Below are 71,387 nucleotides of genomic sequence, written 5' to 3'. Positions count from 1 at the left end.
GCTAAGCTCGTCCTTCTCTCTGGAAGGATTGATGGAGCCCTTCTCCTTGTCTTCAGCATATTTCAGTATCCTTGATACCGCCTCTTGGGTCTCCGGCTTATCAAACTTAAGCTTACTGCCGGATGTTTCTGTACTCCTCACATATATCCAGTTCCTTAAGCGTACCTTCAGATTTGTAACATCAATATTCCCAGCAGCTGCGGCCTCTTCGTCCATCTTCCTAAACTGCTCTTCCTTGACATAGTAGCCACCGGGGCCTAGATGATGGTGGTGTTTGTTCCTCTTCGCCAGCTCGGTGTTACGGGCACTGAGCTCCAATGCCTCCGGTGAAGTCTTCTGAGCCATAAGCTCCTCCTATTGACTAGGAGTTATTTTGCCGAACTCTTTGAAGGGAGTTAACCCCTTTTGGATATACTTTGTGTTGAGGTCCGACCTCCAACGTCGGAATACCTCTCCCATCATCCTAAAAGCATTTTTTTACCAGTTCATGCTTACCCTCTAGAAATCTAAAATTGACCCTCAAGTGCCTATCCCATAGTTCATTCTTTTTGTTCTTTGGTACCTCTTTATAGTTAGGGATTGCTGGGTTCAATTTATCTCTTACTAGAGCCCCGATCGCATTACAGAATCATCCTCTTAATTCCTTTGGCTCAAGGACCTCCCCTGCTGGCCCAACCTCCATTATCACATAGCATGTCTTATCTGGATATAGATTTCCTTTTCTATCCCCTCGTTTCCTCTTAGGCTTGGTAGTCATGGTTGTGTCTTCAGGTTGTGGAGCAGAGGCATTGTGATCCATCTCTGTGGCTATTGCCTCTGCTCTCCTTTCCTCTACTCCGTCTTGTCCAACGAGATGTTGCGGATGTCGCGTCATCTTTTCTGAGTTTTAGGAGGGACCTATATATACGATAGGTCAAAGTGTTAGCAGAGGTAACACAACCAAAGCTTTAGCAAAATTTACAAGCTAAGGCTTTTTCCCTACCTCCTCGTTCGGGTCAAAGTCCTTGTCCAAATCTTCCTCCGTTGGCCTCCTTCTGGCTTCACGTGGGAAAGGATCCTCGGGACTTACATATCCCTCTTCTGAGTCATCATCAGCATCATCCTCTTCTTCTTTGCCTTCAGTAGCCTCTCCTTCGGGGCCTTCCTCCTTATCACACTGCTCCTAAGTAAGCATCACTTCTAGATCATTTTGTACCTCCTTATTGAACTGTTCCTGAGTAAGCTGGTCCTCTAGTGCTTGCTCCTCAAGGGTTGGTTGCTCATCATGCTCGGGGCATCGGGCTGCACTGTCTGGTGTCCGCGACATTATTTCGTGCTTTGTTCTAATAGATGCAAAAAAGTGTGCTTTAGGTACGCGAGAAGGTATAAGAAATCAAAAAGGTCTATAAACCAAAGTAGTCCTATAAAACAACAATATATAAAAAACGAGAAGTAGCAGTGGTAGAGGCCTCAGAAACATATCAAACATCATCTGATCTTGAACTTGGAGCATCAAGGCATCATAATAGAGAAGAGAGGAGAAGGTAATATAGGGACGGCTGCTAATGATGTCAAGTTCCTCACAAGTTCTTGATCATCAGCTCATATTCCATATAATGTATGGACTTGGATAATTTCATCATCGGCAAAACAAAGGAGAGGAGAGGAGAGGGGAGATTTGGCAAAAAAGCAACAGCTGCTTAACAAACATAGAGAGGAAAAGGTGTAAAAAAAGCAGCTGCTGCTTCCCAAACATAGAGGATAGAAAAGGTGACAAAAATAGAGGAGAGGGGAGATTTGACAAAAAAACAGGTGCTGCTTCCCAAAAAAAGCAATAGCTGTCATACTGACTTTGCTCAATCACACATGAACATCATATGCTTAATATCTTCCGAACCTGATAGACAGATCAGACAATCAGAAGTAGTAGACAGTAGTAGTAGGGAAGTAGTATAAGTAGTTGACAGAAGTACAAGTAGTTGATAGAAGACAGAAGTAGAAGTAGTAAACAGTAGTAGTAAGGAAGTAGTAGAAGTAGTAGAAGTAGCAAAAAAGCAACAACTGCTTAGGAGAGGAGAGGAGTAGAGTGGAGTAGAGGAGAGTAGTAGAAGAAGAGGAGTGGTAGAGTAGTAGGAGAAGAGCAGGAGGACAGTATAGTAGTAGAGTAGCAGCCAACAGCAAGCGAAACAAATATTTAAAACTTATTTTATTCACTTCTCAAATATTTAAAACTGAAAGGCAGGAGGACAGTATAGTAGTATAGTAGTAGTAGTAGAGTAGTAGAGTAGTACAGTATAGTAGTAGAAGAGCAGGAGGACAGTATAGTAGTAGAGCAGGAGGACAGTATAGTAGTAGAGTAGCCAACCAACAGCCAGCCAACAGTAGTAGTAGAAACTTATTTTATTCACTTCTCAAATATTTAAAACTGAAAGGCTCAATTACTAACCACTCAAACATTGATATGAAACTAACCTACAGCTAACCATCCACCAATGGGCCAAGCATCCATGCAGTTCAAGCTAAAAAGAGACTAATATAAGAAACAAACAGCTACAAAAAACACACAACAGCTAAGCATGGAACAAATTATAAAGGTAGATTGTTGTATCATGAAAATGACATTGCATAGGAAATGAAAACCACACTAAACTCAGCTAGCTACTACAAATTTTCTGAAACTCAATGAACCACTGTAATCTGAGTTGCAAATAAATAAACCAAATGTAAACTCAATGAACTACAGCTAGTTGTACTCAATGAATTGTGTTAGCAATGCTCCAGCAACGATATATACTAGATTCACCCTAAGTATATATTTTAGTGGTCATATTGAGTATAGTGTCAGTTTCTATTTACCTCGGGGACAGGATATCTATTCATAATAAGACAATGCAGACAGCCATGCTGGGTCGATCCCAAAAAGAAGCGCATCCAAATCAGCAAAAAAAAAGAGCATAAAAACAGGCTAAACTGTCACCCTCAACAGTAGGACTTGAGAGAATAGAATAGCAGCACATTAATTACAATAGTAGGACAGGCTATCTATTTCATCTAATGTCTAAGAAAGAGTGAGGAAATGAACCTAAAAGAGCAATCAAACTGAGAGTGTATTGGCCAATAATGCAGCATATGATCCATGATCAATACAGATGAATCATAGAAGAATCGTTTTACAGATGTCATAATGTAATATATAAGATCGATTGCTCGGTAATGAAATTGAAACTGTAAGTGTCATGAGAAAGGTACGTGTGCCGGCGGTGAGGTCGGTCAGTCGGACGAATAGCATCATTCATGGTCGTAAAGTTATGTTTCTCAAAGATGGCTATATATATCACACCACATAGCTTTCATCTACATATATCAAGCGAACGATATCCACTTGCCGACATCTATATCTATAGGCCAACAACATATATACCGGCTAGTTGGTTGGCTATGTAGCAGACACACAAAAATAAGACGACACATCAAGCAGTAGTGTTTCACATGTACTTGAAGTTTTTTCTATAAACTGCTAGCTGTGAACATGTCCGTGGGGTTACAACATGACATACAATTTAATAAAAGTGTCATGGTTTGATCTCCGACCCTAAGTGCTAGGCAAACATTCAGACAGGAACTCAAGTACAAATAATACTGATGACTGATGAAGTGTCTCGGACATGTGAGACAAAACTCAGTTCTGTGATAACTTGAGCTTTGCTGATGAATACAAAATCCAGATAAACAAACACCATACTCTAGCTGTAATCAATATTAGAACTAAAGCCAAGTCAAAACTAATTTTCTGTTATTCTTTGACAATGTCAGTTATGTTCTCCCGATGAGCTTAACCTGTGGACAACCTGTATGGTGACATTGTGGCAATGGTCTTGTCCCTATTGACTATTGTGTTCTGATTTCAAGGTTTACAAATATATAAGCTATCTTGACTTTGGATGTTTACCAGGCTGGCCACAAAAGTAGGTCTCAGAACAGTAAATTAAAAACTAGTATCTTCTTATCCAACCAGTTAGAATCTACAAGATATTGAACCATAATAAATTTATGCAAGAATAACATTGACCGTAGTATAAGATTGCAGTGCTTAGGTTTCATAAGAATCAGTTTTTTGGAGCAGACACTTTTCAAAGGAAGGAATGATATGCAGAGTTGAGGTTTCCATTGCAAGCAGCAATACTTGAGCACAAATAGTCAAATGCAAGCCTTTCGTGTTGTAGTACCTGTTATGTGACTCACTTTTGCATCAAGGGAACAATAGGTAGGGTAGAAAAGGGAAGAAACGAACCTTGGCAAACCGGATCCGGCCGCTAGGACTGTGAACCACCGAAGAGGATGCGGAGCTGCTCGGATCTGGGGCGTTTTGGGCGGCCGTGAAGGTGCCGCGGCTTCTCCGAGTTCAGCGAAGGCCGGATCTGTAGGGGGGCGCCGGGAGAGGGTTGAACGGCGGCGAGGGGCGACGGACGGTCGGCGACGTGGGGAACGTGGGCGCGGTTGCGCCGTGAGGGAACGACTGTGGCGAGGGGCAACCCGGCGCACGGCGGAGGATGGTGAGGGAGCGGGTGCAGGGAGGGGGCGTGCGGGGCAGGCGTTGGGATAGGTCCGGGAGGGGCGGCCGTGAAGGTGCTGCGGCTTCTCCGAGTTCAGCGAAGGCCGGATCTATAGGGGGGCCGCCGGGAGAGGGCCGGACGGTCGGCGACATGGGGAACGTGGGTGCGGTTGCACCACGAGGGAATGACTGCAGCGAGGGGCGACCCGACGCATGGCGGAGGACAGTGAGGGAGCAAGTGCGGGGAGGGGGCGCGCAGGGCAGGCGTCGGGACAGGTCCGGGAGGCAACCTGACGGCGTCGGAGAAGAAGAGAGCGCCCAACAGGCAACTCCCATGTGCGGCCTTGTATATATAGTTGGGATGATTTGTAGGGGCGGTTTCAGATACAGCTGCCCCTACAAATACATTTCTAGGGGCGGTTCCTGATCCAGCCGCCCCTACAAATGCATTTATAAGGGCGGTTCCTGATCCTACCGCCCCTACAAATAGTTTCTATTTTTTAAATTATAAATTCTATATTTTTATATCATAAAAACACAAAGTAATATAAAACAATTTGTGTATATGCACAAATATAATATTTTGTATTAATCTATATATGAAGAAATATATATATAAACAATTGTAGTCAAAACAATATAGAAAACAAAAAAACAAAAATTAAAAATTTGAATTTTAAAACTTCGACTACAATTTTATGACATTAAATTAAATAAAATAAAAATGTTGTAAACATAAAAGTTGTATAACTCATCAACATGTACAACTTTTATTTTGATCATCTTGTCATGTGACTTTGTTTGAACGATTCAAATTTTAAAATTCAAATAATTTGAACTTGAAATAATATTTTGAAAGAGTAAATGATTTCAGATGAAAAACTTATGAATACCAAAGTTGTAGAACTCATCAATATGTACAACTTTTATTTTGATCATATTTTTATTTGACCAAATTTGAACAGTTGAAATTTTGAATTTTACTAAATAGCAACTTCAAACAAGATTTTGAAACCTTAAATGATTTCAACAATAAAAGTCGTAAACATAAAAGTTGTTGAACTCCTCACTATCTACAACTTTTATTTTGGTCACTTCTTCATGTGACAAAGTATTAGTAAACATTATTCATAAATTCACATATGACTCATAGTTTCATGAACTATATGAGAAACATGTTGATTTTTGAACAATGTTTACTATCACTTTGTTAGATGAAGAAATGATCAAAATAAAAGTTGTAGATCTTGATGAGTTATACAACTTTGGTATTCGTCACTTTTTCAGCTGAAATCATTTAGTGGTTGAAAATCTTGTTCGAACTTGTCATTTTTTTAAATTTAAAAATTTGAAGTGCTCAAACTTTGTCAAATGAAAACAATGACCAAATCAACACACTAACTTGATAGGGCAAGATTTTAGAAAATTTTAGGAAAAAAATCATCACATTTGGAGTTAGTATGAGGGAAAAAAACTAGTTACAAATTTTATCCAGAGATTAAAAAGAAAAATCACAGCGGTTCATGATGATCAATGATGAACAAGTATGATTTCTTTTTTTAATTTATGGCTGAAAGTTGTAACTAGTTTTTCTCCTTCATACTAACTCCAAATGTGATGGTTTTTTTTCTAAAATTTTCTAAAATCATGCTCTATCATTTTAATCTAGTCATCTATCTTTGTCACTAATTTTGAACAATTCAAATTTTAAATTTCAGAAAATGACAGCTTCAAACCTGATTTTCAAACACTAAATGATTTCAGTTGTAAAGGTGATGAATATAAGAGTTGTATAACTCATCAAGATCTCCTACTTTTATTTTGGTTATTTCTTCATTTCATAAAGTGATTTCATAAAGTTTTAGTAGTAATAGAGTGGATGTTCAAATAGAGTCATCTAGATGTTGCAAAGGGTAGTCTCACACATATGCATAAATGTAGTCTCACACACATACAAAAATATGTAGTCTCACACATGTACATAAATATATAGTCTCACACGCATGCATAAATAAAGTCTTATAAACACACACTTACACAAACACTCCACGTTCAACAACTAGCTAGCCTAGTGTAATGATTTTCCCCTTGACACCTATTCGTTCCCATGGCAATATGTTTTTGGGGAGGTTCTTTTCCACAACACTGATCTTCTTAGGAAAGACTATGAATAGCGACATCTCATCGTAGTTATTGTAAGCTTCAACATCGTCCACGCCATCAACTCCAATAATATGATGTTTCCCGGAGGCAACCACGTGCTTTGTCTTCTTCTTTAGGGGGAGGTTACTTTGTGGGTCAGACATATAGAAAACTTGTGCGACACGTAAAGCGAGCATCCAAGGGTCATCTTGGTAGCCTAGATTCTCGAGGTCCAGAACTCTCAATCCGATCTCATTCAGTTGGTGTTGTTTGATCCAGCGGCATCAAAACAGGGCCACTGTTATATCCCTTCCATAGTCAAGTTCCCATATATCTTCAATAATGCCAAAGTATTAGATCTTTCGGCCTAATCCATCGAGAGCCTCTATTCGAACGCCACTGTTTTGGTTCACATATTTACTATCCTTTGTGTGGGTATAGTACATATACCTATTGATGTCATAAGCATTCCAAGATGTCACTTGTCTCGATGGTCCCTCCGCCAACCTACTGATGGTAATAGAGTCTATGGTTTCTCCAGGCGGTATGTTTTGGTCCTTCAACCATGTAGTTAGTCGTTGCTTGTATTGTTTCATGACCCAATCATCCAAACGACTATTTCTCTCTGCCATAATGATAGCCAAGTGTTCATCAATATACGGTTGCATCAGTTGTGTACTCTGCAAGACACTGTAATACGCCCGACTCACCTCTTTGTAATCATGGTCGATGAACACTTTTCTACCACTGGTGCCCTTCCTAGCCAGCCTACCCTTGTGATAAGAATCAGGTTTACCAATCTATTTCTATACTTGTAAGTACTCTTGACAGCACTCGACGACTTCTTCAGTACTGTAACCCTCTATCATGGAGCCCTCTAGGTATGCTCGATTATGCATGTATCGACTTAGAACCGACATGAACCGCTCATAGGACCACATTTCATGCAAGTAGGCAAGGGCCAAGCGCCTGTATTTGATGAACCATGTGAATCATGAGATGTGGCATTATATCAAAAAAAGTAGGAGGTAAACACATCTCCAGTTGGTTTTGTGTCTCCACCACAAATTCATGTAGGTCACTCAGCTCTTGCTTGCCAATCGTCTTCTGTGAGATCTTTGAAAAGAAGTAGCACATGCGGGTGATGGCCATTTTCAAGAACTCTGGCTTTATAGCCCTGATTGCAATAGGTAGAAATATTGTCAGCATCACATGGCAATCGTGAGCCTTGCAGTGTGTTATTGATAAGTCCTTCATCGACACTAGCTTCTTCACATTTGCTAAAAACCCAGTCGGGACTTTGATCCCTCTCAGGAAAGTGCATATAGCTCTCTTCTCGTCTGGTGTTAGGTTGAAGCACGTCGCGGGCAGAGTGTATTTTCCATTAGCCTCAGGTACCGGGTGAAGCTGTGGCATCACGTTTAGCTGCACCATGTCTTTCCGTGCTTTTAGACCATCCTTTGACTTACCTATGTCCATCAAGGTAGCAATGAGACTCTCAAAGACATTCTTCTGCACGTGCATAGCATCAATGGCATGGGGGACCTCTAAGTCTGGCCAATAAGGCAGATACTAAAAAAAGATCAATTGTTTCTTGAAAGGTATGCCTTCGACAGGAGGTGTGCTTCTATCTCTATTCGTCCCATTAGGATTCTTCTTTCCATAGACGACGCGTATGTTTTTCACCATTCTGTACACGTGTTCTCCATTATGACGTCTCTCTGGAGGGGGTTCAATCTCCGGGGCGTTGTCATAAAATCTAAAGAATAATTTGCTACGGTACTTGTGACTTATCTTTAAGAAGCATCGGTTCCTTAGGTAAACTATCTTCTTAGATGCATCCAGGTACACCCATGTAGTATCATCCAAGCAAACCAAGCATTCTGTCTTCCCTTTGATCTGTCCAGACAAAGTAAACAGCGCGGGGTAATCATTGGTAATAACAAATATTATTGCTCTACATATGAAGTCCTCCTTTTAGAATGCATTGTACATCTGCTCCCCATGCCTCCATAGCCGCTCCATTTCTTGCATCAAGGGCTCGAGAAACACGTCTATATCAATGCCTGGTTGTTTAGGGCCAGAAATAAGAATAGTGAGGAGAAGGTACTCTCTTTTGACACAGCCATGTTGGGATGTTGTACATGGTCAAGATCACTGGCCATGTGCTGTGGTCGCTCATCCTCTCATTGAAGGGATTCATTCCATCGGTGCTCAAGCCAAACCGTACATTCCTTGGGTCATCGCTGAATTCTTTGTGCTTTTCATCAAACCTTTGCCACTGACTACAATCAGCCGGGTGTGCAATCTTATCATCATCCACCTTGCGCTCATCATCCCACCATGTCATGAGTGAGGCTTCTTTAGGGTTTATGAAGATATGTCTCAAGCGGTCAGTCACTGACAGGTACCACATTACCAGGGCAGAAATTCTTCTCTGCTTTGCATCATTGCCTAATGGAGTGTCCTCTAGGGGCTGAGATTCTTGTACCACCTTTTTGGTACCCTTCTTATTCCTCTTTTCCCTCGTGAAGGCTTTGTCCCCATCATAAAGGTCATTGTTCTTGTACTGGCTGGCCCCACACCAGGGACATTTATCCAGTGACTTGAACATTTCACCACAAAAAAGTATACAGTGGTTGGGGCATGTATGGATTTTTTCAACCTCCACTGTCAATGGACTTATGACCTTCTTCGCTTGGTATGTGTTGGTGGGAACTGAGTTTGGTTGTGGCAGCACCCATGACAGGAGATGCAATAGATCATTAAAACTACAGTCTGACCAGCCATACTTAGCCTTCAGGATGAGCAGCTCAAACACAAAACATAGCAATGTCCAATGTATCGGACAACCCTTTTCAACACCATACACAGTCTCCTTCGATGCTTTTGTCATCCTTTCCAAATTTTCTAGACCTTTTGGGCTATTTAGTAAAATCTCTGGTCCAAGGGCTCGAATCATGTCCTTCAAATCATCTTCATCCCCGACACGTCCTCCACCATCATTATTGGCACCACCTTCGTCGTTACCATCTCAACCACCAGCATTACCATCTTGTTCATTGCCAAACTCGAAATCCATTCGTGCATCAAGCTCTGCTGAATATTGGGACAGGGATTCTATGGTTTCGTCATCGTATTCCTCCTCATCCTCGTCGTTAACAATAACTGTTTTACCATAATGAATCCACATTGTGTAGTCCTCAACAAATTCTCGCATAATCAAATGTGATCTGATGATAGTCATATCTGTCCATGCCATACGGTTCTTGCAATCTTTACATGGGCAAATAATTGTATCCTTATTCTTTTTCAATGTCGTTGCATGCTTCTTTGCGGCTTCAATAAATTTATCCACCTCTTCACGAAAACCTACCTTGAACCTTAACGAACCATACATCCAAGAGTTCATGTACTCCATCTTTTACAACAACAACAAAACAAACATTAAAGGAGTACTTATTCAGATATATATAAAAATAAAATAAATTAATAATTACTTGAGAATAATTATATATACTTTAGATATATATGAATATAAATCTAATATAATTACATTAAGCATACAAACACACCATGGTAAAAGAAAATTAATTAACGGCCCATTTATCCATAAATAATTAAAATACATATTTATTGATTACAATAAATAATTTCAAAAATAATAATTAGCAAGAATTATACTTTACCCAATATCTTTCATACAAACCCTAGTCCAATTTCATCAAACATAAATTTATAAAAATAAAATTAATAAAAAACAAACCCTAGATCTAGATCCACATGCACATGAAATATCCATAAAACTAACTAATTGTTCAATAAAATCAAGAAACATGGACCAAATAAGGGTATGATCTTGTTCCCCTCCCTAATTTACCCTAGTATATTCAAAAGTTGGGTCTAATTTGCTTCATAAATAGCTCAAGCACCATAGAAGAGAGAGAAAAATAAAACTCTAATTACTCACTAACCAACCATTAAAACTTTAAAAAAAAGTATGAAATAATATTTTTTACCTTCTAAAATCTCTCCACCAAAGGATTTGAGACCAAAACATTTCCCCCTTAGTAGAGCATTTTTTAGGAGGTGCCCAAGGCCTCCCCACCTTTTTTTCACGGGTTGGAGTAAGTGACCCGAGGAGAAAGAAGGTGCTGCATCTGTTCTATATTGGGGGCATTTGTAGGGGCGGCTGGTGATTGAGCCGCCCCTATAAATCGGTGCTATAAATACGGGGGCCATTTGTAGGGGCGGCTCAATCACCAGCCGCCCCTACAAATATCATTTTCAGAGGCGGCTGGTGATTGAGCCGTCCCTACAACTCAGACCCTATTTGTAGGGGCGGCTCATAACACCAGCTGCCCCTGCTGTTCCATTTGTAGGGGCGGCTGGTGTCTGGCCAACCGAGCACGCCACTATAGGGGCGGCTCCATCACCAGCCGCGCCTACAAAAAAATCGAACCATTGCTAAAAAATCGTTTTTTACGTAGTGGGCGGAGGAGGAAGAGCATACTAGAGATAATCCTAAGGTCAGCTCCAGTGTCACGTCGAACCATGCTCCTTGAACAAAAGTAGACAGCCTGTTCGGTTGGCTGGTTCGTGAAGAAATACTATTGGCTAGTTTGTGTGAGAGAAAAATACTATTCCAACTAAAAATTTATGATCATTTACGATAAGCCACCGCCAAACAAACAAGCTGAGAGTTCGTTTTGCCTCCTGTGTACGCATCGACTTACGGGACCGAATGGAATTATTAAAAAAATCACTTTTATCAGTGATGCTGGCGAGAGTAGGGGAGTGGTGGGAGGCGACGTGTCCGGAAAGAATATCCCTGGGTGCGACTCATCTACAAACTGCAATTTTCTTCCCTAGTTCTTCGCTTGTGGCCAACACTGGAGCTGCTCTAAGTGGGTTAGGGTTGAGGCTGCTGTATTTCATTGAACGATGAAAAAGGGCACTACGTATGGAAATAAAGGTTAGAGAAATAGTACTACTTTTGTGGCGAAGTAACGTGGGTTGCTAGATATTTTTCCCTGCAAATTAAAGCAATAGAGCGAAATGGGTGGCCATTTTTTCGGAAGGGTAGGTGGAAAAGCTAGGTAGCAAAACCTGCCCAGACCCAGCCCACTCTGAACACGTACCCAAGACGGTGATGATGGTTCAAAGGAAGAGGATTGCAATGTGCGCGCTACAGAGATACTGAAAACGAGTGAACCGGCCGGCCAGTGCATGCTCTTTTTGTGAGGAGAGCATCCTATAGCTAAAAGGACATGTAGATCAGTGGTCGATTGGGCAATCGATCGCAGGAGACAAAAGGTAATCAGTGCTATCCCTGTACGCCGAACAATCGCTGCAGTTATGTGTGCCCCGCCTTATGAAAAGCCTTTCGTTTGCTGCGGTTGAAGCGCCACTGAAGACGCAATTAGCTTGGAAGAAAGCTGATCGAGGTAGTAGAGAAGCATATGCATGCAACGACTGATGATCATCAGCATTCAACAGTTAGTTTCCCCGTGCTTTTAACAGAAACGAAACGTGATGATCGAATTGTACTGTATATATAGTTAGTTTCCCTTTATTAATTACATCAACGCCCGCATCTATGATGATAGATGATCGAGATAGAAATTTTTAAAAAAAAGGCAGATCTCTGACAGCATATGAAAGCTGCTGATGAATTAGCACGCACTAGCTGGGGCCTGCAGGGACAGGCCAACAGCTAGTACTGAAGCAAGTACTGTACACACAGCACAATTTGAGCTAGAGGCCCTTTAAAGGGCTTGCCTAGGCTAGCTGCTTGCTCCGGTACCCATAGTACTCGATCCTCAATGCAAGCGGCCATATAGCCCACACCACCACTAACCCCAAAGCATCATCGTCATCGTCAACCTTATCGTGCACAGTTATTGACACCAAAAGGAGAGAGATCCATTCCGATCCATCCTGCGAATTTTCTGCCCCGCCCAATCAAACCAAGAACCACACTTTGATCATCAATCGATCGCTAGCGCATATGCAGGCATATATGGAGGGAGGCCAGTTGAGTGCTTGCCTTCCTAGCTTCCTTGTGCCGGATCACTACGCCGCCTTCCCTCTTCCTCTCCCGCTACAACTTCCTAGCCAACCAAACAACAAGCTTTTCCAGATGCCGTTTGTAGTTGGCCAGGAAGAGACCGAGAACCATGGCGGGATGCTCTCCTCCGACCATTGTGGTGGACTATACCCGCTGCCGGCACTGCCCTTCTTCAGCAGCTCCGGCGCCGTCGCCGCAACAGCATGCGGTGGGAAGCCTACGGCCGGTTTCATGCCCAGTACTATTGGCGCTGAGGAGGTGAGGTGATCTAGCTTAGCTTGAAGGTTTTCTGTCGGCGTCCTTTCTTGCTTGTTCCTTATGAGAGGTTTCGTTCTTCTGCAGGTCTGCACCTCGGTGACTACTAAACTAGGTTGCAACGAGAGTAATAGCACATGGTATGCTCTCTTGTAATGTTTCTTGAATAAACCTTTGTCTTTAGTTAATTAGGGTTTGATGGTGTACCTGTGCAAAGCTAAGTGGCGTGTGGTTGTGCAGGTGGAAGGGCTCAGCAGCTACGATAGCAGAGAGAGGGAAGATGAAGGTAAGGAGGAAGATGAGGGAACCGAGGTTTTGCTTCCAGACCAGAAGCGACGTGGATGTACTGGATGATGGCTACAAGTGGAGGAAGTACGGGCAGAAGGTTGTCAAGAACAGCCTCCACCCAAGGTATCTGCAATCCACATCATATTCCATGGATTAATTTGTGTAGAGGTTGTTATCCATGACTAGCTCTACTAATTGTACACACTCCATGCATGCGGCTTGCCATGCTTTCTTTTGTTGGTTATGAATATGTGCAAGCAGCTAGCAGATTAACAAGTAAACCTTAGATGATTAATTTTATGTGCTAATGATCTACTGCTAATAAGCAGTACCTTGCCTCTTGAAAGATGCCTGATAGATATGGTATCTATAGAAGCGGGTCAATGTAGCTAGTGTGGTGATCGATTAAAAATAGACCCGGTAAACCTTATTTAATTTGAGACACAGTAGTATGTTAGCCAATCTGTAATGCAATTGCTTTCAGTTCATGTGGGAAGTTTGTATATATGTTTTCTTCGCTCCAAATGCATATGCTAGAATTCGAGTTACATTTCATCTCTATTTTTGCAGAATCATACTACTATATATAGGATCAATAATGATCTCCTTTAACACAGTTACAAACACATTTATGCTAAGAACAACTGGTAGTTTATGCCGAGGCTAATGCCAAATTGGGACATCGTTCTAAAGTCTGTTCTCTAGTAGTGCCCTAGAATTAATTTAAGTGATATTAGACTTCTTAGTTGATCATATAGCGGATTGTATAATTAATGAGAGTGAAATTATTGCACGGTACCATACATTGAAGAAGAAAACCAAAGAGTGGGAAAGGAAAAAGATGTGGCAGTGCATATTAATGCCTGATCGAGTTAGTTATGAACCTTATATATAGGTGGGATAGACACTTAGATAGTGGATCAGAAGTTCAGTCTTTCAGATCATAGTGTCCCATACGTGGTCTACCGTAGGCTACAGCAAACAGGCCGAATGAAGTGTGTGCACATGCACATGCACATGCACACACAGACAGGTGTGTATCAGAACTGGCCCACAGTCTCTAAGATCCTAGCTTGTGTTTCTTCAAAGATCAGATGCACCCACACAAATAGCTAGCTAGACAGAGCTAACCTAGCTAAGAGATCTATATATGCACCACGATGATAATCCTTTAATTTGGTCTAATTTCCTACAAATGCACATGGTCTGAATACAATCTTGATTATCCCGCCAAAAGAAATGCTAACAAAGAACACTTCCATACGCAGAATTAATTAAGTTGATTTTTACTTTATGAACTACCTCTGGTCACTTGACTGTTTATAGTTTTCAAGTATTCAGTTTGCAAGCGTAAAAATCATGTATAACTTCATCTTTTATAAATTACTTTGATTATCCATACATTTTTTTAGATTATATATAACTGCTTCCTTTTGTTTGAAATTACAAGACATCATATAATTTGTTCAAATATATAGATAAAGTAGTGGTCAAAGTTTCACCTCAAAGGGTGACATCAACTATTTTTTTTACTTGAGTTAGTATTACTTAAACCATACCGTATCAAAAGGTACCTAAGCACGCTTCTCTTGTGCAAAGAGACATCTAAGAGCCTGTTTAGATCTTCTAAAACTAAATGTTAGCCGCAGCTAAAAATTAGCATGCTAACTATATATATATTAACAAGAAGTGCAGATATGTAACCTCAGCTAATAGGTGCATACATCCCTAGCAATGCACTATTAGCTCTCTTGTTAATAATGGTTATCCCTATAGCTAAGGGGCTAACAACTAGCCAGCCCTAATAATAATGTTTATACATGACAATAACACACATTTCTTGATGAATAAACTGTGTATCAGTTGAGAGAAGAAGAAAATCAGAAATATATATATATGACAACCCAGGTACTGATCAAATATATATCATGGATAAATTTGCATGTATGTATCCTACTTAGGGAAACTAAAATTTAATAAAATATCAATACGTTTGTCTCGCTAGTAGACTATTATAGCATAAGAAAATAGCTAAATACCGTATTAATCATCTTGCCTAAAACATATTTGAATTTTCCACTAGTAGAGAAACAATATTTCATCCATGGTGAAAAAGTATTTAGTCCTGGTTTCAAAATTGCAACCGTGACTAAAGGGAGTACTGGACCTTTAGTCTCGGTTTGTAATACGAACTGGGACTAATTTCACCCTTTAGTCCCGATTGTAACGGTTACCGAGGTGTGTCAGAGGCGTGTCAGTGCGAGAAGCTTTAGTCCCGGTTTGAGACACGAACCAGGACTAAAAGTGTGACTTTTAATCCCGGTTTGGGACACGAACCCAGACTAAAGGTACCTTTAGCCCTGGTACCTTTAGCTCTGGTTTGTATCTCAAACCAGGACTAAAGATGCCTTCAGAGTGAATTTAAAAAGAAAGTGTAACTTATCTAAGTTAGATATATGGTGAGAGGTGAGATGGTAACGTGCACGAGAGCTAAACTGAAAGGTTTTGTGTTCAAATCTCCACAACCATACCTTTTTTTTCACCCAAAAAACACCTCTAGTCCCGGTTATAGAAACCGGGACTAAAAATCAAGACATGTTTTTCACCCAAAAAACACCTCTAGTCCCGGTTAAAGGAACCGGGACTAAAAATTGAGACCTTTAGTCCCGATTGCATAGCCCCGGTTCCCAAAACCAGACTAAAGGGGGCTAGTTTCTCTGCTAGTGTTCGTATGTGGAGAAATGCGAATCTGATCGAGACGATTTATTTAGACGTGAAACATAAATAAACATGCCGAAATATGTATGGACCCATGCCTGAGGAAGCTTACTAGCTGGTCAATTTTCGCTTGCATGTGCACATTATGCAGGAGCTATTTCCGGTGCACTCACAGCAACTGCCGCGTGAAGAAACGGGTGGAGCGGCTGTCGACGGACTGCCGCATGGTGATGACCACGTACGAGGGCCGCCACACGCACTCTCCCTGCAGCGACGACGACGCCTCCGCCGACCACACCGATTGTTTCAGCTCCTTCTGATGATGAGAATATCTATCATCTGTCCCAACCACGATTGAAGCTGCCGGCGAACTTCGCAGTCAAGTTCTGAACTGAAACAGCGAGGTCGAGGGCAATATATGTTGATGGATCTCGATCGATCTTCAGTTTTGTCGGATGGATGACAGAACGTGATCGATGAACCCGTGTCATGCATGCGTACTACTCACCATGCATGTATGTAATCCGATGTGATCATCCGCCACCCTGCAAATGATCCATCCGTCGATGTATGCGGTCATGTAGTATTATATCAAATAAAGCTACACTTTTTGTTCATTTAGCTTGTTTTTTTGTCCTCTGCTCCAGTGTTTTTGTTTTTTTTTTAAAAAAACTGCTATCTTGCAGTAGCTATTAACTACGCTGAAGTGCAGAAAGAAAACAAGCACGCAGGCATGACTGCAATGTATTGTATATGACCACTCCGGTTGGCCAATATATGCGCGTGTTATGAAGATCGTACTGCCTGCTGCTAAGTAATGTTAGAGACGTACACTGCTCCGGCCGGCCGACGGCCAGCTGACAGGACAAGAAGAGAGCAAGCGGCAAACACACACCATTAGTATGCATGTACACGCACGTTCATGCACGCTAATGATTGTAACAGGCGACCGGCACCTGTTGCGTGCACTGACGACCGAAAACGAACACGGGCTCCCAAACAAACCACAATTAATTCGGGCGAATTTTTTTAAAATTTTAACACTTTTTAGAAACTAATTTTAAAATTAACATGGTCGGGTTTTTTTAAAACTAACACTTTTGGCCGCGCCTATTGCCCTGGTGCGGCCGAATGCCTGTGCCGCGCCATACATGGTGGCGCGGCAAAGAGCTGACGTGGCGGTGACCGAAATCGCTGACCGCTGACGGGGCAGGGCCTGCCGCGCCACGGATCAGGGCCCTGATCCGTGGCGTGGCAGAGCTGAATAAAACCCCCGCCGCGGCCCGCGTCCGCCAGTGGCCGAGCAGCCGTCGTGGCCCGAGCAGCACAGCAAGGCCGCCTGGCCGCCGCGGCCGTGTCCGCCCACGCCAGCCCTCCGCCGAGCACGCCGGCCGCCGCGGCCGCGTCCGCCCGCGCCAGCCAGCCCGCCGCCGAGCCCGCACGCCGGCGCGCCACCCCCTCCGTCCACACACGGCGGGTGCCCGCCGAGGACTGCACTCGTGTCTCCCGGCCCGGTCTAGCGCTCTGCAGCGAGGTACTCCCCTAATAAAGTTAGTAAAATTATTAAAGTATAGTTAGTATAGGTAGTAAAGTTAGTTAGTTTAGTTAGTATAGGTAATATGGTAAGTTAGTATAGGTAGTAAAGTTAGGTAGTTTAGTTAGTACAGTTATTGAGTCTAGTTATACATTGGATTTAGTCTGATTAGTTGTTGTATTTAGCCATGTATAGATGTTAATATTAGATTAGTTAGTATAGTTATAGTTAGAATATGTATTAATATTACTATGGACATTACGTACGACGATTTCGACAACTTGATGAAGTTTCTTGAAATGCTTTTGCAGATGGATTGTTGTGTTAGAGTTTTGTATGGAGGAAGTGTTAGGAGAGAAGATGGTATGTTTGAGGATATGGAAGAAGAATTGGAATGGTTTGATAAACCTCCTAACTTCAACGACCTTTGTGTCCATTTGAATGCAAAGTTTGACGGTGATTTCACACTGAAGAGGAGGTTTGATACTAGGAAGACTAGGGCACACTATGTCCCCATGCCTTTGCGCGATCCTGCTCACTGGTCCCGCTACACTAGGGTTCTCCAAGGTCCCAATGTACCCATGGCTGAGGTGGTGGTGGAGAATGGGTATAGGATGCAGGGTGTTCAGGACAGCCCGTCCATTGACGGTGTTGGAGGCAATGAGCAAGAATTGGGGGTCGAAGGGGAAGTAACTCAGGGTAACATGGATTTGGATGGTTAGTTGACGTAGGAGCAGTTTCATTCAACTGCAGTAGGTTGTATAAGCAATGACTTCGATGTGAATGATTTTGAACGGGAAGAGGAGGAGCAGAAGGAGGAGGACAGGATCAGTGATGTAGTTAGCAGTGATTCAGACGATTCTGGTGATGACCAAGGAGGTATAGATGCTATGCCAACACCGGCTGATGACATGCCAGTACCGGTTCATACTATGCCATTACCCGTACCAACTGAGGTTTTGCATGGTGTCCAGGCTCAGGGTAGACTAGTCACAAATTTAGCTACAGATGATACCCCTATGATTCATAGGCCAGAAATAGCGAAGCGCAGCAGTATGTTCCACCACCACCTTACACAGCGACTGAGCTTGAGCAACTAGGGTCCAAGAACGTACCTTTCATGGGCGTTCCAAACTATAGGGATGTCAGCATGATGGATATGGCAGTTTGTGACACCGGTCTCCATATGTGTAGAAATTTATTGTATAACCATGAGAAACAAACCCTTAGGAAGGGGATGATATTCAACACAATGTCAGAGATGAAACTCTTCCTTTAGGACTATGTTGTGTACCACCATATGCCGTACACCATCACTCATTCGGACCAGGAGTTGAGGTACCACGTGATATGCAAAAATGGTTGTATGTGGAGGTTAAATGCACAAAAGAGATAGAGTGATGGCAAGTGGAGGATAACTAAAGTCGTCGAACCCCACACTTGCCTAGACAATAGGGGGGAAGGAAAATCATCATCAGCTCACTACACGTTACCTTGCCCGTCGTATATTGGGGCTCGTTGATGATAATAACGACATCTTGGTGTTTTCTTTACAATAGTTCATATCTGGATTTGTTAGGTATGATGTGACGTACGAAAAGGCTTGGCGTGCTAAGCAAATTGCTCTGGCGATTCAATGGGGTACTTGGGAGGAAGCGTACAACAGGGTGCCCCGCATCTTATATGCAATACATTACTACAACCCTAGTTTGAAATGGTTTGTGGACAACGGAGGGATGTTTTTTTAGGACCCATTGAGGCATGTCCTCTATCGTGTGTTCTGGTCGTTCGCGCAAATGGAACATGCATTCCAGTTTTATCGGCCAGTCATACTTGTTGATGGCACTTTTCTGATAGGAAAGTATAGGGGCACCTTGATGATGGTTGTTGCTGTTGATCCTGAGGACCAGATAGTATACATGGCTTTTGCTTTGGCAGAGGGAGAGAACAATGAATCGTGGTCATGGTTCATGCGGCTTCTACGTGTGCAAGTGCTTGGCCTAAGTCGCACTATATGTTTGATCTCGGACCGTCACGCAGGGCTTCTTAATGCTGCAGCTGAGCATATAGATGGGTTCCTGCCTCTAGTACATAGATGGTGCATGAGACACTTTGCCGCTAATTTCTGGCGGCGTCAGCGGAAGCAGGAGGTATGTGACAAGGTAAAGGCTCTATGTTGTGTACGTACAAAGCACCAGTTCAAGGAGACAAAGAGAGAACTAGACAACATGGTAAATGCAGCGGGGAAGGCCTAGTTAGAGGCGCAGATGGAACAGAAGGCTCAGTGGGCGTTAGCATATGATGAGGGGGGTTTTAGGTATGACATCATGACCACTAACTCCTCAAAGTCCTTCAACCGTGTATTCATCGGAGTTCGATCATTGCCTGTGTCTGGAATTGTTGAGTTCTCGTTTCATAAGTGCAACAAATATTTTGTGAAGAGGTGGGAACTTGCGTAGAGGAATATAGCTGAGCAGGGGCATTTTGGAAAGGTTGGAGCTGAACATTTGAAGGATGCCGAGGAATTGGCCAAGCAGCACACCGCCGAGCCGTATGGACCCTGCCGCCATATCTTTAGTGTATGGGGCAAGGGTGGCACAAGCTTGGGTGGTAAACGTTATGGTGGACGAAACTACCGAGTTGATCTTGAAAAGGTAGAGTGCAATTGCAATGTCCCTCAGATCATGCATGCCCCTTGCTCTCATATGATCACAGCCTGCAGGGTTCGTGGGTATAACTATGAGGATCTGCCATATATGTCACCCTTGTATCTCCATTCGAACACCGTTAGTATTTGGAAGATGAGCTTCGAGCCATACCTTGACCCGACACAGTGGCCACCTTATAATGGTTATGACTACGTGCCGCATTTGGATCTAATAAAGGTAGGAAAGGGTAGGAGGAAGAAGAAGCGAATCAAGGGGGACATGGATGCTATGAGAGGGTACGGCGAAGACATGTATGGTGGGGGAGACTTCAATGAGACCCATGGTAGAAATTTTTGCTCCGTTTGCAAACAATCTAATCACAAGGCTAGCCGGCATAGAAGACGAGGGCAGCAGGTGATTTTATATTATGTTCGTACTACATAACAAGTAGTTCAAATTTTGCAATGCTACATAATGTTAATCTGAATATTGTTAATTTGAACATTGTTAATTTGAATACTCTAACCCTTTTTTATCAATTTGTAACAGGATGGCCCCTCCCACGCCGCACCAGTTATACCCCCTTCTTGAGGTGGAGTATGACGACCCCCTTCTTCCACCGGACGACGAGGTTTCCAAGAGGCGTTCGAGGGATCCTTACATTTTTGGGACTTAGTTCATTACGTCGAACAAATATTGTCATCGAAAACTTGCAGACTCATAAACTAATGAAAATGTTATGTAGCAACTTGTCGTCCATTTATTTGCTTCATGTTCGTTTCAACTTGCGCACGATCGCGGCACCACTTGTAATTTTGTACAGCACCGACAACAACTCAATTGAAGCTGGATGTTGTCTGTTCGCGTCACTGCCGCACCGTCGTCTATGGCGCCGCACTGACGCGCCGTGTAGTATGGCGCGGCATTGACGCGCCGTGGACTCTGGCACGGCCGAACCTAGGCTATGGCGTGGCCGAACCAGTGGGCTACGGTGCTATATTCGAGATAATTTCACCTGATTACGTTCATTTTAGAAATTTTAAACGCATGATACAAACAGATGTGATTACTTAAGATCGATCATGGGTAATCTGAGTACATGACACATTGGTACAATACATTAGTAGTTCAAATGGAATATAAGACAACACAATAGAATTTCTACTACATAGCTACATTGATCATTAATAAAGCATGGAACTAACAGTCGGCGTAATTAAAAACCCTCGGTTAGAAACATACTGAGTAAGCAACTCGTCGTCCGAGTACCAATCCTCAACCACAACCCTGTTGCTGTGGCTAGGCTCACCTGTATTGCCCTGATCTGCCTTTCGCCTGTAGTAAGCGGCCTCCGCTTCATCTACGGCCTCTGTGGCCTGAGTGAAGAACGCGTCGTCATCCTCCTCCGCCTATAAGCCCACCTCCGCTAGAGCGATGAGCTCGCTCAGTCTGTCAGTGTCGTCCTCAGCCTCCTCCGCCTGCAAGCCCGCCTCTGCTAGAGCAATGAGCTCGCTCAGTCTACTAGTGTCGTCTTCAGCCTCATCCGCCTACAAGCCCACCTCTGCTAGAGCGATGAGCTCGCTGAGTCTGGCAGTGTCGTCCTCATCCTTGTCCCCCTCATCAGACAACACAATCGGTGATTCAACGGTGCGACCAGCTCGCTTTCTATGCTCATCTAACTTCTTTTCCTCATACCTTGCATGAGCCACCTTTGTAACATGGTCCTCGCTGTATCCAATCCCTTCATGTATAAAATGCAATCAGTTAGCAACGCAACTATATTATATTTAAAATCAGGCAACGAAAAAAAGGCGTCAAAGTACTCATTGTCACATAATGAAACAACATGCTCGTTCAAGACCTGCATCTGTACTCTTGTCTCCTCCCTTGCCTCCTTCCTTGTCCTCTCCTCCTCTAATATCATCCGTCTCTCCAATCCCCATTTGACAAGCCCAACGTTGATCGGGTTACAAATACCGCGCTGTCTAGCAAACTCACGCATCTTGTCTTTGTGATGTTTAACGAAAAGGTTGACGTAGCCAGGTCCATATCCCCTTTTTTCATGCAATTACTTGCTTCTCCTTCAGTTCATCCAAGAACTTAGCTTGACCATTATAACATTCCTACCTGTATTTCCTAGTGCTCTGTTCAAATGATAAATTATATCATATATGTCTTAGCAAAAGAAACAAAATACGATTTTATGGTTACCACAAAAATAACCAACCTCATTATAGTCAATCATATGGCCGCAATAATGGCCTATTCCAAGCTCCAAAGGAACTAGACCGTAGTTGGATTTAACACCACATTCGCACTTGACTGGAGGTGCTTTGTAAATTAACCTTTCTTTCTTCTTTTGCTTTGCTTTTGGAGGTTCTTCGGGCCATTTGTTCTTAGGACCATACAACCACTCCTTGAAATAACACTTCGCCATTGAATACACCTAAATAACGTGACATTAGTACATGACACATATAGCTTAACATTTCAACACATACACTTTGCACTTACTTCATGCTTGTTTGGACATACAAGCTCCAACGTATTGTTAGGATTTATCATGGCTTGGTCTCCGTAATGGCACAGAGGAGGTTCTTTGAGTCGTCTAACTATGGCTAAGTGCTTCTCCTTAGCCATCATTGGAGCTGGGTTAGGGGGAGGTGGAACCCACCGCTCGAAGTGCTCTCGTGGATGTCGTCCCCTCCACCAATTGTCAAAAAGGAGGTACCTGGGGTCAAACTTGTCTGCACCGTCGATCCACTAAAAGAAAAAGCACCTTTCATAGTCCTACACAACAAAAATTCAACAAAATATTAGTAACCTAGTAATACAAATGAAAAAAAAATATACGAAAACAATTACTTACATTAAAACGATTGCACATGTAGAAGCAACGAGCCGCTGTGTCCAGATATCTCGATTGAAACACGTCGGACAGACGACCAAAGTCACAGTTAGGGACAGGGAGTTCAGGAGGGACGGGGGTATCTTTGCTAGACTCGTCGGGGTACAATTCTGACCCCGTTTTTGCCATAACTGCTCCCGAAACATGTCTTCCATCTAATAAAATAGTTCAAATTAAACATCAATCAAAATAACACAAATTAATGTAAAATATAATCATTTGCAATGCAACTAAAATAATATAACCGACAATTATAACAATAAAAATATACATTGTAAACATACTTCTAACTAAATAATTAACCTTAACATTGACAAAATCAAATTAATATCTTCCCTCAAATCGTAGACCATAGTTCCCAAACATAATTTTCCTCCTAAACTTAGCTCACATTCATAATATACTATCCACCATTCAAACGAAAATAAAATATGCATCATTACCTTGCACGAGGACGAGGAGGGAGGGAGGCGGCCGGGGAATGGAAGGGAAGGGAGGGAGGCGGCAATGGAAGGTCGGGCGGGAGCCAGGCTGCCGGCGTTCGTGGCGTGGCGGCCGGCTGGCGCGGGTGGACGCGGGCGCGGTGGCCAGGCGGCCTTGCTGCTCGGGCAGCGGGACTAGCGGCGAGGGTTTTATTCGGCTCTGCCACGCCATGAATCAGGGCGCAGCAGTGCCACGCCAAGATCGATGGCGCGGTAGGCCCTGCCTCGTTAGCGGTCAGCGATTCCGGTCGCCGCCACGTCATCCCTTTGCCGCGCAACCATGCATGGCGCGGCACAGGCATTTGGCCACGCCAGAGCAATAGGCGCGGCCAAAAGTGTTAGTTTAAAAAATAAATCGACCGTGTTAGATTTAAAATTAGTTTCCAAAAAGTGTTAAAATTAAAAAATCATTTGGGCATGGTTTTTCTTCAGATCAGAGAGAAGAGAAAAGGCAGGGCTGATGGCTTTGCAGGGTCATGACATATAGGTGCAAGTGCAACCTGGCCTGGTCAGGTCCCCAGATATGGGCCCCGTTCATCTTGCTGAAACTTGGCTGAAAACACTGTTTCTGGCTGAATTGTTGTGAGAGAAAAACACTGTCCCCGCTGAAAAAACAAGCTAAACAAACCAGTTTCTGGGTAAGCCGAACGGGGCCATGGTCGTTGGAATCATTGCGAAATCGAGCATGTGGCAGGATGCTGCATGGATAGGCATAGCCTCGTCCATCCATCCAACCATGCCGCGTATAGGCGTCGTATGCAAGCAGTAGCTCTAGCGCACTCACGTCCGCTCGCTTGCATGCCTGACAAGTCCGCTCCGACGCCTGACCCGTCTCCATCCATGCACCCCCCCCCCCCAATCCCCATCCGTTCTCCCCGCCACGTCATGCCCCTGACCGCTGGCCCCAGCGCGCCGCATGCCACGTCCACCGGCCACCGGCTCACCGTGCCCCATTCCCCGACGTCCCCTGACTCTTCGAACAACAGGAAACACGTGTAGCATGAAACGCTTGAATGCAACATACGTTTGAAACAGATGAAACATCTGAAATATACACTTACAACATATGTGTAAAAACATATGCAACATCCAGATAAAACATTTCAACTTGCAACATGAAAACACTTGCTGCAACAGGAGACTGAAAACAAATGAAACATTTTGGAAGATACCGCTGCAACATATATGTGAAAACATATGCAACAACTAGATCAAATCACTTGCAACATATGCCTAGAAACAGATGAAACATTTTGAACAAACGCTTGCAACATGTCTCTAAAACACTTGCAACATATGCAACATCCATATGAAATAATTGCAACATACCTCTGGAACATCTGAAACAATTGAAACATACATTTACTACATATGGAGAGAGACGCTTGGGCCGGTCAATTCTGGCCGATGGGGTGGGAGCCGGCGGCAAGCAGCTGCACGCGAGCACCACCCAGCACCAGCACCAGTGGCGCGCGCGAGCACCACCATTAGCACCAACGGCAACGGGCTTGGCTCGACAACGACGGTGGGGGATGGGGGGCGAGGAGCACCATGGGCGTCGAGGTGGGGGGAGCTTGATCGTCGGGGTGAGAGAGAGGGCGTCGCCGCGGTGGGGAGAGACACCCACTCCCTGCAACACCGTCGCGCCACCTCCATGGATCTCGTCGGAGGCGAGTGGATCTCGCTCATGCTCCATGGATCTCGCCGGGGTGGGGGAGAGGGCCGCCGGATCTGTGGGCATTGGGGGCTCCTGATGAGGACGCCAAGGTGTGGGAGGACTCTGGGCATTGGTGCGCTGCGGCAGAGGATGAGGAGCGCGGAAGGGATAAAAGATGGGGAGGCGGAAGCGAAAAGGATAAGTTTTTTTTAATATAATGCGGGCCGAAGCAAGCGGCAGGGTGAAAAAATCGCCCGATGTTTGTGCCGTCCATCGAACGCACCACACATAGCATTTCTGCTTTTGCAATGCCCTAGCTAGTCGTCTCGTTCTGTACCTTATATAAAGTTTTTTTAAAAAATCTCAAGGTCAACCAGTTTGACGGAACTCAACTTTTGAAGCTATATATATATATATTCGCGCGCGCGCGCGCGCGCTCAACTGAAAACGCACTGGCACTAGTGCTAAGCAAGGCCCACGCGATAATGGCCGCAAGCAACCTGCGCTAGCTGCGCTCGACGACCATGGCCGGCCATGGGAGCCGGCCGACCAACCCAGGTGGTCCCCTGCGCGCCAATATGTCCCAAAGCTGTAATCAGGTCAACTGAGCATGGATGGAGTGGAACTGGATCATGCACAGCAGCACATGCCAAGCGAAGCGGCCGGCCGGCCGCGCGCCCTCCACCACCACCACCACCACCACCAGCAGCAGCGGGCAGCGGCTCAACGCCTCAACCCCACAGTTCTTGACGATTCCGGCAGCGTCCGCGCGCGCGCCGCCGACCCGGCTCCTCCTGCCTGCATTATTGCCGCCCTGCAGTCGCCTGTCGCGCGTTGACGGACGTACGGGCCGCCGCACCGGAGCGAAGGACGCGCGGCCGGCCGGCTTGGAGATGTGGATATGGGCAGTTCGTGGCCACACGCGGAACGGCAGCTCGTGGGCTGATCTCTGATAGGCCCGTGGGGCTGGATTTTCTGCTGGTCTGCTGCCTGCGGCCCGGACAGCCCCCCCCCCCCCCCCCCCCCCCCCCCCCCCCCCCCCCCCCCCAGCCCCCACACACACACACACACTTTGGACTGGGCCACATTTGGGCTGCACGGGAACCGAATCCACCCTCTTTCCTCTCACGTTCTTCAGAATCTGTTTTGGATGGCGAATGTTGACTCAGATTTTTCTTCAGTATCTCGCCTGCAAAACATCTTCCAAACTTGCATGCTAATCCGTCCTTGGGTGCCACAGGAGTATCCATCTGGGTCTATTTTATGAGAACGGCAGGTGAAGCGTTTGTTAGAGAAATTGACAGGGACCGCGCGCTGCCTCCCTCTGCATCCGCTCAAACACAAGGTGCTGCTTTGCTATACAATCTTTGTCGAACGAAAGCAGCTAATTTGTCAGCACCGAACTGATGACAGTACAGTTGCACAGAGGAAAATTAAAAGCACGTGGGGGACGCGAGAGGGACGACTACAAAAGTGGTTGCCATGACAAACCTCAATCTGTCAACCCTCCTTGATTGCATGCTTATTACCTGTAACGAGGAGCATGCAGAGCACTGCAGTAGTTACAGTAACGACAGATATCGTTCACCAGCCAGATCAGGGTAGCACAAGAAGCAACCATAATCAAGTATTGGATGTGTCTCATGATCCAATATTTATTCTTTGAATATCATCATGTGCGACTCGACTCTATCAGACATGTATATGAGTTTAAACATTGAATGTGCTTGCAATATTATAGACTGATCGATGCTTCTTCTTTAAAAAAGGTATACAAAAAAATATCCCATGATATAGAAAATGTGATAGACAAACAACTGGCCGGATCCAGAAAGGTAAAGGTTGCTCTTGCTTTCTTGTTGGAGCGGTGCACACGTTTGTTTTGAGAGAAAGGCCTTCTGCACTTGCTGAGTGCATCCTGCATAAATCAGCACATAAGGTTGCAAGCTGCATCAAAAGCAACTTGGGCTGCTTTCTGTTCTGTTTTCCTTGATATAATGGCATTCTGTGCTATGTGGTGCATGCGGGACATCCGTGGTGACCATGCTGCGAGCACTGTGCAGGAACGAATGTGTTTTTAACTGTAGAAAAAAGAAACCAGACGTGACAGGTGTAGGACTTCCTAGCTCCTTTCCCAATACAAAAGCCATTAAGCCGAGAAAATAACGGTTTGACATTATGCAGAACACGTCCGTTTTTTTAGTCTTTTACTGGCTGATCAAATATTTTGTTAGTTAGATAGTTTTTTTTTTCCCTGAAACGCAGTATAGACACAAACGCTTAGCGTCTGTTTAGGACAGCAAGGCTCCACGTTTTTAACCAAACAGATAAAGCTCCAGAAACTCTGCTCTAGAAAAAAAAAAGAGTTCAACTATTAAGTACCTAAAGGGGTGTTTCAGAAACTCCGAGTTTTTTCGTGGAGGGCTCCACTGTGTAATTTGTGGTGTAGAGTTTGTGGAGCGGCCATAAACAAATCTTTAAATATATGTATATATTTTGTTCATTAAAAAGAAAAAGGTATAGAGATGCGCATTTTTTGCGAAGTGGTTGGGTTCCTTCAGGTGCTCATATTTTTCTGGATTTATTTCAAGATTTAACAGAGCTATTCTTTTAGGCCATGTTCGCTTATCTTATAATCCGTAGTTTTCAGCTTGTTTTTTCAGCCACAACAAATCAGCCGGAATAGTATTTCGGCTTGTTTTTTCAGCAAAGTGAACGGGGCCTTAGTGGTAGGCGACATGCCCGTCGACAGCGAGGCGCCTATGGTGACTTCGTCAATCTCGAGATTTGTCGGTCCAACTCAATTTTTAGGAGGTGTTCATAGGGGTAGGATGTGCGTGTGTGTTCATAGGGGTGAGTGTGCGCTCGTGTATATGAGCGTTTACGTCTGGGTCTCGCAAAAAAAAAAAGACGCATTTTTTCCTAACTCTCAAAAGTCAGACCTTGACAGTTATTTCTTAAAATAATTTATTATATATAGCGACTAAACTAGTACGGAGGGAAAGTGTGGACCTAGTTATCTTATATTATACATAAATATAGTTTTATTTGACTAAGTGTTAATAAAAAAATACAAATTTGACCCCACCATAGCCCTTTGAGGGGAAGTCTCCATCTCATAGGAGATCGATAGATCGAGCCAGACCTTACTGCCTCCTAGAAGGCTAAAGAGAAAGGGCGTGGCTAGCCGGACGCTAGCCCACCCCCACCCCCCTTGTCCTAACACGCCGTGTTGTTGCCCCCCGTCTCTCGTCCTACACTTGCCTACCACGTCTTGCTTGTTGCGCCCGCCCGCAAGCACGTGGGACCCCGCTTGTGCCTGTGGGGACCGTCTCCGCCTCCCCGCGTCTAACACCGAGGCGAGACAGCAGAAAGGTGAGGAGAGAGATGTAACACTCGATCTAGTTTTAAAACATCCAGATGCAACAATTGCATTATACGTCTGAAACAAATAAAACATGCGTTTGAAACACTTGAAATCTTTGTAAACATACGCAACATTCAGATAAAACACTTGCATCATATGTGTGAAAACATATGCAACATCCAGGTAAACACACTTGTAACATACGTCGAAAAAAAAAACAGATAAAACATTGAGAATATGAGCTTACAACATAAGTGTACAACCATTACAACATGTGCAACATACTAATCTACTTTTGCAACATCCATATTAAACACTTCTAATATATGTCTGAAACATCTGTATGAAACACTTGCAACATCCCGATCTACTTTGGCAGGGCCGGCAACGACCGCGTCGCCGTGACTCAAAGGCAGCCGCGTGCCAAAACCAGGAGAGGGTAGCCGCACACCGCATCTGATAGGGCTGGCAGTCGAGCGTGGGAGCGGAACCGAGCGCCGCGTGCAGGAGCGATGCAGAGCGGAGCAAGGCGTGAAGCAATTAATTTTGTTTTTTATTAGGCAAGCGGCACATGCGGCATTGAGTGGAGCGAGACATCCGGCCTTCCGGACGTCTTAATGGTAGCATTACCAGGAGAGAAAACGATAGGAACAAATTCTAGTATAAGAAAAGAAGTAGTTTTTACAGTAAAAATTAATATTAAGTATTACCAAACGTGCACGTGCGTTGAAATATAATTATATATAGGAATATCTGTATTATCGTTAGATTCGGGTTGTTCTAACCCGTATGAATGCAGGTTATGAGTCTGGTTCACATATAAGATACATAGGGTGCAACCTAATATGTACATACTCAGACTTCGTATTTATCATCGCTAGATACGAGTCCTAACTCATATGGGTACAAGTCATGAGCCCAGGTTACATATGAGATAAGAAGCAAACTCTTCACTATCCAAGTAGTTAGGGTGATGTGGATGAATAAAATAGGTGGAGAGAAATTTATTAGGTACAAGATTAGTAAATCGGTTAACCTTTTAAACTCAATGATTCATTGCCGTTGACTTAAACCAAGTGGTAGCCTCTAGTTTCTCAGTTGTCACCGAAGATGCTAAACGTTTAGGTTAAGATCTCCTAAATCAGCACGAAAGAAAATCAACGAAAACCAAATTAACCACATCTGTTGTCCTCCGATCCGTTCTATAAGACAGGTTCTGATAAACTCTCCCCGCCTGCTCTCCACCAGCCCTGGAGCTCAACACGTGCGCCACACCAGAGGCCAGGGAGGGAGCCCGGCCCGGAGACCTCCATGGCCGAGTGCGAGGAGCTGGTGGAGATCGGCGGCGCCGAGGACATGCCCCGCGTCGTGGCCGCCCTCGCCGGCATCCTGGAGCGCGTCACGGACCGCAACGACGCGGCGGCGGCCGCGGAGCTCTCGGCCGTGGCCGTGGCCCAGGCGTCGGCGTTCCGGGCGACGACCAAGCCGGGCATCTCGGTGCGCGCGTACATGGCGCGCATCGCGCGGTTCGCTGGGTGCAGCCCCGCGTGCTACGTCGTGGCCTACGTCTACCTTGACCGCCTCCTGCGCCGCGGCCGCCGCCTCGCGCTCGCCGTCGATTCCTACAGCGTGCACCGCCTCCTCATCACCGCCGTGCTCGCCGCCGTCAAGTTCATGGACGACATGTGAGTCCGATGTATCCCTCTCTCCATGCCTATTGGTATCGCGATCAAACGAACCAACTGTTTTGCGGCGTAGCTGCACATGATCGTCTTCTCGATTAGGTATCTGTCGGTCTATAATTGGGAACACGTAGGTCAAGTGACTTGGTGCGGTTATCTCTGTTCTTGGTATGTTCAGATGTTCTTGATTGTGAATTTTCCATATTCTGCGTAGAACGCCTGGATTTAAACACGATGTTGAATTGCTCAGGAGAAAATCAATTGGACCACCTGAATTTCTCTTCTTTGATATTAAGATTTGTACCATGGAAAAAATCAAATGTTTTGGATTCTTGTGCAAAGAGTTGCTGTGACAAAGCGCTATATTATTACAACTCAACATAGGCATCTTTTGCTGCTCCTCTGTTCTCCCAGCTCCCAAGTTCAGAATTCTGCTAGCCAGCCAGGAATAGTTTAGGAGTGCCGTCCAAGTAACTCAAGCATCATTTCCACTCCTAGGAAGCTAGGATCTCTCCGGAATTGCGTCCCATTGTTATGTAGCTACTATTCGGTGAAGTTACTTCTGGTAAACGTCAAAACAAAATGGAAAATTTACTTGTGATAACATTATCGTGAAAGTGTCTGTGTTACAGTATCATATACAACAGTTTGTCCTAGCAGCATAAGAAAAGTGTGCAAAACACTCATCCATTCAGAACTTTCGGCGGCAGCCATTGATCCATACATACAGTATTGTGCTAATGATCATCACAAGACAAGAGAAGGTAGGAGTCTAGGCATTCACTTCAATAGTTCACCTATGCTATGTGAATGAAGCTAGGACGTTCATTGGGTAATCCAAGCCTTCAATTTTGTCGTCCTTGCAAACAAGGCAATCGACCATGGACGACAAAGTTATGCTTGTCCAGCGAAGCGACCCCGGTTGTTCCTGAGTTGCTTGCGTCCATCCAACCACACAGATCCACCGTGGACCCGAAGACATAAACTAGAATTTCCACGCTGCCCCCGTCACCTTTCTGCGGCTTGGAATTTTAATTCGGCGCCAGTTGTAGGGGATTGGGACTGCCAACTTGCCAGCCATCTGCATCTGCTGCTGATGTTTGCCCCTTGCTCACTCACTTCCTCATGTCAGGGTCCCAGGAGCATCCACCCTCTTCTTCTTTTTCTGGTTATTATTAGTCTTCTCTTATTGGGCAACTTGCCATTCTTAAAAAGGTTCCGTTCGGTGCCTGTTCTGTTTGGTAAAATTTTGGTCGCGCTTTTGTTCGGTTGCGTGATTATTGCTCTGACACTTTTACTGTAATTTTGCCGTCAATCATTGGCCAAACTCAATCATAAGACAAGTAGAAAAAATGGAAGGAATTTATGTAGTATGACAAATTGACGCTGTTTTTCTTTGGGAAAAAAAAGGAGTTAGGCTGAGAAGAAGCTACAGTTGAACACTGACACAGGGTAGTCTAAATTAAGCTTTTCTTTAGAACACGTCCGTTGATACGTTTTTCATTATTAAGAGGTCAAATTAAGCTGATGTGCGAGTGGTGTATTTGTGCACGCACGCAGATGCTACAACAACGCCTACTTCGCCAAGGTCGGGGGCATCAGCCTGGTGGAGATGAACTACCTGGAGGTGGACTTCCTGTTCGGCGTCGGCTTCGACCTGAACGTATCGCCGGAGACGTTCGGCGACTACTGCGCCATGCTGCAGTCCGAGCTGCTCTGCGCGGAGGCGGAGGCTCCCCCGGCGCCACTCAGGCTGCAGTACTGCTGCCTGTCCGAGGACGACGCCGGCGCCGGATGCAGCGCCCAGCAGCAGCTCGCCGCCTGAAACCCAAGCCGATGTATCGACTGGTCCGTCCGTGGCTTGGGAGCATGTGCATGTCAGTCGGCACGCGTCGACGACGTATGTACTAGTTAGCTGGTGGCTGTGTGTGTTCTTGATGTGCACTCTTCCTGCATTTTTGGTTGGTTGGTGTAGTGGAGGTGTAGCCGTCATCGGTTGTGCCAGCTGCAGTAGATTGTATATATAGTGTTGGTGTCTTGGTGACTTTTCTGAATCGTGTGCGGATACGTTCTGATAGCAAAGGTAACTTCAACAAGCAATGAGGTGTGCTATGCAGCAGTGTCTCCATTGGATGCAGCGATGCGCCAACCACTGCTTATCAGCTAGTGGTGATGCACACTTGAGGCAACTTTATTCAGTACACACTCAAACTTGCTAAGTAGCAGTGCCACTAAACCCTCCCCATTTTTTTCCCTTTTTGGTGTTCTTTGTTTTTGGAGTTTTTTCTTTCATATTATGGAATTTTTTTTGATCTTGTTATTGCCATTTCTATAAAAGGAGAACAACAACAACAACAAAATATGCACGGGTGCCCCTCGTGCAGAACTAGGATTCCGCATGGTAGGTGTCAAGTTTGATGTTACTAGATCAAGAAGTTTAAGTGTACTTATCACACAACAATGAATGGCATCTTATTGTATTGACAAAAAATATGTTCTACGCGCTCTGTCATATAGTATTGCACTTGTGCTAAGGGCCCCATCAAGCCAATAGCTGCCTACATGTGCACTTCTTTTACCTTATCTCTCGCCAAACCTTTATTTGACAGGCTTACTACATAATATTGCTCGTCGCTAGCTCCTTTAATAGATCCACATGTTGGCCTAGAACCGCAAACTAGCAAGAACGCCTCCATGACCCTCCCATCACGTACCGAACCTACTTATCGGCTCAAACAGCTCCATGGGCTTATCCTCTCATGGTTTAATCTTTGGGAATTCATAGAAAAAACGTCGTAGCTTGAAGAAAATATGAAACCAATTTCATATTTTTCTAAAAGCATACTCTGATATTATGTCATCTAGACTGGAGTTATCTGAATCTTATATGCTCTCCTTTTTGTGTGTTTATTTGCTTGCTAGTCAAGGTTTAAATTGTAGACTAAGCCATGATGCGAAACATGCATTGAGCAATGCTCGAACTGAGGCCACGGACGCTCTACTGAGCACATCCAACCACCAAGCCATCACCTCGTTCGTTTTTTACAATGGTATATTTGTTCCAAAAACCAGTCATCCAAACTTGCCCTAAGTTTCTTTTGAGAAACCAAACTTGCCCTAAGTACTTTTTTCTTTCCTATTTTGATTGAGCTCTGCTCGGGCCCATTTAAAGTTTTCGTCTGGCCCAGTTCGGCCTAACATGCCCTGACATCACTTTCCATCTTGCGGATAGAATTTTTTTTCACTCCCCTGATTATATTAGGAAAAGGGTGCGTGTTTCCATCAGACATCCAATAGGAAAGGAAAAAGTCTACTTAATCTTCCACCTTTTATACTTAGTCTATTTCACCCACAACTATAAAACCGTCTGTTTTATCCTCTGAACTTTCTAAAACCGTCTATTTTATCCCTGACGGTTTTCTGACGGCGGTTTGCTACAGTAAACAGATGGTTTACTTAGGTTTTGGAAATAGACGGTTTTGAAAAGTTCAGGGGGTAAAATAGACGGTTTTATAGTTGGAGGTGAAGTAGACCAAGTATGAAAGATGGGAGATTAAGTATAGGAAAGGGCTCGTGTTCGCCGGGGTCACGAAGGCGCAGTCGCACGGCCGCGGCCGCGCTACCCGCCTGTTCCTAAATCTCCAGTCCTCCCCGCACCGCGCCACCAAGCCATGAAGTCCGAGGCGCCAATCGCCCATCATCTTGGCCCCGCGTCGCAGGTACTCAGCCGCCACCGTCACCACCTGCCGAACGAGCCCTCTCCAGTCTCCGCATTGCCTGCACGGCCGCTTCCTTAGGTTTTGTCTGACCGTTAGCGCTTGCAGGTATCGTGGGCCGCTTGTTTGGTCTGACCGCGCGAGGCGTCGATGGTCGCCTATTGCGGGCGGCGCGCGGCGGCACAAGGTGCTCGCGCCATGGCTGGCGCTTCCAGAGCGGCTTCGTGCGGCGGGAGATGAACGCGGGCGTTCTTTCCGATGGGAAGAGCGGCGGCTTGGAGACGCTCCAGATGAGCTGCCAGACGGCGACGAGTGACGTGCCCTCCGTCTCCCTGAACGACGGAAGCGGTGTGGATGGGGAGAAACCCGCGACCGATGGGGAAATGGAGGTTCCGAATAACAGAGGTGGCGGCGCGGTCGACGGAGAGAATCGCGGCTTGGGTGGTGTCGACGGCAATCCGGCTGCCAAAGAGGCCGATTCACTACCCAAAAGATGGCTGATTTCCTGTGGGCCTTGAGAACGACGGAGTCACAGCAGATCCCCATGGGATGGCCAAACCTAGTGATCTCCCGGGTTTTCAGAACAATGGCTCTGCCGAGGAGATCAATTTGGCAGTGAACAACTCAGAGGGTTTCATGACCAGTGAGGGCACTGTACCAGGTTGCCGAAAGGGGCTCAAGACTGTTGTGCCATGGAGGTTCCAGATCGGGTACGAGCCAAAGTGGTCACAAGGTTTATCCTCAGGAAATAGATCTAATGGAGAAGCTGAAGATCCAACATCCAAGGTCGCAGATGGATCAAGGAAGGATGCCCCTGCCATGGCACGCAATCACTCTCGTCTCAAAGGTTCAGCTAATAGTGGACGATCTTCAGTGAGAATTCCTAAAGGAACTGGTTCAGCACCAAAGAAGAGGAAAATTGACAAGGATGACCAGTATGAAGCGACGGCAAATAACAGAATTTCCGTGGTCAGAGAAAATGTATTGACTACATTGCGGGAGTTTCGGATAATTTACAAGAAGCTCCTGGAGGAAGAACAGATCAAGTGGAGGGAAAGGGGGCATGGTCTGAGCCCTGATCTTGCAGCTTTCAATATTTTTAGGGAGAGATTTTGTGCCAATTACGATGACCTGAAGTATGACGGAAGCATTCCTGGAGTTCGTATTGGTGATGTGTTCAATTCTGTCATGGAGCTTTACATTGTTGGTGTACACCGTGCACAATCATTAGCAGTTGATCACATCAAAAAGAAGGATGAGACGTGTCTAGCTGTTAGTGTCGTGTCATATGCACAACCTTCTGCTTTTGATAGTTTGGATTTCCTGTTACACGTTGGATCAGTGACTGACACGTGTGATCAGGAAATGGAAGGAACCGACATGGCACTAAAAGAGAGTATGGACACTGATACGCCTGTCCGCGTTATCCATGCAGTGGTAACGGACCTAGGTGATGACTGCCAACCCAAACAGCTTACTAGTTATGTATATGGTGGTTTATACTTGGTTGAGAAATGCAACAGAGAAAAAACATGAGGAAGTCAGTATGTTAGTATTTTTCATCTAAGAAGAATGATAGAGCAGTAACATATCGACCTACAAGTTTTGAAAACTAAAATGCCGGAATCATTTGCTGGCACTTTCATTGTAGACATATCTGGAGGTCTTGAGAAGGTTCCTATTTCTGCTATTAACTCTATATCAAACGAGTACCTGACAACATTTCACTGCATTTCACAAATACAGTATCCCCTAAAGTACAGGCCAGATCCTCCATCAGGTTGTGACTGTGTTGGTGGGTGTTCAGTCTCTCAAAAATGTGCATGCACGGTAAAAATTGGAGGGGGCTTCCATTTCAATGATATTGGTGGACTTACGGAAGGAAAACCTCTTATTTATGAGTGTGGACCATCATGCAAGTGCCCTCCTACTTGTCGCAATAGAGTTAGCCAGCATGGAATCAAGTTTCGCCTCCAGGTCTTCAAAACCAAGTCAATGGGATGGGGTGTAAGAACTCTTGACTTCATACCAGATGGAAGTTTTGTATGCGAATACGTAGGAGAGCTATTGACAGATGAAGAGGCCCAGGAGAGAAAGAATGATGAATACCTATTTGCTATTGGGAACAGCTATTATGATGCACCTCATTGGAAGGCCGAGATCAAGGCTATTTCCTCTCTTCAGAATGGCCCTAGTGAAGATGATGAAACTGTCTTTGCTGTTGATGCATTGAACCGGGGCAACTTCGCAAGGTTCATCAATCATTGTTGCACCCCAAACCTTTTCCCTCAGAATGTCCTCCATGACCATGACAATATAAGTATGCCTCACATCATGTTTTTTGCTAGTGAGGATATTCCTCCCCTTAAAGAGCTATCATATGATTACAATTATCAAATAGATAAGGTTTATGATTCTGATGGTAACATTAAGATGAAACATTGTTTTTGTGGGTCTAATGAATGCAATGGACGGTTGTATTAAATCGATCCCATGATTACAATGATTATCAAATAGTTTATGTTTTATGATTCTGATGATAACATTAAGATGAAACCATGTTTTTGTGGGTCTAATGAATGTAATGGACGGTTGTATTAAACTTAGTTCCTTTGTTTTTGTGGACACCATGTTATGAATGTAATGGACGGTTGTATTAAATTTAATAACTTTTTTTGTGGACGTCATGTTTTTTTTATCTATTGAGTTTACCTTCTTTGTTAAGATGAAATTTGTTTCTGCTTGTAGCTTGCTTTATAATTTTAGTGTGTAATTATGTCTTTCAGTATTGGATTGGAATAACTGGTAAGTACACAAAGTCATGCAGACTTGCTATTTTACTAACCTCAATCGTTACCAGATAGCAAACACTTTGCATTCTTCTTGTTCATACAATACTTTGCACTTTAAACTTATGCATTCATAAAACAAATTGTTTGATCCTTCCCATTTACTAACAAAAAAAGGGGCGTACCCAGTGCAGAGAGCTCCCGCTCTGTGCAATGCGAGGAGACCGCGACTCGAACCCGGGACCTTTCGGTCACAGGCGGTAAGACTCTACCGCTTGCACCAAGCCTGCCCTTCTCCCATTTACTAACACTTTTGATTAATTAAATTTGAATAAGAATAGTATTAATTCAAAGGGTCATGTTGACCCATTGCGCCCTATCCGGGATTGTCTTTGCCCATTACTTTCTTTAATTCGAATTATCTGTTGTGGAGTGTCTACTGTATCTGAAAAACAGACATGAATATATTTGAAAAGCAGACATTTTTTTATTTATTGTCAGTTGTGCCATATTCTCAGCCTGAATCTAGAATCCAACATGGAACACTGCTCATTTAACTACCGCACGATTTTATTCCCTGAATACAGAATCAATTAAAACTAGCTGTTGTCTTCTGGGCGCTTATTGTAAGCAAAGCTTCCAGAAATATTTGTTTATGCTGCCATGGGCACTATCACCTGGATGGGGATATAAAAAAGGGAATTCTGCCCTTGCATACCTTGGTCATCGTGGTTGGAAGCTGATTAGCACCTCAGTTTCTTGAACATTGAGATTTAAACCTATGTCTGCAATATCTGAAGTTCCTGAAGCTAAACCCAATGTATGCTGTAATCTGACCTGAGTCCATTACCTCCAACATTATCTGCTTTTAGCTGTTTCCTAAGCTTAATTTTGATTTTGGAAGCTCACTTTTCTGCAATGATCCAGCTGTGTTCCATCACATCGATTTTACTGATGTCTGATGGAGAACCATAGTAATGGTAACATTAGCTACTACGTTTCGTCAGTACTGATTCTGAACTAGGTGAGTTTGGTAGCATCTCTGAAGTCAATAACTGGTAACAATGATATATGTGCCAGTAGAGAACTGGTTTTAAGGTATAGCAAATTGGTAATAGCCATAATACCTTCTGCTGCTAGTTTATCGTACACATCACAGGCACCGGAGTAATTTGCACTGGCGTCAGCCAGGGAAGGGTAAGCATCAGTTGCAAACCAGGGTCATGATACAGCTCTTCTGCCCAAAGTGAAGCTCATATTTCTGTTTCTCACACCTATTGGTACTGAACACTTCGCATAAGGACACTTACGAGCTATGACAATCGACACTCCATGGATGCACTATATTACATCGCACATAGCTACAGTACATGTAGATTTCTGAGTCCTGTAGACAACATGTTTTCTGCCATCGCTAGTTGTTGTACGGTGCAGACAGGGACGGGCAGCTTCAGTTGTTGCCGCCACCGTCCTTGTGTGCTGGTGCTAACCTCCCGCCGCGGAAATGACCACGCTTGCTCCAGCCTCCACCGCTGAAGAGCCCCTTGCCCTTGTACCCAGCCCCACCTCCGTCGCCACTACCGCCAGAGACACCGTGAAGCTCATCACCATCTCCGGAGCTGCCGTATCCACCAGCGCCGTCACCGCCACCATATCCTCCACCGTTGCCAGCTTCTCCATGCTGACCACCAGCGTCTCCACCGCCAAAGCCACCCCCGTTGCCACTACCGTAGCCGCCGCCACTGCCGAAGCCACCACCACTGCCAAAGCCACCCCCGCTGCCACCACCGTAGCCGCCAGAACCGCCGCCTCCAAAGCCGCCACGATTGCCTTTATACCCGCCAATGCCAAAACCAAACGCCTTTCCACTCCCTCCACCGCCGCGGCCGCCACCACCCCCTCCGCCGCCTCCATAACCAAACCCGAACCCTCCTCCCTTCCCATCAGGCCCCGCAGCCCAGCTCCATCCATACTCCCATGAACCGCCGCCAGGGCTCGACCCATGCGCAGACCCCGAGTCACCGCTCCACCCAGGCGGCAGCGTCGTCTGCCCCGTCGCGGGCTCCGCCTCTGCCGGTCCGGCGCCCTCCTTCTCCCCGTCGACGACGCCCGCGCACCGCACCAGCGCGAACGCGGACACGAGGAGGGCAATTGCAAGCACCAGTGCCCGCTCTCTCCGTTGCTGCTCACGAGTCGTCCCCATCGTCGCTTGCATGCCACTCCCTTCAACAAAGCTACGAAGACTCGCGCGCGCTATCTCTTGCTTTCTACTAGGCCTCGTGTTTGGGCTCGATCGAAAGCTTCAAGTCGGCTTGTGATTTGTTGCCGTCGAATGGATGTCCCGTGGCCAGCCTATTTATAGTGGTCATGGTACAGTGGTAATGGATGGTTGAAAAAAATCTGTCCACGAGATCTCGCGCACCACCGGCCCATTCTGAAGCGATCTGCTTGACTGCTTCTACCGCTGCTGCTGCTGCTGCATGCTTTTGGCATCCGCTTTGCCGCATCGTGCATGCTCTCTCTGTGCTGGCTTGCTTTGCGCCGGCCGGTCGCCGTAATTGCTAAAATCTGTCACGAAAGTAGCTTTCAGGCTTACCTCCTCCGTGACCGCACTGGAATTGCATGAAAGCGAAACATTGTTCGTTTATCCGATGGGATTTTTTTTTATCTTGGCTGTGCGTACCGGTGCTGGTTGCCAAGAGTCCCGAGTCCCGTGAGCCCGTGACCTGAAGAATCTGGTAGCTGCTGTCCGTTGGCTAGTGTCGACACATATGCTCTGCCGAAGTTGGAGGAAAAATTGATGGCGCGAGACACTGTGCAGATGGCTTGGCTTTGTTCGTCCGTTCCAGAAGTGGGAGTGGGACTGTTGGAGCGACACTGCCAAGCATTCTGGTTTGATGGGGAAGTCAGTATGTTAATACTTTCAAAGGTTTGGGGGGAAAATTTGAGGAGCGGTTCGACTATGATATTGTCGATCCCCTGGAAATCGATTTCTATGAACAATTGATATTTTCGATCGTGAGTGTAAATCATTTTTTTTCTAGGGATGGTCACAAAACCGTAACTGGAAATACATTATTTTTAGAGACCCTTGGACCACCCCTTATAATTTTTGATTTTGTAGTAATGGTCATGATTTTTTTCGAAACTAATGGTTATGATTTTATTTTAGTTTTTGATACGTCGATCTATTTTATTTATGTTAAAAAAATTGACTGATTTTCATTACGGCACCACCAAGTATGTTACTCTAGTCAAGATTTAGGCCCCGTTTGGCAGGGCTTCACTTCATTAGTGAAGCCACTTTTTTTGGCTTCAGCTCTACGAATAGTTACACCGGTGGAGCTGAAGCGGTTTTGGTAAACCGTTTGGCAAAATGGCTTTCCTGTGAGAGCATGTTTTTAGGGGCCTGAAGGAGGAGCCGGGAGAAGCCACTTTTTTTTTTGCTCCATCCCACCCCAAATCACTGTGAGAACATGTTTTTAGGGACTTCACCAGTGAAGCTATTTCACTTTACCCCATTTGGCAGAAAACGGCTCCAAACGGCTCCTGAAGCAGGTGGAGAAGCTCTGCCAAATGGGGCCTTAGAATGATGTATCTTCCATCCTTCTTTCAATGAAATGTAGTGTAAGATAGCAAAGGAATTCGGTAAGAGGAAAACGGCAGGGGATCTGGTTAATTAGGAGTACTAGTGATGAAGGATTACAAGTAGTTTAGTTTGTTCCTCTGTTACAAATTTATTACCCCCTATTACAACTCGCCTCTTTATACGGCAACGGCTGGTGCTAATTCCTTCTGAGCAGCTTCACGCGTACACCAATACACCATCCATTCTGGGCCAGTCGCACGGACGCCTGGGCCGAGTGCTGCGTCTTGGCCCGTTCGTAGTGGCCGGTAGGCGGTAGCTCTTCGGATGTAGACTCCTCAGCCATCCTGGTTGCTGACATGTAGGGCTCCTGATCATTTTTTCTAATAAAAAAAGATAAACAAAGAAAAAATGTGATTGAGGCAAATACAAGATCTCAGTACGCAGCTTACAGAGGGATAAGTGTCAATATAGGCCATACGATTTTTTTTTCGTATATATACGCTTCTGTTTCCTGTCCCCTTTCACATTACTTGCAAATGTAGTGGTTTGGAAGGTCATAATCAAATCAATCAGAATAATATTTCGCCTTCTTTTTTCAGTGCGAACGGGCCGATATGTCCCGCACACACTGCACGGATGATGATCACGGGCGTTGTCATAGATCGTGGTAAGCACTAGTAGAGCACAGACGACAACTTTGACTTTGGGGTCGAGGTGATCGAGCCAGCAAGGACACGAGCCGTCGAGCCCTTTGTGCCCATCGCTGCTAGCTAGCTAGCTGTGCCCGGGGTAAAGCGCCATCGCCCATCTCCTGTTCCCGTGCATGATCTTTCGCTTAGCTTGGCCTCGTGCGTGCTCTGACTGGCGATTGAATGGAAGAGGACGGGCGGTGCAAGTTCCTTCAGGCTTTCAGGATCGGATAGAGCGGGTGGCGATGTCCGCCTGGTTTTGAAGGATCGGATGGCGATGTCCACTGCGTCCTGGTGCGGGCGCATGGGAAGGGTCGAGCGTTGAGATTTCATCGCTTTCCATATGATTTAGGGCGAGTTCGATGCAGTTTTCGCGGGTTCGGCTCAGCCATTTCCTTTTTGCTGCTATAGGATGCTACAGCGTTTAACAGTGTAGATCAGCACTCAATCTGTCCCAAATTATAACAAGTTTTGGCTTTTCTGGATACGTAGCTTCCACTATGCACGTAGATATATACTATGTCTAGATTCATGCTAAAAGCAATGTATCTACAAAAACCAAAATATCTTATAATTTAGAATGAAAAGAGTATATCTTAAACCTGGGCACACTAACACACAGCACACAAAAGCATGCTAGTATAGATAAATGTATAAGCTTGCGCACATGAATCATGTAAAAGTGTGTGAGTTAAGGCCTGAAAAGTACTGTTCGTTGACTTATTATGAGAGAAAAATATTATACCATGGCTGATAAGTTCAAACGATCAAGACCTAAATTAACACTTCTTGAAGAGTTAGCTTAGCGTTGTCTCTTCTTGATAAATAAAATATTCTATGAGCTAACCATTTTAACACTGTTCGAGCTGCCCTTACTGAGAGATATTGAACATCGCCATTCGCCAAGAAGGGCAGGCCTAGGATTCAATGAATGGGCATTCAAAACTTTCGACAGGCAATTTTTTATAGCCTTATGCTTAGTTTTAGGCATTCACAAATTTCATCAGTAATATGTTTAAAAAGGTCAACTAGCAAAGCTACTGCAAAATCTACCGAGAAAGCATCCGTGTGGATCGTGGACCTGTTCGCTTGGCTGATAAGCCAGGCTGAAAAATATTATTGGCTGATTTGTTATGAGAGAAAAACATTGTTTGTCCGCTGAAAAAGTACAGCTCATAAGACAAGTGAACAGGAATAATTGATCAAACACAACGTGTCGCACTATAAAATTTAAAAATAGAATGGATTCGATCTCATTGGAGGCCTCCTAAAAGGATTTACTAAATTATCATGTCATAAGCATGATCTAGCTTTCCGTGAAATTCTCATTTGATCGAGGACTTCCAAACACGTCATAAGCAAAACTCATACTGAAAAATGACGAACCCACAATAAGGGCTTGTTTAGATGCCGATGCCACTCCAACACATATGGATTGACGTGGATACATGGACATCCAAACAAGCCTTAAATTGGATAAAAGTAATGCTATGAACCCGTGAATACACTATGATCTTGACTATATTATTCATTTTTTTTTTCTAATGTACATAAACATACACTATGTACACAAAAGTTTATTTTAAAAATTTATAGGTATCCTTGAAGAAGGGTAGACCCGCCCGCCGACGCTCATGGAAATGTTGTGGCCGTGTGGCACTGGAGCGGCATTGCTATTTTGTATTCTGCTTCTAGCTGGAGCAGCATCGGCATGGCGTTGCTGATGCTGAGTGACCGGCAATCGCAATCCTTTTACTTCAGTGTAACAGTGGCAGGGCACCGTCGTCGCTCCCAGCAAGGAGCCCGCCGTTTTTTACAGAGAAACCACAACCGCAGAAATGGCTTCTCAGCCCGAACACTACCAAAACAAGGCCTCAATGCGACACGCTGGGCGTTATTTTTGGCCGTATTGTAACTCGTGTGATATACTAAAGCAATACAGTTTTGAATTGAGGCCGCAATTACCATGAATTTTAACAAATACTACTAGTCCTTCGCGCGGGCCACTGGCCGTGCTTGCATCCGTGCAGTGGAACAACATTGACGAAGAACAGTGGTACCGCAGCATTGAAGTAATCGATTGACCAGCGGTATGTCTCAAAAATAGCTGCAAGATGTCTAAACAGCAATTTACGCGCCACGCGCGTGATAATTTTGCAATTCTAATTGACAAATAGAATAATCGTGAGATAAATATGACAAAGAATGAATATGATTACATACAGACACTCAACCCAATATTAGGTGATCGCACATTATATTAATATAATAGGTCAATATGAACATAACATGTTACATGAGACACTGCTCTCAATATGCAAACATAGATAGACCATTGACTGTGCTAAAAGTATACACAAAATAGCAAAATAGCTCGCATTCAGTGTCATTTATTTACAAAATTCGCTAACCGAGGTTACATGTAGTGATTTATGTATTGAGATAACATTACATGTATTTTACACACATTAGTCATAGATCAAGGAGATGGTAGCTAAACTGACATGTTGCAGCATTGCATATTGTACAGACAGTCACGGTACATAGCACGTGTCACAAGAGCGCAGGGTTAATGATGTTACTTAAGGAAAGTAGCAGCTTCTCTTGAGCTTCTCCTGAACTTCATGGCTGATAACAGAGCTTCCAGCTTTGATCATGTTAAAGAAGATAATTTTTACCAAATCAGAATTAGTAGTCAAAACCGTAGAAGATAATGATAGAAGAATAACAAGCAGGACACACTTAGCCTAGCCATTATATGTGCATGAGCAAAGTCAAAAGATGATAGTAAAATGTTGTAGGCATGTTTCTATCGTAAAGGTATTGTTGCACCTTTTTTTACTTTATGTTTGTCTGGTTCGCCATCAGAAGGATAGCAACATTATGTCATTATCATTAAGAGTGCAAGTGGATTTCTATAGTTCAGTGAAGCAAACATCCCCTATGGTAGGCCAAACAAAACATCCCTGATACAAAGTTTGTCCCTAACTTCTGAATTCCCTGACATAACATTGGAAAGTTGATGTACCAGTTATTGATAGAACACAACTATAATAGAGCATAAAGTATTTCTAGGCAGGCATTAGTTATTCCTGGAATATATATACTCCTCAATGAAACATTTTTCTCTGGTTATAACTTCTAATATAAAGCATATTATAAGTTCGTAAGACCATATTAACCTGATTGATGTTTTCTGAATGGTTTATTACCTGAATACAGATGATCTTGACAACTGGTCTGTGTCCTTATAAATTTCAGGTCTTATATATCGATTTGTAGATAATAGGCAATGCATTCCAGAGTCTAACCAGTCTAAATAGACCAGCTGCTGGCGCAGCAACCCAAAGTTGCCGCCACTTTACGCTGGCTCTAGGCTGTTAGGCAGAGCAGGCAATGCGCAACCACAGGGCTGCCTCAGCTTAGGATTATGCGAAAAGGAACATTATTTCTAGCAAAGACTAAAAGTAAACAATCCGAAAACTATATCCTTCAACAAAAAGCCAAGGGATCTGTACAATTTTTACAAATATTAATATAAGGTGCACTCTTTTACGTGCCTTCTCAGATGTTTCAGTGCCAAAAATTACATATTTCATCATATATTCAGAAAGTGTATACATCATATATTCAGAAAGTTCTTTTATAGACTAGGTATCAATTTCTTTCTTTTGTGATAATCACTGGACGACTGCACTTTAATTAACACCAAAAAGGACTGGCAGGAAACATTACTTGTGTTTTCAATTCTAGACCTTCTCAAACACCAGGCAACATAAATCTCAGATACCAATGTCAAATTCAGTTTCATACTGGAATGCAAAACCAAACTTATATATGATTTTATTTACATCCCTAAAAATGAATCCATAAATCCATTCCTGCCTTGGCATCTTATTGGCCAAGAGAATTAGGGAAACACATACTTGACCAAGGGTTTGCATGCAGATCGCTTTCAGGACTCGTTTAGATAAGTCTACAGGAAGACTTTTCCTACACTTCCAGGACTTGTTTAGATAAGTCTACAGGAAGACTTTTCTAAACGAAATTGTATTTAAGAACAATAGCTCCTTTACTAACTACAAAACTATAAGCCCATGATCCCTAATAAGAACATAATAAGGCAATGAGTCACTGACCGTTGCAATACCTAAAGCCCCATAATCCCTAAGAAAGCTTCAGATCAAAAAGAGGAAAATCTGCAAGGGACAAGAAATGTAAGCAACTCCCTGCTGGCATGATTCCACCAGACATTGAAAAGCACATGTAAAAGGAAATAAACAAATACAACAAGACTTCTAATTAAACCAGTGCTTGAAAGCAATGAATATCTAAATCTCCTATAAAATCCGACAGAAAAAGGAGCATACTTTGGAAGGTCACCTATGAATAATGTTAGAATACAAAACAAGGTGGAATGCCATCACAAATTAAATAGTACAATGTGGAACCAATGTTAGATAAATAAGGGCAGACACTGTCATATATACGAACTGCAGTTTTAATTCTTAAAAGTCCTTGCCAAATTGCAAATGTGCCACTAATCCATGAATGACAGTATAACTAACTTGATATTAGCAAAAAAAATTGGATACAGAATGACAATATAAGCTTCGGTTTATCTACAGAAAGGTAGTGGACATATTGAATAGTAATGCTAAATCATAGAAAATATATTTTGAAAAACCTATGGATATGCATTGCACTTTATACCCTCCAATGCATAAATGATAAATCTATTTGATCATAACAACTCAAATCGTCAACAATGGATCAAAATATATATTAATTGGCAATACGTTGTGGCATGACTCTCGGCCCTTCCACTGCAGAACGCAAGGACGTCGCTGCCAGCCAGCCTGCCGCAGTCACATCAAAGAAAATCAAATCACCGAAGCACAGGTATTGTGAAGATGCAGAGAAGGACAACGGGGACGATGGTGTGATAACTGACCTGGGCGAGGTCAAACCTAGCTGCCGGCGATGACCTCACCGGCACCGGCACCGGATCTGGTGGGTAGATCGACGGATATGGCCACGGAGCCATGGAGTCGCCGGAGCGGTCGGCTAGCAGCTGCCCTGCGAGACAGAGAGGGATGGGAGCCGGGGAGTCGTGAAGCAGACCGCATATTCGCCGGAGCGGCCGCCGTGGAGTCTCGCCCATGCCAGTGCGCCGTTGTGCCCACGTCGGAGCGCTGCTGTGCCGAGGGGCACGCTCACCCCGCAGCCGCGGCGGTCGCGACCGCTCGCCACGCTCGCGGACCAGGGGGCACCCGCGCCGCTGAGCCGGGGGAGGGCACTCGCCCCACGCTGCCAAGCCTAGGTCCCTCTGGGCGACCGCGCCGGTGGGCTGCCTTGCCCTAGCCGCTGCCGACGCTGACGCCGAGAGAAAGGAAAAAGAGGAGAGGCAGATGTGGATGCATGAGAGAGAGCTAGGGTTCGAGCCGGTATATATTTGGCACCGAAGGAGCTAGCAGGACCGCAGATCTCCAATCGAACGCGCCAAAATAATTTTGCTACCGTGGACGCGTTGTGCGTCCATTCTGTCCACACGTTCTCTAATTTTGCTACCGTGGACGCGTTGTGCATCCGTTCTGTCCACACGTTCTCTTATCTTTAGATTTTACATTATCATACCGAAATGGATCATTCATACAAATTGCTAATCGTTCGGGAATAAAAATCTGAAATAGGAACATTATTTTCTTATTCTTCAGGAAAAAAAAACTGTTAAAAAAATAGGAAGATCATTTTAAGAGATCTGAAATAATTTGGAACCATACATGATACATCCATAGTGCTGGATGTGCTGCATGTGCAGTGCATCTATAGATGTAAATTGCCAGAAATTTTAAGATCCAAACTTAAACAACAAAAAATGAAACAATATAAAATCACAGATACACCAAAGAATTGTTATTTTCTAAAAAATTTACGAAGACGAGTTTGAATCTTATATCTTATATTCTACATTTTGCGTAGTATTATATGTTTTTCTAGATTGTTTTCACAATTACAGCACACAAATTGCGTGGTACGTACTATATGTTTTATAAATTGTTTTCAAAATCCCACCAAAATGTGGTTTGAATGAATTTATTACCATCAGATACGAATGATTAGAAATAACTCCCGACTACATCAGAACCTCAGAACAAATTAAAAAAAAAAACATACAAAACCTCACGAAACTGTCTCATCCATTGGAGTGACCTCGGAAGGGCATCAGAACCAATTATATAATCAAAACCATGCAAAACCTCACGAAACTATTGGAGTCACCTTCGGAAAACTAAAACTCTATTGGAGTCCTGCAGCACTTAAAGTTAAAACCTCATCCAGCAATACTCCACACGCGCGCCGTCCCCGCCAAGGATACGAACGCGGGCACAGGTGCCAGCTCCTCCCGGACGGCACACGCCGCGGCGGCCTCGGGGGACTCGCCGGGCCGCATCTTCTCGGACAGCGATTGAATCCAAAGTCGCCCGTGCCTGCTCATCCCGGCCGCCCGTGCCTGCTTGTGCTGGTGCTCGGCAGCGCCGTATTTGCGCAGGCCACCACGAACCTGAACAGCAACTGTGGTCTGCATCTCGAACGAAGATGAGCAGGTTGATGGTGCTGAGCACGGCGAGCAGCCAGTTGGTAGTCCAACGTGCCCACGTTGATGTTCTGTGCCAGCCACGACGAACGGACGAAGCAGCCGAGCCCGGCAGCGGAAGCGCTCGAAGAGCCCCGCCCAGGCCACGGAGAGGACTGTGGGACCAAAGTTTTAGGATTTTGGGAGCTAAGATATGACCTTATTTATTTCTCCCAATTTTATTTTAGGAGTTAGAAAAAATAATGTTTTGGGGAAACATTTATTGGGTACTCTCGGAGATGCTCTTAGGCGGCAACTGCGAATGTAGAGAAACGCCTTGATTGTCTTCATTTGCAAAATTGCAATAAAAAATGTCTACACATAGGCACGAAAAAATGTTTGAAATATATATGGCTCAGACATCCAAGGAAGAAATTAACAGCACTAGCTCTCAAGCCTGGCAGGGCGAAAGCTCTTGGGCGGCTACTGCGAATGTTGAGAAACAAGCCTTAGCTTTGTCATCATCGCCATACACAATGCAAACAAACTAATTTAAAATAGAGTGCACGTGCAGAAAAATGTAATCACATTAACCGGCTCTGTGGACAGATAGAGAAGCAGTCCCCAGGTTCCTATCAACATGTGAAATGTTGAAACAACTTTGTTTCGGCCTAATCATAGCATCTCTGGTCAATGCAGTGGCTAACAGAGACGTGGCATCAGCCCAAATCTCATTTTATTACAGTTCATAACTAAAACATGTTGAATAAGTTAACAGGCAGTTATTATGACCCCTCGGAGACCCGATTTAAATCACACCACAGCTGATTCCAACAACTACAGATGGGGCTCCATCCCAGACCAAACCACAAAGGTTATGGTCGAAGAATAGACAACTGCAGCAGAAAGAAGCAGCTGCTGATTACAGTGTCAAACGGCACTTCCTATCGGTAGGTCTTGAGATCCTCATTGAGACTATTGGGACTGCAACTACGTCTACATAATTAGATTAAACTAACATGAGTACATGACGAAAACAGAGATGTATAATACGTATACTTGCATAAGCCTCAGCAAGCCAGACAATCTTCGTCATAAGTAAATCTGACGGTAATTCCAGATGTATAGCTAATCATCATTGGCTTACATACAGATCACATGACAGTGTAAGGTTGTAAATATACCTGCCTAGAGCAAACAATGTTAAAGACCAAGAGATACCAAAAAAACGATATTAAAAAGGCAAAATCAAAGAGTATCATCAGAAAAGAATTGCCTTCTCACTCACAGAGCTACCAGCACTGTGTCAGAAGGTGTCCTAAGATAGTTTCGAGGTTTCATCATCTGATACAATGACAGTCCAACAACACAAAAAGTCAGAACAGCGATAGACGGTTCAGCACAAAAAGTCAAAACCATTACAGTTGCAGAGATATTCAGGATTCAGATGCAGAGATGTCTGTGCATCACTCGCTCGGCAGAAGCCGGCCTCGGATCAAGTGTTGGATTATGCATCAGTTGATCTTCACTATCCAAAATCAAATTACGGCGCAAGAAAAACAACAAAAAAACAGATTGGAGGGGATCTGTGGTTACTCAGTGGTGGCAAGGTGGTTATTGGTTCGATTCTGCCAGCAAGTGTCCTCAATGCTTTCAGAAGAGGGAGCTTGGTATCCTCATCGCAACAGTCTGTTCCACGCTCCAATGGAAAAAAAGAAAAGCAAACGAAAAACAAATCGCCCGGAGAAAATACTTCGAATAGCAAATAAGCACGAGACCCAAAGAGAGAAATTAGATGGCTCGGTTCAGCGGGAAAATCGGCATACAGATCAACCTCGTGTAGAGAGAGACCTGTGATTCGGTCTGTTGAGCTTGAATATTACCGAGTCGTCACTGCCATCTCACTTGACACAAAGAACTGAACTGATTACGAACAGAAAGCAAGATGCATCCACGATCTGGAGGCATTCCAAACGTAGAGCTCTGCAGATCTGGCTTGGCGTCGGATGTGGATTGGGGCGCTGTGTTCTCGACCTAAAGCTCAGCGGCGATGCGGGGATTCCAGTAGAGGCGGCGTTTATTTATATTGAGGGGATTGGTGAATTAGGGTTTGAGCAGGGGGTGTGGTGGATGTGCGGCCGTGGCGGATGAGTGGGCTTTTCCACAGGCTATGCTTTGGGCCTAGCCCGCACGGCGCTCCTGCGCCGACCTTCTGCAGCCAGCCGCCTCAGCGGCTCAGCCGCGCCTCCCAGCCTCTTCTGCAGTCGCCGGTCGTCGGCAACCCGGCCACGTTGCTCGCCTTGGTTTCAGGATATACATCCGGTGTTGGGTGACACAATTATGCTGATAAACTTTAATATAATAATAGTATATGTTTTTAGTTTTTTTAAGACATATTATGTCCAAAATTTTGGGATGGTCTACACGAATGTTTTATGAATTTTCATAAGCTTTATAACGGCATACAACAAGTTGTCAAATGTTTATAATAACTTTCGATTATGATTGTTTTATAGGTAGACCCTGGGTATCTCCGTGTCTCGCCACCCTTGCCAGATCTCTGTGCATCCGTCGGAGCCTTTGACGGAATGTGAATGCCGGGCAAAGATGAACACCAGCGCCCATGCTGGTCATATCTCCCTTCTATTGATGTCCTCGACAAACAATTAGGCGCTCGTAGAGCATACAATCATACATTGCATGTCTCACGGTCCTATGGAAAAGCAATTTTGCATAGCCTGACTTCTTCGCCCTCGTATAAGCATGATTATCATGATATAGCATCATAACAAAAACTATTGAAGTATTAATTTGAAAAGGCTATGTGTTGTGTATTGCCGAAACTGACGTGTACATTGCCAAAACGTCGTATGGTCACTCAATTGTTCTGTTAATCTGTTAAATAAGTCAGTTATAGTCAGTTAGAACCATGCTGCTGATGGATGGTTCGATAAAGATATCCGCTAGAACATAATACGACCAGCATGCAACTTCGAGGTGTCTACTTATGCAGTTATGCGCGACCTGGTATCAAAGAGCACCTCGCAACACCACCACAACACCCAACAACCTTCGTGTCGGTGTGAAAAGTGATCAACACGTAAATATTTATAGTTTTACCGTACGTTGTGATCGGACGTGGCCTAACACTCAATAGCACAGCGTTTATACTGGTTCAGGCAACGTGCCCCATGTCCAGTTTAAGTCGATCGGTGACTTTATTCCTGAGTCAGGTGCTCAAAGTTTGTTGTGGGATTACAAACGAGAGGGGGTAAGATGGTGGGTATCGGAGGTCCGGTCGGACTTCGGATCGAAGGACCAAGAGTGAAGGGAGCTCCGACGTGCGCTAAGTGTTCGAACGTATGCTTTATTTGGCTTTAGAGTTCTAGAGCCAAGCAGAGAGAATCGGAGTGATCCGTCTGTTGTCCGTTGGAATCGTCTTAGGTTGTTCGGGCCGTCCTTTTGGAGAGAGAGCATCCCCTTTTATAGATGAAGGGGACGGCTTTACAAGAGAGAGTGTGTGAGAGAAAGAGAGTGTGCGTGCTACCTAGTTGTCAGGTTCATAAACCCAGGGTCCCTAATGGATCTGCTTCCCAGCAAAAGCTCGGCCCAGCAAACGACGTTGTGAACGACGCGCAACTCCTAGGCCGGCTCAAAATACCTAACACTAGGCCAGAAAGGGCGATCCAGTCTCCGACCGAAAGGCCTGGCCAAGAAGAGGACGACGCTCGCTTTCGACTCCGGACCGCCTCTCCGGAAGGCCTAGCCAAGGAGAGAACAACGCTCGCTTCCGACTCCGACCCGCCTCTCCGGAAGGCCTAGCCAAGGAGGGACGACGCTCGCTTCCGACTCTGGCCCGCCTCTCCGACCAGAAGGCCTGGCCAAAGAAGGATGACGCTCGCTTCTGACTCTGATTCGCTTCTCCGACCGGGAGTACACCGAACCCCTGCTTACAGCTCTTCTCTGACCGGCACGGTCGGAGTTGACTGGGAAACGACTGAACGGGGACGCCTGCTCTGTAAGAACCCAAAGAATCAGGCGGAGCGAGTAAGGTAGGGCTCTCAAGTCAACCGCAATATCGAGGATCGTACCCTACACACCTACGGGACAGTACTATCAGATCATGTCAAAAGGGTGCCCTGCAACCTTCTAGACATATCAGAACACAAAACAGTGTGTGGGCACCAACATTTGACCTACAGTATGGTAGGCGCCGACATTTGCCATACCAAAAGAACACAGTAGAACCAACCACATGCATCCAGCCATCAATAGTGTTGTGGGCACCGACAAACCATCTTGTACCTGACGGCATGGGCAACAAGACTAGTGTCGGTGCGAAAGTGACCAACATGTAAATATTTGTGGTTGATTTCCTGAGTCGGTGTCGGGCGACCTGTGCCCCTAAGCCCCATTGGGCTTGGTAGGGGTGGGTCTAGTTTCGTGCGTTACCCCATGTCCGTGGTTTCCGCAACTGGAGGGGCTAAGCTAACATCGTTTGCCTCGATGGCTCGAGCGGCACGCTCGGTGAGCTCGCTAACGGGTACGTTCGAGTGGAATCCGGGTCCATCGTTCATGACGGGGTCAGCATAGCCCTCATGTGGCATTCCACTACTCCTTAACCCGTGTCCCGGTAGATGCCCGGGTCATTTTGGAGACCGACTCAGGTGGCCCGCTGGCCTTCCCTCGATGGAGATTCTGCGGGCATGACTCAATGTTAGGATCGAACGAGAAGGTTGAGATGACCCTATCTGCTTCTGAGCAGATTGGGCGAGGGCCGCTGGGGCTCATCTATGTTTTTCCCCTGTTTCTGTTTGACTTGAGGTGGCCTCGAGCCCTTCACGGGCTAGCCTTCAAACCTTGGTCGGTCGTTACTTTTGTTGAATGAGGCAACTACCACTTCGTGATACAACACGGAGTGTTGTGATGCATTAGCTGCATATGCGATGCTTTGGGTGTATGGGATGAATGAATGATTGTATGAATGAATGCGTGAATGCGTGTATGAGAATGGATGAATGATCATGCATCAGAAAAATGAAGTAAGAGGGTTTGTTAAAGTTACCCTGATGACTCGAGTGATGGGTTTCGGGGAGCTTTTATCGGAGATGTCTGAATGTGATCCGTGTTCATCGTTTGTGATGGAGTCGGTGTGGCCCACATGGGGCGTCCCTCTACTCCTTACCTATCTCTTGGTAGTCGCTTGAGTCGTTCGATCGACTCAGGAAGCCTGTTGGTCTCTCCTTGTAGGGGTATTAACCCCTATACCCTTACGACTAGGCTTGGGTTGACCTAGATCAGGGGGTCCGGTCCACTAGAAGACGACGCACGGCCTAGCCAACCTATTTGGAATCCCGCATAAGGAATCAAGGCAAATTTGGAGATCAAGCAAGATCCTGGTCGGTTAGAATAGGAATCCTTATCCGGCCACCTATGGCAATTGTAACTGGCTAGGATTAGTTTCTAGATCTGTAACCCTGCCCCTCGGACTATATAAGGCGGGCAGAGGACCCCTCTAAAAAAATATCTCTTATTGACATACAGCAATACAATCAGATGTAGGACGTAGGTATTACGCCTTCGCGGCGGCCGAACCTGGATAAAACCTCGTGTCTGTCTTGTATCACCGTCTTGTTTGTGGCTTGCGCATCTGTCTGCCGACATTCTACTACCTTGGGCATACCCCTAGGTAGACTGCCAACCATATTTCATTGACAGTGGCATGCCAGGTAGGGGGTGTGCGTACTGCTCTCCAAGCGAATAAGATGGTCATCATCTTCGGCTCCATGGCTACGCCGAACGGCCTCGCGTTCACCGTCGGCCAGATCACCTGGACCACTGGCTACGACGACTTCATCGCCATGATCATGGAGGAGGCGCGGATTCAATCCACGTCGACCACTGCTTCACCTACATCGGCTACGGCTCCGACCACGGTGGATCTGGCTTCGACCACATCTGCATCGCCTTCAGCCACGCCGATAACCCGTCGTCCGCTTCCTCGCTACAAAGGGAAGTAGATCGACAACACCGACCTGCTCGACTCCATCAATCGGGTCAGCACCAAACTTGCTAAAACCCTAGCTCTGGTAAGTTTAATTCAAAGTCAACCTAATGAGTAGGTAACCGCAACCCACAACAAATCTACCCGACTAGCTCAGGCCAGTCATCCTACACGACTCGGTACAGATCTCGTGGTCACATCTACTCCTGAAGGGCGCTCCGCTCGTCGCCGGCCAGCCTCCGCGACAGGTCTCCGGCTCTCTGAATATGAAGCCTCGACGGAGAACTACCAGGCCCAGCCCTACGGCCTGTGAAACACTGCCTCCAACTACGCGTACAATATACAACGCTGCTCAGATCTGTGTTTTATACATCGACCTTGGCCAAAGCCATGCAACTTCATCAACATGGTTTGGATTGAGGATTATCAAGATGGATCGATCCACACAGTTCAAGAGGGTGGCTCAAGCTCTTCGTCTGGCATCACATCTAATGCCTCCGTTGGCACTGAGCTCCAGCATCATGACGACGAAGGTGTTGAATACGATCTGGATATCCCAGACCATGCCCCGGGATACTCGCAATTCCCGTCCTTCCCACCAAGGCGAGGAGACTTGATTAATGTTGTCAGTAATGATAAACCACCGGCAGTCGGTGAGACGGAACAAGAAAGGCTGGCACGCGAAGCACGCAATATTGATCGGTTTAATCGCCGACAAATCAAAGCCGAGGTAGAAGAGGAGGCCCGACGCATAAGGGTCCAGCCACGCGATCTTAACAATGTCTTTGACAGGGTGGGGGACAAGCAGGTCTTCAGGACTCCAAGCACCAACGTAGCCGTTGCTATGGCGATAATGCAACGACTACCCAATACCCCAAAAACTCAGGCAGTTCATGATGATATATAAGCTTACCTGACGGCTGCTATGGCCCAGACCACAGAAATTATAAATCAAGCCACAGCCGCCAGTACTCAAGTCGCTCACAGCCACCCAACCAACATGGCTCGTGCAACAACGACCCATCAGACAATTGTCAAGGTGGAAATGGTGGCCATGATGGTGGTCAGGACGACAACCGCCATCGGGATGATAACCGTCGTGACTTCTAGGATGACAACCACCGACATAACCATGATAATCGCCATGATAACCACGGTCGCAGGGTTAATTAGGGTGGCAACTGAGAGCGCCATGATGGCAATAACGATCTCCGCCATTACCTCGGAGAACATGATCTACGCGATCGCATCAACCAAAGAGTCAACGATCATGCATCCTATGAAAGCTATTGCCATATGGAATATGATACTGCCCATGGCCCTTCGGGTTTGAAGCAGTTTACTCTGCATCTTCACCAAGTCATATGGCCCAAGAACTTTAATCTCAAAAAACTTTGGAAGTACGACGGCAAGGGTTGTCTGCGTGCAGTTGTGCCTTGTTCCCTATGCTTGGTGTGCGGTAGTGCTGGTGATGGCAGAAATCCTGGTGGTGACGGCGGCGGCTGGGTCAGAGGTGACCCTCACAATCCCTCTTGCATCGGCAGCGGTAGAAGAGAGGAAGGAGACCAGGCTCCCTGCCTCGCCTGGTGGTGGGACGCATGACTCGCCCTCCTAGTCAGAGCTGGAGGCATTGGGAGGTGACATAGCCAGGATGAAGATAGAGCATCCACCAGCGGGCCATGGAGTCAATGAGGTGGAGATCCCCTGCCCTAGCGAGGCAGGCACTAGGGTCGAGCCGTCGACCGTCCCGTCGTCATGGGAGTTGGTGATGGTCTGGTCGTCGACTAGGCCTTCTAGTAGGTAGGGGGCGAGCCATGACCTGGTGTGGCCCTGTCCCGGCGATCCGAGGAAGGTGCAATTCATCCTTCGGGATGAGAAGGATGTGCAGCTCTGGGACATACTTGGGGGAAGACGACTCATGATGGAGTTCGATCTCACCCAAACTAGGGCGAGGCTTGAGGAGGCCTTGGAGCGGGTCAAGGTCATCCATCAAGCGGTTACAGTCAACCTGCCTTGCATTGCAGAGGTAAGTTTTATGTGTTTGTCCTTGACTCCTTGGTCTTTTACTAGTTGTCTTAGCATGCTTGCTTCTTGCTTTGTAGGGTTTGTCATCCTTCTTCCATAACTGAGCGAAAGGGTTGGGTCGCTGGAGCGAGAGCTGGAGATGGCCAAGGCAGCGATTGGTCGGAGCATGGAGGCGCTGACCAAGTCCCTCGAAGAGCGACATGCTCTTGAGGGGGAGCTCGACTAGATCCGCAATGTCACCTAGGTTGTCGTCTTAGAGATGTTTGGGTCGGCGTCGAGCACCAGCACGCCCGCCATCTGACTGGCGGAGGTCCCGGATGAAGTTTGGGTGCTTATCTTCGATGAGATGTTCTATGGGACGTCGAGGGTGCTAACTTTGGTGTTAATGCACCACCCAAACTTGGACTTTGCTACCATCTATAGTGGGTATGCCGACGGCTAGGGCACGGACGCCATCCATGCGCTCAGGGAGAGCTTGTTTCCATGCGCACAGATGGTGGCCGAGCAAGTCTCCACGCAGTGGGTGATGGATGCTCACCGTGCGAGCGTGTCTGAAGGCGTGCGTCAAGAAGATGTCCCCTAGTTCGTGGATGGAGTCAAGGCTAGGTCAGAAGCGAACGTCGTCCTGCCTCTAACCGAACCGAACGTCGTTCCATTGGAGATCGAGCAACCCTTATCTTCACTGGTCGAGCTGGTAGCCAATGTCGTCGAGCGGCCAGAGTAGTATTTAGAGTAGAAAAAATAGTCAATATATGTAAGAGATAAGTTCATGGGGAAGCCACCTATGTAAACATTTTTGTATCCATGAATGCATTGACTTTGTTTTATGATGGAATCACTTCATAAGGAGAAGCTTGTCCCATCTGTTCTTTATTTTTACCCTAGCATAACTTTGTTTTTTATTCATTCTTTTTCGCATCTGCCCATTTGAATCATAGGCTGCAACCTTAAGAACCTAGGCGTGGCCCACGAGGCTCAGCTGCTCGTAACCATAGGTCATGGTGGGGTGTAATCGGTCGAAATGTTTAAAGCAAAGTTACGTAAGGTAATTAAAGGAACGGACTACCCTTTAGTTCAGGTAAAAAGGTATTTACCATATGATAGTAAAAAAAGAAAGGTGGTATCACACCCCCATGGAGCCCCCAAGTGACCCGGGCCAAAAGTGTTTGGGCCGGGGTGCTTTGTAGGAGCAAATGTTGAATGAAAGAAAGCGGTCAGACCAAATTTTTAGGGAAAGAAACGACGTAACTTGTTCGATGTTCCAAGTATTAATGAGAACGTTGTCATTGTCGTCCTTCAGTCAGTAGGTGCCCAATCAGATCACCTCGGTGACCGTATAGGGTCCTTCCCATGGTGAAGAGAGTTTGTATTTCTCCTTGGTTGATTGAGTCCTTCAAAGCACGAGGTCTCCGATCTTGAGGATTCTCCCTCATGTTTGGCCTTGCCCTTGTCCCGGCCTCTGTTAAAGACTGCTCTAACCACCTCCTCACCGAAGGCATGGTTCATGGCGACGTCAAGCAGGTCGTGGGTGGTCTAGGGCTTTAGACAGCCAAGCTCATGGATTAGGGACTCGTAGGTTGTCCCGAAAAGGAACGCACTGATGATGTCCGCATTGACGACATCAGGAAAGGAGTTGCACCGCTTTGAGAACCTATGGATATAGTCCTATAGGGACTCGTTGGGCTCCTGCTGACAACTCTTGAGGTCCCAAGAGTTCCCCAGGTGGACATACGTCCCCTGGAAATTCCCGACGAAGATCCTCTTAATGTTCGCCCAGTCACAGATGCTATCATACGGGAGGAATTCGAGCCACGCTCGAACATGTTCCCCCACGTAGATGGGGAGGTATTGAATGATAAAGTGGTCATCATCCACTCTGTAACGTCCCGCCTCCTTGAGGCTAGGCCCGCTTATATCTGGTAGCTTTCTTAGGATATAGACTGCCCTCACAGACCAACATAAGTCTTTTCTGCGCACTTTGTCCTCACTCATGCGCCCCCAGGAAGAACTTCTTGATCGGTCACCCATCGCTCCAGGCCAAGCATGCTTAACCTTGGAGTTCTTAAGAGATGGGCTTCTAGAAAAGAAGTTACAACTTGTTGGTATGAGTATCCTATTAAATCCTATTAAGCCGTAGGCCGGGGTGTTACATCCTCACCACCTTAGGAGACCAACGTCCTCGTCGGTCAACCCCAGGCCAGGAATGTCCCCTCTTGGCCACGTCCATGTGTCCAGTGCGAGCGCATGTGCCATGCTGGGTGACCACTCTAGGTCCACACCAGCCATGCACACCATGTCTATGCAACTGACACACGCACCCGTGAAACTGCAAGGGTCGACTCTGATACCATCTGTAATGTCCCGCCTCCTTGAGGCTAGGCCCGCTTACATCTGGTAGCTTTCCTAGGACATAGACTGCCCTTACAGACCAACACAAGTCTTTTCTGCGCACTTTGTCCTCACTCATGCGCCCTCAGGAAGAACTTCCCGATCGGTCACCCATCGCTCTAGGCCAAGCACGCTTAACCTTGGAGTTCTTAAGAGATGGGCTTCCAGAAAAGAAGTTGCAACTTGTTGGTATAAGTATCCTATTAAATCCTATTAAGCCCTAGGCCAGGGTGTTACACACTCCTCCGGCTCGGTAGGCGAGCCGGAAGTCTTTGAGCCATATGCCAGGATTCGTCTCCCCGGTATATTTTCTAATGTTGGTAGGTGGTCGGAAGCGCTATGGGAATGACGCTCTCTGGATGCGTCGACCGAAAGCCCGTGGGCCCAGGCCATCCGGGCTGGGATCACGGTCATTGGGTCGGCGACCATGCCTAGGGTGCGTTTCACCGCTCCCCTCGATGGTCCAACTGGGGCCCATGTTGCCTACTCTTACGGCCCCTCGATGGACGTCGTCATCATGCTGGGCTTGACGTCGGTTGTTGATGATGATGTGAGCATCTCGATTTGGCTCGAGGCATTCACGTTGTAACACCCTAGGTGTTTGGCTTCCACATTTGCACTTGCATTTCATGAACATGAGCATCATTCATTCATTCGTAAGCTTGTCACATGAAACATGATTTTGAAACATTGCAACGTATTGTTATATTTCATGTGTGTTGTCTTTATGAAATGAATAGTGTGCAACACTTAAGTGCAACATGTGCAACTCACTTTAGTGAAACAAAGCTAGTTAATTCCATGCAATAAGATCATGAAACATGTGAAACATGACTATGAAACAAATGTAACATTTCATGTGTTTTTCATTGTTTCAGTACATACAGTGCTTGATTCTTGTATGACCAATGTGTGGTGTGGCTAATAATTCTTTTAAACAACTTAGTGACACCTAGAATGTCATTTGAAACATGGTTCATATTGATCATGTTGCCTAAATAGGATTTCAAAAAGTGGTTTGACTTGTTTTGACCCCTAAACCCTTTTGTTTGACTGTTTAAAAAGTGTAGCTTAGAGTGTTTGCATGTCTGAGCAACCTAAAGCAAAGTTGTAGAAAATTTTATAAGGAACAAACTTTGTTTAGGAGCCAGGTTATGAAAATGTGCACAACATGCTCAAAAATGGCCCACAAGTCAGAATTGAAAGCTGATTCAACACTTGAAAATATTTCTAAGTGTTTGTTGCAGTTTTAGTTTCATGAACTCGACTTTGGCTTGATACAACTCTTGATCCATTGAGAATTAGCTATTGATTTCTCAAGCATTGATGGAGCCCTATCTTGGCTCTACAACTTTCATGTACATTGTTTCCACTAATTCATCACGGTTTAAGAGATCAAACGCTGTCAATCTTGACTGTCAGGCTGATCGTTTTCACTAAATCAAAGCTACAGTACCTCACTGTTTTCAGACAACTACCGCCGCATGGTGCCACCCGTCACCGGCCGTCTGACCGCGCTGCCACATGCCGTGGACATCCTGGCATGGCCGGCTACGACATGAACCCGCCCGCGCGCCTGCCCGACCAGTTCGCCTATCTATTTTGCGTTCCAGTCGCCTCCACCAAGCACAGTAACAGAGTTGCAGCAGCTCCACCATTGCCGACCAAGCCGTGCCATCGCCTAGCTCGCTCGCCGCTGCAAAAACACATCTGCCAGCTTGTCAATAGCTCCGCCGTGTCCTCCTCTACCTTCTCCACCTCCTAGCTAAGCTGTTTGAGCTTTGGTAAGGGCGCATTGGCCGTTTCCACCACCGCCCGCCATGACGGGGTCTCACCGGAGTTGGAGCTCTACGCGGCCAACTACCACCGAGGCTTTCCCGTCCTCTTTTCTTTGCTTGGTTAGCACAGTAGTGACCTCCTGAAGCTCATACCGAGCTCGGTTGAGGCAGCCATGCCTTGCCATCACCGGCAGCTCGCGCCGGAGCTCTGCCGTGCCGCCATCACCAGCGACAAGCCCCCTCCGCTAGGTCTTAGGTCTTGCCACTTGCACCAATCAGTTCCTCTCATCATGTAGAGCATGTAGGTGGCCTTGGTGTCGTTGGAGTCCTCGCCGTCGGCAAGCAAGACCACCGCCGTGCCATCGAACACCGGCTTCTCTGTTCTGTATCGCTGACGAGTGGGGTCGGCTGACACCCGGGTCCCACGCGTCAGTGACTGTTTGTTCAAAAGGATAGCTCAAATTTCCAGTTTTGAATGCTATTTTGTAAATTTTGTAACTCCAAATATGTAGATCCAAATGGTGTGATTCAAATTTTGTTAGACTCACAGTGAAGTCTAGTATTTAAGAAAAATATGATATGAACACATGATGTAGAGATTTTGGATGAATTAAATAGGAACTTGAAATGTGTTTTCAAATGCATGCAAAATTGTTTGAATTATATCTTGAGTTTCTGTGATCCAAAAATTATGAAGTTTTGTGGGTAAGCTAGTCTTGCTTAGTAGAAGCTCTGGTTAAAATTTGAGAGTCATTGCATATAGGGTTTTTGAGTTATAGATTTTCCTTTTATCATTGATTGATACTTGAGTGAATTTTTGTAAATTATCTAGGAATCCAATGACCATGAAACTTTGTGGGTAGTATCCTAGTACCTTAAGGATGCTAGGAAAAATATGAAATCTATTGCTTGACACTTTTCACTAAGGTTTACTAATTATGCCATTTTAAACCATTATGACTTATCATTTTTGTGTAGGCTGTTATACTTTCTCAAATGGTGTGAAATTTTTATGGTAGTCTACTTAGATCATGTAGTATCTACTGTATTTTTTTGTAGATTTAATGGTGTAGTTTTCATATATGTTTACCATTTTCTCTAATTAATTAAATAAATTAAGAAATGTATTAGAAGAAATGTTTTAGTGATGAACACCCTACTTTCTTGTGTTCTTGTGATATGTGTAATAAGTGAGTAGAGTTAGTTTTGTCCAATTATGTGGTTACATCATAAGTTAATAATTATTTTGTTTGCATTAAGTTCCTCTGGACAGATCTGGGGACTTTAGAAAGTTCCCCATGATATTTTGGTTTGCTGTCAATATGATGAATACAAAAGTTGTGGATAATTTATGTATCTAGGTCCTGTCAAAATTTGAGGGCATTTGGCCTAGTAGTATCTTTTATTTGTTGATGATGCATTAAGTATATGAATTGGTTGAAACCAATTGCTGGATTTTATATCCCTTCTTGTCCAAATATCGCACTGGAATCCTATTTAAGTTCAGGAACGGGTTAAATGCTTAGCCATGCTTAGTGCGGTAGAAGTCAGGTGATTTTCTGTCACCTGTGAGCTTTAGGATGAGGTGGATCACGGTTGTCTATATTTGCTATCGTGGAAAAGAACCATGTTAATAATGAATTAAGACCGGGCGAAGTCTTGTGTAGGTTTGGACATAGTGACTCCGTTTGAGTCGTTTAAAGACTGATACGTCGTACGTCCTTATGTCATGTTGAACATAGCCTAACACTTAGCTCGCCGCATAAGTCGTTTCGACCGCAAAGCCTAGTAGCTCGACTCTGGTCGGGGACGCGAGCAGTGGCGTGCATTCTAGAGGTAGTAAGGATGTGTGGAGAGCCATTGGCATATGTCCAAGGCGGGTTAGAGTCCCAAACAACCTTGGCAGAGTGGTTCTCTAAGAATGTCGATCTGTTCAGACTTGCGACTCCTAAATCGTACCAAAGGTGACTCGTTTGCGACCCTGACGGGGGAAGCAGGGTTTGTGTTTAGGAATAACCCTCCAGCTGGATAGGAATCGATTTGAATCGCCGTCTCTCTCGGATAGTGAGAACTTGACTAAGCAGCGGCAACGTAGATTCAATTAATTTAATGATATGGTTAAATGGATGATGATGATAAGATTGCCACAATGTATACCTGATATGGTTATTAATGTTTGCACCCTAATAAAATGATTGCTTAGTACAAGTGCTAATATAGATGACAGGTTAATGGCTAAAAGTCACTGCTAGTTTAGGTTAAGAGTTGATCATTATTACTTATGCTTTTCCACAAAAAGAAAGTGTCAGCCAGATCCACTAAATTAAGCTATGCATAATCCTTGGTGTCATTTGTTTTGGTTTTCGATGGGTAAGTCTAGCTGAGTACATTCTCGTACTCAGGGTTTATTCCCTCTTATTGTAGATGACCTCCTATATCAGGGATTCTGTAAGTATTATCTTCACCTGGTGGGTGATAAAGACTAGATCATGGGCATGATCTCTGTTTCTCTTATCTGAATGCTTTTCCAGGTTGTGATCAGCGAACCAGTATTTGTATTTAAACTCGGGTGTATAAGTCAAACTATTTGCTTCCGCGTACTTTACAAGACTTGTTTTGTAATAATGATGACTCTATGATGATGTAATCTATTTGCAAACATCTACAAAATGTTGTAATGTACGATATGTTATGTTGAATTACTGTGATCTTGGTTGTATGCAAGTTGGTTTGAAATCCTTCGAGATTTCAGTTGACTACCGGGTTTATATGGGCTCAAGTTCGAGAATTTGATTGTTTCGGCGATTGTTTTTGTACTTGTGCTCTTCTAAATTGGTCGGTTCTGTGATAGCTGGCATCAGAGCTAGATTCAACATTAAACATGTCTTACGGCTATTTAAAAACAAAAGCTTTTGTTGTGAGAATAGTTTGCCAACTCATAGTTATACATAAGTGTTCAAAAATCAAAAATTTTATGGTGTACTGGTGATCACATCCCTTGTAGCCCACTTAAGGACTTCTAGGTGGCTTATATATAATTGCTAACTTGAGGGAAATTGATTGCTTCTATTTCATCGTCCATGCGGTGTGATATTGCATGGGTGCCATTCGTTTGAATGGTAATGTATGGATCAATTGCCGCTACGCCAAGGTAAGCGTGAGTTGCAAGAGCATAACCGTCCAACCGTCGGTCTAGGGGAGAGCTAGTTGTGGTTACTGGAGTATTTACATGTTGCATACATGTATATATATGAAGGTACTTAATTATGGGTACATTTGTTGGGTAGTTTGGATACCAAAGTATATATATCTGGGGATGTATATATGGAGAGTATCATAGTACTACTTGTGTAATTAGCATTATATCTTATTGGGTTGAGCTATAATGAAGTTTTCTATAGGTATGCTGACAACGCACCGTGTAGATCGACTAGTTACCGCTAATTGAGAGAACGTATGTATGCCACCGTATATTCCGCTAAAGCTTAAATTTTCTTAGGTTTGTGAGGACGTATGGAATGAGCATGCATCATATTCACTCATGTCATTTATATTGCATTATTCCCTCCCTTATAATTGCTTATCCCAAGTATTAAGTGCAAACTCTCAGCAAAATAATCCTCTCACATGAATTACAACCCCTTTTGATACAGATGGCCGCGCCCGTGTTTCCTACTAGTAGCAGCACCTTTTTGGACCAGTTCGGTACTCCCACTTTGCTCTGGAGGATGCTCAGTTTTGTTGAGTACCAGGAGGCACCCAGCTACATGTGGAGGCAGGCGGTACCATTGGGAGATGTACCATGGTACGTCGTGACCTTTATCGTGCCACAAAACCCCACAAGACTATTGTGGCATGGGTGGAGCATTGAGACTAATGGGCAAAGCCCATGGGAAGCCGCTCAGGTTGCTGCCCTTGATGTGCTGATGGATATAGCACAGAGCTTCGGGGATGAGTTAGTGGGTGGACCTGCTTCATCCATTCCTCGAGTGTCTCCTACTGAGGCTAAGTGGACTCAGGACGTTGGCTAGGCCTTGGTTTGAGGCCGTGGTGAACATGTGCAGAGCGACACTGCTGGAATGAGTGCTGTGATGGTAGTCTTGAAGCTTTGTCGAGTCAGGCAAAACACCCTTTCTAGTGCGCTAGATGAAGCTGGCAAGGCAATGGCAGCCCAGCACAAGTTCCGGTTGCATGCCCACAAGTATCGCCGTAGGGCGAATGCATGTGGGAGAGCTTAGCAAGAAGTTGAGGAGATTCACGATATTGCAAATTATCATCTACAACAGTGGGGTCAAACCGCACGTGAGAGAGACGAGCTTCATAACCAGCTGATGAACCTTACTATTAAGAGAGATGAGGCTGCACAAGAGTTAGATCATGTGACCCATCACAGAGATGCAGCTTTAGAGTTAGCAGAAGAAAGACGTTGGGGTTGGATGTTGGCTAACCACAACGCCTTTCAAAGGGAGAAGCACTACAAGAATAGCTTGAAGAGCTTCAGGTTGAGCACCATCAACTGCACAACCGTCTGTTTCCTATTCCTCGCCCCATACCAAGGTATCCAAATGTGGGTGGACCTCAAGTGATTGAGGCCAATGACGAAGAAGAGGACATGTAGATGGATGACAATGCAGCTGAGCCTACAGATGAAGAAGAAGAGGAAGACCCCGAAGAAGTCCAAGGTGTCTCTGATGTGGACAGCGATCACTTCGACGAGTAGTTCATTAGCAAGCCTCACTGGTTTTAGCTTTTGTAGTCATTGATGTAATGAACTTAAGTACAATGACTGATGTTGGATGTACCTTTTAAATTCAAACTTGGCATGTAATGTACTTTAATTCGCTCCCTTTGGGATGCGTATCGTAATGGTTAAGTTTAAAATTTGTCATGTTGGAATGCACTGCGTATGGCGCTAGTAATCCCATTGATGGTGTGGTGATTGGAGAATGAATTATTGCCTCTGTTTATTGTATAAAGTTTTCATTCTCATCAGTAAATTCAGTTTGGCACAATTATATTGTTCCTCTCCAATGTGCTAACATCATCAATAATTACTGGTTGCGCATTGTTGCAGATGTCTCATACTCGTTCCACCGGTGCGGATGATGATGATTATCTTCTACCGCCACCACCACCCACACCAACAAAATTAATAGCAATGCTTGCGGAAGGACAACGTACTATGGCCGAGGCTCTTCGTACGATTGCGAATCAGGATGGTCGTGGTCCACGCCAAGGACCGGAACCAAATCAATACAGTGACTTCAAGGATTTCCTTGACACGAAACTCCCAATCTTCAAGGAGGCTAAGGAGCCCCTACAAGCTAATGAGTGGTTGAATACTCTTGAGCAGAAGTTCTGTCTGCTCCGCTTGACTGAGGTGCTGAAGACTGAGTACGCATCTCACCAACTACATGGGCCAGCTAGCATTTGGTGGAGTCATCATCGGTCCACTATGCCCGCTAATGCCCAAATCACTTGGGATCAGTTCAAGTCTGCTTTCAGGGGAAATTACATTCCTCCTGGTCTCATGGCGATCAAACATACAGAGTTCATGAAGCTGACCCAGGGGAATAAGAGCTTGAATGAATACCTATAGGCTTTCAACAACCTTGCAAGGTATGCTACCAAGTTTGTGGACATAGATGCCAAAAAGATTGCTAATTTTAAGCGGGGACTTAGCCCCAAATTGATGAAGACCATGGGAAATTGCAAGTGTGCTCTTTTTAATGAGTTTGTGAGTGATGCCTTATCGCAAGAGAACAACAATGTTGTGTATGTTGCTTCAAAAAGTCATAAGAGGGCCTATGAGGCAGGCGCCTCACAATCCAAGGCTCCCATCGCACCGAGGGCTCCATTCCATCCTCCAGCGTCAGCCGCTAAGTTTCGCCCACCGCAGAAGAAGCATCCCACCAAGACTGGGTTTCGCAAGGCGTTTACAGTTGCTATTCCCAAGGGCACTACCAATCAGGGCAGTTCTAAGGCTCCTCCAAGCAACATGCCATGCTGGAACTGCAACAAGATAGACCACTAGGCAAGGGAGTGCCCTTACCCTAAGAAGAATAACTACCAAGGTGGCCGTCAGGGGCAGGTGAACCACACTAATATTACTGAGATTCCTTCAGGAGAGGTAGTGACTGCTGGTAAGTTTCTGATTGATTAACACCCCGTAGTTGTACTATTTGATTTAGGTGCTTCGCATTCCTTTATTAGTCCAGCATTTGCATCCAAGTTTATGCAGAAAACATATACTGTTGAGGGTGAGGGTGATTGTATTAGGGCTACTAGTGGTATTATCCCAACCAAGCTGGTAGTTGGGGACGTACAATTTGAGATAGAGGGGCGAAGTTATCAGGTTGATCTAGTAGTTTTACCGAGGCTAGGTATCAATGTGATATTGGGAATGAACTGGATGAGCCATCATGGAGTGCTTATTGATACATCGACTAGGGTAGTCATACTCAGATATCCTAGTAATCGAGAGGGTTTTCTAGTATAGTTACCTCGAGACATCAATCTTTCTTGCACGACCAATGCGGTGCAAGCAAAGTCTCTGGCAGATATCCCTGTTGTGTGTGACTTTTCGGATGTTTTTCCTGATGATTTGCCTAGATTGCCCCTAGATCAAGAAGTGGAGTTCAAGATAGAGTTGCTTCCTAGTACAGCGCCCATCTCTAGAAGGTCATATAGAATGCCTCCCAATGAACTAGCTGAACTTAAGACCCAGTTGAATGAACTTCTAAAGAAAGGCCTTATCCATCCTAGTTTATCTCCGTGGGGTTGCCCAGCTATCTTTGTGAAGAAGAAGGATCAATCCCTACACATGTGTGTAGATTATAGACCCTTGAATGCAGTTACAATCAAGAATAAGTACCATCTACCACGCATACATATCTTATTTGATTAGTTGTCTAAAGCCAAAGTTTTTTCCAAGATTGATTTGAGATCTGGTTATCATCAAATCAAAATTCGGCCTGAGGATGTCCCAAAAACTACATTCTCTATAAGATATGGTCTGTATGAGTACCTTGTTATGTCTTTTGGATTGACCAATGCCCCCACACATTTTATGTATCTGATGAATTTGGTGTTTATGCCCGAGTTGGACAAATTTGTGGTGGTATTTATAGATGATATCCTAGTCTATTCTGAGAATGAAGAAGAACATGTTGAACATTTGCGGGTGGTTCTCACTAGATTGCGGGAACACCAGCTATATGCAAAGTTCAGCAAATGTGAATTTTAGCTTTGTGAGGTACCTTTTCTTGGACACGTGTTGTCCGATGGTGGAATTATGGTTGATCCCACCAAGGTGCCAGAAGTGTTGAACTAGAAGGCTCCAATCTCGGTGTACAGGGTTCGGAGTTTTCTGGGGTTGGTTGGCTATTATCGTCGCTTTATCCTGGATTTCTCTAAAATAGCCAAGCCTATGACTCGGTTGCTGCAAAAAGACATAAAGTTTGTCTGGACTCCTGAATGTGATGTGACTTTCCACACCCTGCGAACTCTTCTAACTTTGGCTCCAGTTTTGGCACAACCGGATATCGAGAAACCTTTTGATGTGTTCTGTGATGCATCAGGTATTGGGTTAGGAGGTGTTCTTATGCAAGAGGGTAGAGTCATTGCTTATACCTCTCGCCAACTTCGGAAGCATGAAGTGAATTATCCAAGGCATGACTTGGAACTCGCTGCTGTTGTTCATGCTTTGAAGGCCTAGAGACATTATTTACTCGGCAATGTGTGCAACATCTATACTGATCATAAAAGTCTAAAGTACATCTTCACTCAACCAGAGTTGAATATGCGCCAGAGAAGATGGCTCGAGTTGATCAAGGATTATAACCTCCAAGTGCACTATCACCTTAGCAAGGCAAACGTCATGGCGGATGCCTCAAGCAGGAAATCTCATTGCCACTTTTTGATTGAAAGTGATGTCCATTTGTCAAAGCTCCTTCATCCTGCAGTCCTTTACAACATCACTGTCAGTTATACTCTACAGAGTTGAATTATCGAGCTACAGAAGATAGATGCTGGTGTGTTTCACATCAAGCACAAGATGAAAGAGCAAGAAACCAAACATTTTCGAGTAGATGAGGAAGGCGTGTTATGGTTCAAGGATAGGTTGGTGGTTCCAAAGGATAGATAACTTAGAAATCAAATCATATCCGAAGCCCATTTCTCTAAATTATCTATTCATCCTGGTAGTAGGAAAATGTATCATGATTTGAAGCCTCGCTTTTGGTGGACCAAAATGAAGAAAGAGATAACCGCTTATGTGGCTAGGTGTGACACTTGTTGTCGAGTCAAGGCTGTGCACATAAAAGCTAGATTACTTCAGCCACTCTCTATTCTAGGTTGGAAATGGGAGGAGATCAGTATGGATTTTATAGTTGGACTCCCTACTATGTAGAGGAATTTTAACTCCATTTGGGTGATTGTAGACTGACTGACCAAGTCTGCACACTTCATTCCTGTCCGCATAGATTTCTGTCCAACCGACTATGCGGAGTTGTACTTTAATCAGATAGTCCGACTTCATAGGATCCCTCGTACTATTGTCTCGGATAGAGGACCACAATTCACTGTGTGCTTTTGGGAGCACTTACACGAATTATTAGGAACTAAGTTAGTAAGAAGTTCTGCCTATCATCCGCAAACCAATGGACAAACTGAACGAGTGAATCAAATCTTAGAAGATATATTGAGAGCATGTGTCATCTTGGCTAAGGGCTCATGGGAAAAATGGTTGCCCCTAGCTGAATTCTCGTACAATAACAGTTATCAAGAGAGTATCAAGATGGCACCATTTGAAGCTTTGTATGGCCAGAAGTGTAGAACCCCGTTGAACTAGGTAGAAGCCGGTGAAAGGAGATATTATGGAATTGATTTTGTTCAAGAAGCTATGGGGGATATACCCCCGGGTACCACAAGATGGTACATGGGCCGCACCATCCGAGGTGGCCCGGCCCGTGAGATCAAGGCATACATGGCAAGATTACAAGTTGTACTAGATATTGTAAATAGTACCAAATAGGATACTTTACTTGTAACCCTCCTCCTCCAGAGTATATAAGGAGAGACAGGGGTCCCCTAGCGAGAGGGAGGTTAATCCATCTATATCTCAATACAATACACCAAAGACACAGGACGTAGAGTATTACGTCAATCAGACGGCCCGAACCTGTCTAAATCGCTGTCTCTGCGCCTTGTGTCACCATCTGGTTCCTGATTACACGTATCGTCTACCGACAATCTACCACCACAGGCACCCCCCTCGGTGGACTACCAACCATATTTTGTCGATAGTGGCATGCTAGGTAGGGGCCCCTTTTAGGGGTTGTGCGTGTTGATCCACGGCGAACCAGATGGACCTCAAGATCAACATCCTTCGTGGCAACTCGGCTGATCGCGTTGACATCCTTCGACAACCATGGCACGTCCCCGAGCAGCACGCGTCGACCGTGGTTCGCTAGCCACCATCGGCGTGTGCACCGCATCTGCCGCATCTTGCGTGATGTCTGCTACTCATCATTGTACCCATCGACGCCAGTTACCAAGATTCAATCTACAAGACCATGCATGCAAGCCAATCTGCACGTATGCATGCAAGCCAATCTACACGTACGGCGCCACGCGGCGGCTTGTTTGCTTCTGCATGGGAACTATCGCTTCAGTCTACTTTCAGCAAGCAAGCAACCAATCCAAATCCAAGATGTACATGTCCTAGGGTGCGTACGTTTCCATCTGCTAACAAGAAAACAGTGAAGAGTCCGTATACAAGCGATGCTTTCTAGATCTCTACGACAGCTCCACATGGATTGACAGCGCCAAGCTTTGACCAGACCACGTCGACCAGCCGAGCTCTGACCACCAGACCACGTCGACCACGTCTCGAGCATCGACCAGCCGAGCTTCGACCACTAGACCACGCTGACCATGTCTTGAGCGTCGACCGGCCGAGCTCCGACCACCAAACCACGTCGACCACGTCTCGAGCGTCGACCAGCCGAGCTCTGACCACCAGACCACGTTGACCATGTCTTGAGCGTCGACCAGTCGAGCTCCAACCACCAGACCACGTCGACCACGTCTCGAGCATCGACCAGCCGAGCTCCGACCACCAGACCATGTCGACCACGTCTCGAGTGTCGACCGGCCGAGCTCCGACCACCAGACCACGTCGACCACGTCTCGAGCGTCGACCAGCCAACCTTTGACCACCAGACCACGTCGACCATGTCTCGAGCATCGACCAGCCGAGCTCCGACCACCAGACCATGTCGACCACGTCTCGAGCGGCTCCACCGAGCTCCGACCACCGGACCACCAGACCACGTCCCGAGCGGCTCCGCCGAGCTCCGACCACCAGACCACGTCGCAATGATGATCGCCATGAAGAACGGCGCTATGATAACCGCGACCAACATCACAACAGGCCGAAAAGCTCGAGGACCGGACAACTTCAGCGCCACCGACTAGATTTCTATCAAAGATAAGTACACTTCTAATATTTATATTTAATATAATTTTCATTACGACGTTTCTCCACAACGTCCTTGTCATGATCATTCTTCAAATAATGTTTGTCCATGTATACCATCTTAAATATAACATACATCTATACTTAATGCAAATCCTCGACCAGTCATGTTGATGCTCGATGCCCTCCAGAGACAGCCCTGTCTTCGGCTCCTCCCTACACGTGCACGAGCGTCCGCCCTCTGCGTTATGGGTGGTCAGCAGTGGCTCCTTAGTGACGCTTTGTTCTTCCTACACGTGCACGGGCTCCGCGCCCCACGTTATGGTTAACGGGCTAGCTAGGGCTGGAGACTCAGCTACATACTAACTGGTTGGGCAGTTTATATTAAGTATAAACACAAACTTCACATTAACACTAATGTTTACAAAGCACCAACTGCTTTATCACATCATGCTCATTTGCAAATGACTGCTGAGCGTCATACGCTATTTCTTCACCGCTGATTTTTTCTCCATAATTTATTACTTTGTACATCATGTACTACCATTCTATATATTTATATTGCAGGAATTTCAAGCTATGCTCGGAGACTTCGTCGCTTGCTTCTTGACCTACGCTCGGGGACTGCCTTGATCACTCTCCGACCACAGCTCGGGGACTTCGTCGCTCGCTCCTTGACCTGTGCTCGGGGACTGCCTTGATCACTCTCCGACCACGGCTCGGGGACTGCCTCGATCACTCTCTGACCATGGCTTAGGGACTTCGTCGCTCGCTCCTCGACCTGTGCTCGGGGACTGGCTCGACCACTCTCCGGCCACGGCTTGGGGACTTCATCGCTCGCTCCTCGACCTATGCTCAGGGACTGCCTTGATCACTCTCCGACCACAGCTCGAGGACTTCGTCGCTTGCTCCTCGACCTGTGCTCGGAGACTACCTCGACCACTCTTCGACCATGGCTCGGGAACTTTGCGTCTCAACTACATGTGACTGGCAACTCACATACAGTTGGGATATTTTTTCTCACTTAGACCGTGCTACAAGGCTCATACCTCGCCTTCCAGTAAGCTCGG

General features: G+C 45.3%; 3 protein-coding genes, 7 non-coding genes and 3 pseudogenes across 10 annotated transcripts; 4 read left to right on the top strand and 9 right to left on the bottom strand.

Moving 5' to 3' along the window:
- The first annotated feature begins 12,533 nt into the window (after positions 1-12,533).
- LOC136463952 (probable WRKY transcription factor 12) lies at positions 12,534-16,598 on the top strand. Its single transcript, XM_066462920.1, has 4 exons — positions 12,534-13,001; positions 13,086-13,138; positions 13,239-13,409; positions 16,156-16,598. The coding sequence occupies exons 1-4, from the start codon at positions 12,684-12,686 to the stop codon at positions 16,322-16,324; spliced, it is 711 nt and encodes a 236-aa protein (XP_066319017.1). The 5' UTR covers positions 12,534-12,683; the 3' UTR covers positions 16,325-16,598.
- A 13,181-nt stretch (positions 16,599-29,779) lies between these two features.
- Positions 29,780-32,501, top strand: LOC136463951 (cyclin-P4-1-like). Its single transcript, XM_066462919.1, has 2 exons — positions 29,780-30,285; positions 31,843-32,501. The coding sequence occupies exons 1-2, from the start codon at positions 29,912-29,914 to the stop codon at positions 32,105-32,107; spliced, it is 639 nt and encodes a 212-aa protein (XP_066319016.1). The 5' UTR covers positions 29,780-29,911; the 3' UTR covers positions 32,108-32,501.
- Positions 32,502-33,953: 1,452 nt separating this feature from the next.
- On the top strand, positions 33,954-36,637 carry LOC136465947 (histone-lysine N-methyltransferase, H3 lysine-9 specific SUVH5-like; annotated as a pseudogene).
- A 1,157-nt stretch (positions 36,638-37,794) lies between these two features.
- Positions 37,795-39,098, bottom strand: LOC136463950 (glycine-rich cell wall structural protein 2-like). The gene has a single exon (XM_066462918.1). It carries the CDS (start codon positions 39,000-39,002, stop codon positions 38,238-38,240), a length of 765 nt encoding a protein of 254 aa, XP_066319015.1. The 5' UTR covers positions 39,003-39,098; the 3' UTR covers positions 37,795-38,237.
- An 8,955-nt stretch (positions 39,099-48,053) lies between these two features.
- On the bottom strand, positions 48,054-48,172 carry LOC136468333 (small nucleolar RNA SNORD14). The gene has a single exon (XR_010761838.1). It is a non-coding gene; the product is annotated as a small nucleolar RNA SNORD14 (small nucleolar RNA).
- Positions 48,173-48,218: 46 nt separating this feature from the next.
- LOC136468322 (small nucleolar RNA snoR2/U65) lies at positions 48,219-48,368 on the bottom strand. Its single transcript, XR_010761828.1, has one exon. It is a non-coding gene; the product is annotated as a small nucleolar RNA snoR2/U65 (small nucleolar RNA).
- Positions 48,369-48,432: 64 nt separating this feature from the next.
- LOC136468289 (small nucleolar RNA Z112) lies at positions 48,433-48,618 on the bottom strand. The gene has a single exon (XR_010761804.1). It is a non-coding gene; the product is annotated as a small nucleolar RNA Z112 (small nucleolar RNA).
- An 86-nt stretch (positions 48,619-48,704) lies between these two features.
- On the bottom strand, positions 48,705-48,787 carry LOC136468313 (small nucleolar RNA snoR77Y). Its single transcript, XR_010761820.1, has one exon. It is a non-coding gene; the product is annotated as a small nucleolar RNA snoR77Y (small nucleolar RNA).
- A 109-nt stretch (positions 48,788-48,896) lies between these two features.
- Positions 48,897-48,994, bottom strand: LOC136468306 (small nucleolar RNA snoR31/Z110/Z27; annotated as a pseudogene).
- LOC136465946 (uncharacterized) lies at positions 48,994-49,762 on the top strand (annotated as a pseudogene).
- LOC136468318 (small nucleolar RNA snoR31) lies at positions 49,080-49,177 on the bottom strand. The gene has a single exon (XR_010761825.1). It is a non-coding gene; the product is annotated as a small nucleolar RNA snoR31 (small nucleolar RNA).
- LOC136468344 (small nucleolar RNA R30/Z108) lies at positions 49,235-49,332 on the bottom strand. The gene has a single exon (XR_010761847.1). It is a non-coding gene; the product is annotated as a small nucleolar RNA R30/Z108 (small nucleolar RNA).
- Positions 49,437-49,543, bottom strand: LOC136468311 (small nucleolar RNA Z107/R87). Its single transcript, XR_010761818.1, has one exon. It is a non-coding gene; the product is annotated as a small nucleolar RNA Z107/R87 (small nucleolar RNA).
- Positions 49,763-71,387: the final 21,625 nt, after the last annotated feature.

This window comes from Miscanthus floridulus, chromosome 7 (assembly GCF_019320115.1).
Source record: "Miscanthus floridulus cultivar M001 chromosome 7, ASM1932011v1, whole genome shotgun sequence".
Taxonomy (NCBI): domain Eukaryota; kingdom Viridiplantae; phylum Streptophyta; class Magnoliopsida; order Poales; family Poaceae; genus Miscanthus; species Miscanthus floridulus.
Note: the sequence above shows the minus strand (reverse complement) of the source record. Positions and strands in the feature narration are given on the sequence as shown.

Bases quoted from the DNA above. Each gene is read 5' to 3' on its own strand.
- LOC136463952 (XM_066462920.1), top strand. From the start codon at position 12,684: ATGCAGGCATATATGGAGGGAGGCCAGTTGAGTGCTTGCCTTCCTAGC. The intron at 13,002-13,085 runs GTGAGGTGATCT...GTTCTTCTGCAG, and splicing joins GTACTATTGGCGCTGAGGAG to GTCTGCACCTCGGTGACTAC. The intron at 13,139-13,238 runs GTATGCTCTCTT...GTGGTTGTGCAG, and splicing joins AACGAGAGTAATAGCACATG to GTGGAAGGGCTCAGCAGCTA.
- LOC136463951 (XM_066462919.1), top strand. From the start codon at position 29,912: ATGGCCGAGTGCGAGGAGCTGGTGGAGATCGGCGGCGCCGAGGACATG. The intron at 30,286-31,842 runs GTGAGTCCGATG...GCACGCACGCAG, and splicing joins GTCAAGTTCATGGACGACAT to ATGCTACAACAACGCCTACT.
- LOC136463950 (XM_066462918.1), bottom strand. From the start codon at position 39,002: ATGCAAGCGACGATGGGGACGACTCGTGAGCAGCAACGGAGAGAGCGG.